Here is a 51,625-nt window from a genome sequence, read left to right on the forward strand (position 1 = left end):
CGTTGCTAACTTCAACTACCAATTATGTATTTTTAAGGTAGCTAAATCCAAGTGCAACATATACATTGAGCTGCAAAATTTTCTTATTTTTAAAGCAGCTAAATTCAAGTGCTCATAGACATTGAGCTGCAAAATTTTCTTATTTTAAAGGCAGCAAGTGCAACATATAGACGTTGAGCTGCAAAAGTTTCTTATCATCTACATCCGATTTTACCTGGATAGATGCAAGCTTGATAAAGCTAGTTGGTCTAGCGAAATATTGCGTTTATTTTCATCATTTTGTAAATACTTTAAACATTCTTATATTTACATACTAAATAGTGTGTTAAAATTATATTGTTAGGCAATCTATATATATATAAATAGTGGTATAGACAATCAAGGTATTGCAAGGAGAATTGTATATCAATAGAATTTTATATAAAAACTTGCATATAAAATGCAAAATTAGAGCCCTTAACCAGAGACATAGATGCCAGCCCGAGTGTCTGCTCAAACTAGTTGTCATCTCACTTTAATATTTCAGAATTTACGTTTTTTTTCACATTTATTATTATAACTGAATGGTATAATAAAAGACTCCCGATATAAAAGTACTTCCACTATTCACTTTAAAAAAAAAATCTATGACGAAAATATGAAATACATGTGTTTTATAAAGGTTATATTCAAGTCAATAGTTTTCCAGTTCTCAGACACCCAAATAACTTTTGGTTTCTCAGTTGACTTGGTGCACACGCTTTCTGGTCACAATTTGTTTCATGCATGGTTTAAAGCAATTAATCCCAGTTTAAAGAGAAGCAGAACAAAACATCCCCCTTCTCGTGCCACGAAGACTCCACTAATGGGCTTGTCTGTTTTTAATTAGGACAATTTTGTGATAATTAATTTTTACAGCCTGACCCGCGACGCGGACAGATGGTTGTACCCCTACTCCTGTTATACATAAAAATGAACTTATCTTCATGGTCTTAAGAGCTTAAAAATAATTATGAATATATAAAGTCTCTCAGTAAATGCAAAATGCATCTATTTCTATTGATATACAATTTGATACATAATGATTGAAGCTGCAAGAGGGTTAAACTATTTAAATTCGGCACAGAGAACTGCAAATATTTTTTTAAATGTTGGTCCTTCTAACATGTAATTTATCTTTCTATCAAAAAAGAGGCTGGAGTGAATTCATAACAATAATTGATAAGATGAAGATAGTTATATCATCTCTTATAATCTGCCTGATAAGTTTTGACGGCTTGCAATTTTTCAGTCTCAAAACGATTTTGATCCGAATGAAGCTTTGAAGATCAACGTAAGAAAAATTAAATGTACATTTTGTTTTTGTATATGTCTGCAGTTACGATAGCTATAGTACCTTATGTGAGCGGGAGATATTGACCGCGGGGATTCTAAATTATTCTGGTTACATATTACACGAGAAATTCACTTTTAATATCAGAAAATTAAATGCATTTGTCATTTATTTACTGATAAATCTTTAAGTCTTTATTTAGAAATGTTTAATTATTCAAAGACAGATGTGTTGTATATCGAAATAACAAAACAAAATGCAATTTTAGTGAAGTTTTCTATCTTTGAACTGCAATATAGATAGTTTCGCATGAAAATCGGACATGCTCCGATAAGAACCTGCCTCTGGGAAATCTCTCATCATAATAAAAACATTAAAATATACTTAAAATGTAAACAAGTCCATGAGAAAGGTGTTAAAATCTTCATCATCATCTATTGATTTTGACACAGATTTGATTTTAAAAGTGCGAAAACAGTTTTATTGAAGAGGGAAAGGATAATATGAGTACTATCTGTGTCTTAATGAGTGGTAACACCTGTTCTGGATTCAGCTTTACCTCTAGCTAGTAAGCACAACAATAAGTTAATTATAACAGAGTCTTATGATTTAAGTATATCTCTGGTTTGAATATATGTCACAATATGTTTTATCAATTCATTTTGTTATAAATATATACAAAAACTACAATAAAGTTTATTTAAAGCGTCAAAAATGTATTTTTTTCTTCATTTTTTTTTCAAAGGTTAACTGAATACATTTTCCTACGAAACATGTATATACATAAATATCAGGAAACCTGGACACGCTTTAATTTCTAGCGTTTCATGGTAAACTTGTATCAGTAGGAACAGGTTGACGTATACTGAAGCCATTTGCAGAGTGCTGTTTAAATTTTTATCAGAATGAAGTTTTCAAATGATTTGGACTATCTTAATTCAACTTCTAGAAGAGTATACCATATTGCTGAATACAATGTATTTCAGCGATGATCCACGTTTGTAACCCGTGGTATTTTTAATGAAATTGTGTCTGTTAATTTGTTACCTTTTTTGGGGATCTTAAATTATATTTTTTTTTGGGGGGGGGGGTGTAATTTACGGAACCAACTGCACACCTATAACCACTTGGTTTGTTTATAATAAAGCAAACACTAATATTACTGTCAAGTAAGTATCGGACAGAAGGCACATTTGATCGGCTACTGTTACCATATAATGAGCCTGTAATAACGGAGGCATCATTCAAAGATGATCATATCATAAATGTAGAATTCACCGATGATTGCCGTATCGTCTGTTATGACAAGGTGTTGCCGTAATATATATATACAAAATAAATAAAGACCACAATTCTCGTGGGAATACGTGTATGATGCTCCAGATTGATGAATAGATATTATTTTAATTCAAAAATACAACTTAGTACATGTACGATGAAATACAATATATAACAATTTTAAACATGCATAGTCAATAAACATGTTTATATATCAACCATCCTTTAGAGGCTTATGGTGCACTGTCATGTCATTTATGTCCGAATTATTACTATGAATAAATTTCAAAATCGCAGCAGGGTAAAACATATTTTGAGAGATCTCCCTCTATCCATACCTCATCCAATGTAGAATAAACACATACAGTATACACACAGTAAATCTCAGTTTAAAAGAAGTCCGAGTACGATGTCAGAATAAGTAACAGAAACTCAGCAAAATGACAATGATACATAAATAAGCAAAGGACCCAGATTCAGACCTCTATCAAAATTATGTCTTCAACATGAAAATCAAGCAAAAATCCCTCCTGTTAGGGGTTTAGTATCATACCATCATAAAATATATGAGAAGAACATAACCTATACATTTGTAGCTCATGCCAACAACTGGGTTTAGAATAAATATGTCAAGTTATTTCCAATGCAAAGACCCTTTGCAAGAATTGTATGTTTCAAGAATGGAATAAGATTTAGAATGAAAATTACGACTTGTCGAATATACATGTTAGATAATGTTAACCGAAATATTCACCAACAATAGAATGAGAGCCAAAGATAACACACACGACTGGATTTAAGGGTTTGAAAGCTAATTGTCGAAAATTGGTTTTGACTTATCTGACTGGATGATTTATTGTCTTATATCACTCATTCGTGTTTAGTATGTTTTCCGTATATTTTGGCCATGTGGAGTTAATTATTGACCGCAAATCAATAATTTGCATTGGTATTATGTTGTCTTGTTTTAATAAGTGCAGTACATCGTAGAACCACGGCTGATAGAATATAGGTTAGTGTGAAATAAGATCAGGAACAATACGCTAATGCAAGTCAGATACAGAACCAAAAACCATATTCTGTACACAAAGATGAATAAAATCTAAAAAAAACGGTTAGACTGACTGCAGAGAAATACACCGAACTACTTAAAAAGGCACAACTTCCATTTGAACCATTCCCTTTACTAATGTTCTTTGTTATTTCTTCAATCAGAAGGGAAGAGTTCTATGAATCGCCAAAAAAAATGGAAGAAAGTAAGTTACCAACAAGAGTGTCAAAATCGAAATTCACAATTGATTTAATCGATGGCGACGACAGGACAAAAACAAACCAGTGACAAAATTAAAAAGCAAATGCGAAATCAAAAAATCGGGAAATCCAAAAATTTTTAATTGTTATTTTGTATTTCCTGTATATTTGTATTAAATTATTATCGTTTCACTAATAACTTTAACGTTATCATTTTCTTCTGCACCAGATGCGCATTTCGACAATGACAACAAACTTAACACTAACAGTCTACTGAAAGATTAATAATATAAGCCATTGTTATGGAAATCACACTTCTACATGATGAAGCTGTGATCTCAGCTGGTTTTATATATATGGCTTTACAAGATTACTCCTCTTTGGACTATTTCATAGAATCATGGTAGACTTATAATATTCTTTGATTAGTGTGTATGTTATATCATGGAAGTAATATTGAATATTTAAATAATTTAAATATTACTTCCATGGTTATATACATGTATTAGTCTTATCAAAGATGTCCTGCTGAGTAAACAATCACATGTTAACCAAGGAGGTTATTTTATCTAACATGTTAATACAACCTCCTTGTGTTAGCCGAATCTCAGTATGACAATGTTATTCCTTTTGATCCACCGTGACCATATGCACTGTAGCTTTTAATCCCTTGTGTCCATGTCAAATTCATAATTGGATTATATGCATAACCTTATTCGCCAAGAACAAATCAATTGTGTTTTTTACATGTTCTTATTACTATCGTTGATAAGCAGCATAGTTGGAAGTAAGTAACATTTTAATATCTCCCTCATTACAAACAAAGGTTGCACATTTCTTTTGCATTACAGCAAATTTGTTTGCATTAAAAGTAGCAAACTAACTCATTAATTAACTTAGATTTTTTGTATTTCTGATCAATAAGTGACTGCACAAGCCAAAAACCCTTGTTCAGGTCACACAAAAACAAAAGGGACAATGTTAACCTACTCTACTGTAATCAAATTATGGTTTATTAAATATGATTGGTCAATACCCATTAGGTATTATGCGAAGTGACTTAACATTGATAAAAGTTCTTTAGTACTACATTTATATTTTAGCGCAAATTCAAATGTGGTTTGTTTTAAAATAATTTTATATTATAAATTTCAGAACTTGCTACCATATGAACAGGCAAAGCTATACCCCAAATATCAAATCAGCATGGTTCAAAAGTATGATATTACGACTAAATTATGTAATTGTCAAATTTGGCGTCAGAAGCAGTCAAATAATGACAAACTATTTTATTTTACAACAATAAAGATTTACATTGATATAATCATACTGTTTTCCAGCCAGAACTTCCCGAAGACTTCTGTTTCTTATTATGCCTGGTGCGAGGGGGCGTGGAACTGATATCAATTTATAAAAATATACATCTTATTTGACATAAACATCTATTATCACTAAAATATCATGATTAACATAAAGTTACATTTTACGATGATTGCTGTGTTGATCAGCAGTAGGTCTGAGAGTTTCAATCAGTACTCGATTAGGAATGTAACCTTTTTATTAGAAAATGCACAGGTTGTTGAGTAGTGAAAAACGTTTTTGTTTGCTTGTTTTTTTTTATATCGGGAAGCAAGGCAAACTATTTTTCATTATTGCATTCTCCTCGTTTCAAACATACGACCATTATACTATACAGTGTGGTGTTTCTCATTGTTGAAGGCCTTAACGCTTGCCTTTTATTGCTTACACCAACTTCATTTGAACTTTAGGGGACATTACTCATTGGTATATCTCTTAATTTTGATATATGGTTTTCTTTGAAATACTTATTCTGAGTATCTGAGTATGACCGTATTTGTATACGGTCATACTCAGATACTCAGAATAAGTCAGTTTAAACAGTATTTATTTTTCAAAAGAAAAGACTAGGGAAAGAGAACAGTTTATAATGACAACCCTAAACATCAATTTCAACAGTATTTTAGGATAAAGATTTTTTATTTTCCTCAAAATTACCAATTTCATGACTTTCCTAAGATCTCCTAAGAATTGAAGTAACGTTTCTATGATTTATAAAACATTTTCTTATTTAATTAACAGTCCATGGAACCAGAAGTTAGTACCTTATAGATAACTCACTAGCTAATTAAATATTATGTATATCTTTGTAATTGCAGATTATAATCAAAGGAGGCGTGGCATCAATTACTTGTTGATGCGCAAATCTTCATCCTTTATACGCTAATCTGCAAAGCTGCGACGAATCGTATGGCTGCAGATTCGGTTTCATGCACGTGCATTACACGAGATTTTGATATTTTCTTATATGTTTTTCTTGTCTTGAGTTGGACTTTGACGTAACCTTAGAGATACAATTTCATTGAATTAAATGTTTGTTGTTTTAATTTATTGAAATCAAACATAAACACATACTTTGAAATATAAACTGTGAATTGGAATATACTTATATATTTGTAGTTATTTGGTAGCGTCATTCGGAATATTTCTAATTGATTGAAGTTATTATAGTTTGGATTTATACTATTTTCAATTGTTTCACCAAAGTTTGATATAAATGGAGATACATTATACTGGTAAGTACAATGATAATTCATTTTTGATTTAATTTATTATCTTCCCTCCTTCTGATGTGATTATAAACTATAGCCCTCTCCATCAAATTTCCAGTTATAGAAATTTAATGACAGTCATACAAGTCAGTTTAAGTGTTAATATGCTTACCGAACAAAGACTTACGAGAAATCAGTACACAATTTTTTTATTCGTATATTGGAAATTTTATTTCGCATGACTTTTATGCATTTATCTTTTTGATAACTTTATTAAGCATGTTAAGCACAAATATATCCATTATACTTGGCTACAAAATCCGATCTCACAATTCACATTGGTCAACTTTAAAAATCTATTGATCGTTAATTTCAACTTCCTTCGCATGTAGATAATTTAATACCTACCACACCACATATTTAATCAGAATTATGAGAATTTAACAAGTCAGGTAATAGAATTTAATTGCCATTTTACATTTAGGAAAGAGATTTGTCAGAATCTAACATTTGCAAGGTTCAGGAGTTTATCGTATTTAGAAGTTATTTGGCGTGTTACATATTATTACGATCATATCAGTTTCACATTATGGAATTGTTTTTGTTGGTCTCCGGTCAAATATCTTTTTTGTTCGATTATGTAATGGCACCCGACATGGCCGATATCAGTGGAACAAGTAAACAGTCACCATAGTCCGTTGCTTGAATGAAAGTGACTCGGAATGTTCAATTTGGGGTTTAAGCCTGTACCCTAATGTTGAAACTAACTTGATCCAATATTATTTTTTAAAATATATGACATGATTACAGTGTTATTATACCCTGTTGCCTATTTAACCATTACTGTCTGTTCTTTGTATATATGGAGATGAGGTGTGATCGGCTGTCAATTTTGTGGCCATTCATCATTATATTATACGCTAGTCTGAAAAAGAAACAATACAAATGTACGCATTTTCCATTTAAAGGGTATCTTATCTTCAACATAAATTTGCCCTAGTTGGTCTTATGTTTAGATAGTATTGTTCTTCTCATCAAAACCATTGATTTACACATATTAATTTAAAAGTGCGAAATTTAGTATTTGCAATTTTATTGATTGTTCCCCCAATATTCGGCAACAGATAAATTAAAACATATCCTCAATCCTGAAACAAAACAGGACACTTGCAAATTAGATTCCTTTTTAAAAAAAAGTCACTAAGACTGAGGGCAGGGAGTCCTTGATATAATTTGAATCTCTTATATTATATATTGATTTAAAGAAAGACAAGGATAATAGTTCTAAGTGTCTGCATTGTTTATTTTCATTGCTTTATATATGTAAACTGTATCTTATGTATAATGTTTTAAGCCATTGGCCCATATGGGCGTAAAGTGCTTTTCAATAAAGTTAATTCTTAACTATAACTGGGATAAATAGTTTCCAGATAAACGGATCCTAAATTCTCACCCTCGAATTGTGATTTTTTTTGTCATCATTTTCAACCAAATCCACATTTCAGTCTGGTAGAGAGACGTCTGAGACTCTCATCGCCAATGATGCCAATCGTACCGCATCTTTATACAGCATTTGTTCACTTTCAAACATCAAATGTATTAAGAATAAACATTTGCCATTGGCTATGTTTACAAATGAACACTTTTCGGTGGATAATTTAAACGTTTTTTTCCAATTTTGTCAAGTTTGATATCTAATGACAAATTTGAGTTCAAACTTACGTATCGTTATTGACTAGTATAGATTTTTAAATGCAGGTTTTCGATGATTGTTTTGAAAGTACAGCATAACAATGTACTGTTCATATTGAGACAGACTGATCTTTGTCATTTGCTCAATGAACATATGCTTTATTTATATTATGCACTTATGTCTAGGATTTATAATTCGTCACTGAAAAAATATTAAGTGACGTAAACAGTTTTTATTTTAACGTTTTACGGTTAGTATTAAAAAATTTGTGCGTTTTTCCCCAGTTAACGCTGGAAAACATTTGTAGAAATATGTACCACTGACATTTTTTCATTGCAAAACTGTACACCTTATTTCTATGGAAAAAAACCTATCAACACTCTCGTTCACAACTTGTTTTATTTCACCACAAAACAGACAACATTCTTGAGACAATTAACTCTTCGTTAAAACACTCGTTGAGAATATGTCTCAGATGTGATGTGCAATCGGTTTGCACTCGGAGGTCTAGGTAATGGGATGAAAATCAAATTGCATTTTTAAATAAAATTAATGGTCGTATAATCAAATTACTAAGCGTGGAATTAATAAACATGGGCATGAGAATTAACAGCAAATTTATACTTTCTTGATTAATGTTTGTGCTAAGGTATTGACTTTCGGCAATGACTGTACACAAATACGATATTAGTACCCGAACACATTAAATCTTTGACACTACTAAGGGATGAACGACCTTGACTATGCATACGAGGGTATCGCACGGTCGGTTATGAATATCTGGTTTGTCAATCTAATATGGAAAATCATAGGTGGGGAAAATCAACTTCTCGAAATTTCACTACTTAATGGCCGAGTTTGGTCTCAAACTTTAGGTTCATCTGATTCAAAATTTTAAACACTTACGCGTCTATTTCAGTCGATTCAATCAGTTTAAGGGAAAGATTTAAACAGATTTAGTCATTAAAGACGCCAAAATGCATGCGTACCCATGAAAAATCTATCAAATATGTATTTTCAGATGGTTCTTGTCAAAAATGAAAGTGGCCGCATCCGTGTTCATTCTCAACCTTTACAGTTTCCGTCTAAAAATTAACTCAAATGCTAAAATTGTTAAGATTTCAGTAATTTAGCATGACTAAATGATGCTAGAACCCGATACATGTACATGTTATTGTTACTAACAGCCCATATTTAGGTAGCAGAAGTATTTCTTCTTTCCAATAAATAGCTAAAAGTTGACATTTAAACGACACCAGTGTACATTATGTAGATTCGTACGTTTAGTACTTGACCACCCTGAAATTGTCAACATGTGGGTTCATTACATGTATATTAGAAAGATCTGCATAACTCTCCTTCTCTTCAAAGAAGTGTCAAAACCAATAACTCTCTTAACCAAGATATGAGTCAAATATTAGTATACACAAACATAAGATAAGTGAACTCATTCCACTGTGATTACAAATAAACATCTTCCTTCGTAAAAAAGATAAATTGACATTTTTGTCAGCTTGCTGATTATCGACTTTTTTTTATGTTTTTTAATCTATACTGGTAATTACCGTAACAACATTACTGGTGGCTCCAAATCGCCTGTAATCGCTCACCTCACTTAATAGTAACTTAATTTCTACTGCAAAATACGTATTACATTATGTACCTTTTCTTATTCTTTATTAATGCAAGTAATTTAGACTTCGTTTCTTGTATTTATACAGCCTCCTTTTAATTGACATTGGTCGTCTATTATTCTCTCAGGCGAGATAGTGCTATTTTGCTGTGTTTTCTCCTGTTTTTGAGGAGTATGTTGTCACAACTTTTTGGAATTTTGGATCCTCAATGCTCTTCAACTTTGTACTTGTTTGGCTTTATAAATATTTCGATACTCAGCGTCACTGATGAATCTTATGTAGACGAAACGCGCGTCTGGCGTACTAAATTATAATCTTGGTGCCTTTGATAACTATTGTCAATCTAAACAGTTGTAAAAATCTAGCATTTACTCTTGCATGTAAAATATAATTTTCTGAAGTGACTTTTTTTTACTTATTTTTTGTCAGCAATCTATCAGAACTGTTTGCTCTATTCGTACATTAGTTCGGTATATTAAATCAATATACTACTTCCATGGTTCGGCCAAGTTTTCTAACAACTATATTGATGTGCCCTGTAATCATCTGAACATGCTAAATGTGTGTATTATTAGTGTGTTTTTCGATGAGAAAATACTAATTATGAGTTATTTGCCCTTTATTGTTCGTTCATTCGTTGATATTATTCCGAGTGAATGACAGATCTCCTAGCACTGTCTACAGCGTTTATGGTATCAAGAAATAATTCCGGGGTAAACCAGGGCCTCACTGACTTTACTATGAAGACCAAGATTACCATAAAAAACTCTTTTTTGCAAAGGGTTTTGTTATAAGTTATAAAAAATTTGTGCCATATACTTCATTTATATCATCACAAAGTGCTAGAAAATTAATATGCAATGAAAAAGTTTGTTATATGAACTGCTTTTAAAGATGGAATCCAAATCATATATTCCTCACGGTGTTCTTTGGCATAATAATTTTCCGCGGTGTCGGCCATATTGCATTTTCTTATCTACTGCCGTTCTGAATGAGGACCATCGTTTGCATGATGTCTACACTAACATACATCAAAGATTATTATTTGAATAACATGGATTACACCCATGTTTGCAAAGTCCAATTGCATGACAAAAGACAATAGAACAAATCACTCCACAAAGAACTACTTTGTAAAACTTAAGATTAATAAAAAGAATGAAGCAAAAACACTACTAGGGACTTGTTCTTAACTGTATTGTTTAAGGTACTACAGAAGCTCAAAATAATTGATCATATGATAATGTGATAGCCATAGTAGATAATTATTGTGTTCATGTAAATGTCATAAAGAATGGAAACAAACATGCTTATCTTACATCCCCATCAATTAATGTCAAAATTGAAGAGTAACCATGTAAAACAACAGAAGAAGCCTGTTTTGTATTGCTTTTAATTATCGGTCAACTTCAAGTTTTCTGAAAGTTTAAAAACTAAAAAAAAACATTGCCAAACAATTTCTAATCAATAACAAAATAATTGTACTCCTCATTCGTTTTACATAGAAACATAGAAATATCTTTTCGCGTGTAAAGAAATAAGTTAACAATATAGCCGCCGGTTTGCTGAATAGAAAAACAATGTATCGAAGAGAGAAACATACAAGAATGCGTTGAAAACAAATTTATCTTTAAAAAGCATATTGAAATTTGAAATCTTATTCATTGATTATTTTAAAAAACGAATGGAGCCTGTAATTCAGTAGTCGTCGTCTGTTGCTGTAAATCATATATTTGTTCGTTCATTATTTTGTAAATAAATCAGGCTGTAAGTATTCTCGTTTGAATTGTTTTTACATTTGTCATTTATAGGGTCTTTTATAGCTTATATGCGGTATGGTTTTTGCTCGTTGTTAAAGGTCGTATGATATTTCTATGTCATTTGGACTCTTGTGGAGAGTTGTGTCATTGGCAATCATGCCTCATCTTCTTATTCTTAAATAACTGAATTTCCCATTCAAGTTTCTAAACCTTTCGACTTCTGAGTGTATATAATTATTAAACTAGAGTTTGTAGATACCAAAGAGAGAATAAGCAAAACTCACAATGCAAAGAGAAATCGACGAAATCAAACATGCAGTATCATCATCTATACCCTTAATTGACTCTTCCTCGGTGTAACCTTACACAAATAAGAGCAACGGACTGAGTGTACGATAAACGTATGACCAATGTGAATTCCTATTGAATACGCTGACTTTGAAGATAAACAACCTGTCTATCGTTCTAAGTTATCACTGCATGATAATGATGGTAATTGGTGGGCTATCTTCTATCAAAATAACAAAATTACCCACTTCAAAAACACAATAAATCAAGTGATAAGACGGTTTGAAAACAATGATAGCACTACTTATAACCGATGATAACAAAAGTTAATTAAGGGTTGACACATTAATTATCATTTTTAATTGACAATTATTCGACTTGTATTACACATTATCCTTTACCCGCCCCATCATACCGATAGCTATGTTTAATATCATTTGCATTTGGACACGACAGACATTTTAATAGTCAAAGATGCCATCGCATGCTCATTTATTTTAGCCTAATCCGCGAAAATTAATATGCAACTCAGTTATGTCAGTACAAAACACTGAAAGATCATTTACACAATAATCTGCAAATTCGAAATATAGTTAGTTCTGATAATTATAGATATCGTAATGATTCATGTACTAAAGTGTAAAAATAAACGATAAAAGGGCAGTTTAAGTTTCGATATAAATTAAAAACAATAAAGTACTACATAACTTTTGGGCATTTTCTATCAGCTTACACGTGCACAAGACTCATAAAATTGATACATTTTATAAAGAGTGACATGCATATCTTAGTGTACTAATCACACCAGAGAGAAAAAAGCTGGCAACATAACCAAGACTTCACCAGAAGAATAAAAAGCATCAACATTAAGTTCTTCTGTCAGTTTATTGTTATTTCTTTTCAGCTACCTGTTAAGAGTATCGGGCAGTGATGTATTAATATAAAGCACCAACACACACATTTTGTCATTTTTCTGTTAAAGCAGAGTAACCGCACCAATTGAAAACAATGATTCTCATTTGTTCTTTCTTCAATTGGAGCCTAAAAAGTATGAGTATGATCGTTATTTAACTTTCAAACTTTTCTGAAGTTTATAAAAATAATTAAGTACTTATTTACCCTTCACCAGGAACGTCAAAACCCGAATAACTAAAAGCCTTATTGAATTGTCACATTCAGTCTTAAAGATTTTTTGTGAAACTCACTTCAAAACTTTAAAGATGGATATAAACGTTAGGAGCTATATGACCCCACCATTATCTTGCTGAATAGTTGCAGGGTGGAAATTAATTGCGATTGAGTAGGTATAAGGGAGGTATACGAGCTGCACCTACAGTTGGTTGCCTACTTAAAATTCTATTAATAAAATAATTGAATAAAGGAGAATGAAACATGGTTCGGTATTACATCTACTTGAACGATGCACACGATTCGCTGCTGTATACCTTTTTTTAAAGCGAGGTAAAAAAAATATACACCTCGGATAAATGAGCCCTTTACAATAATGCCTCCTGCTACTTAATTGTTCCAGAATGTATATCGCTGGAACAAAATTGGTACAGAAAAAAGAAACTTATCTGTAAGCTTCCACGCTTTTCAAACAATCTCAAATTAATGACTCTCGTCAAACTGAATTGAATCAGCAGATTTCTTCTTCCAATGTTAAGGTTCTGTAGGCATTCAAATGAAGATAGAGTAATACATTAAATGATTGTATATCCTTGTTACGTATGTTTTGAGAATTATTTGTATCGCTTTTTGAAATTTACAAAGAATTGATTTTTTTTTTGTATGCGGATTGTGTCCTCTTTCCCTCCTATCCTGCAAATATCAAACCTTAATCAAGACTTCAGTTCGCAATTAATACTATCTTCTTCACGCACTTATGTGACTTTCTGGTGTTTTTTTCTAATAGGAATCCTGCAAAATATGTTTTTTATGTGTATTTTATTGATCGAATACTTTGTAGAATGATAAAGAACCCCGTGATCAAAATCAAATTTCCAATCTAGGAACTTATTATGTAAAGTGGCAGATTTTGTCATAACACTGATAACATTTACCCTGACCACCCTATAAATCATCAGTGAGTGACTTCTTGGTATCATATTTTCAAGATACAGGAATTATACAATCATATCTTTCGTTTAGAATTGCAAATTATTCCCTGATAGATGAAAAGATGAAAACCATATGTATTGTGAACAGAGTGACCCTTGATCTAGCTGATTATAACGCAACACATGGTACGAATATCGCCGATAACAGTATTACATACAAACCAAGTACAACCTCCAACCTTTCATGTTACGAAAAAAAACATTAATCCAATAAAAAGCCTTAATGTCACCCAATGTTTTGATATTATGCCCTTTCCTGATCTTTCTTGTCAACCACACCTTGAAATTTTCTTAAAATTTTTGGATTCACGTATTTTCTGCAACACAAATTTATGAGTTTTAAATATATGTCTTTGTCAAAAAAGAATACATGTACATCTTTTTGAAAGATAAGCTATATCAACCCTACATGAATCTGTGTTTGCAGTTTCTAAGATTTGATGTTTAACAATATTATTTAACAATTTTATACATTAAATTTGATTTTCAGACTAGTAAATGCAAAATCTCAGTCGTTGTCAAAGCTTTGGTATCTGTTAACATGATCGAATTATATATATCGGTTTACAGTTGTTACAATTCAAAGACCACGTGTGTCTCTAAGTATTTCAAAAGTTGATCAGAACACAAGAGCGTATCCCTTTACCAGATTACACTGGCGGGTAAATCAAATAGATCAATTGGAACAAGAGAGGTGGGTAACATTGCAGAACATGGACTTTGCATTTTCTATAAATTTATCTATCACAGTTTTCTAAGCTACAGTAATAACATAAGTAAAGTTGGTTATCTTATTAAAAGAAGGAAATAAAGATACGATTGTCAATGACACAATAAAAGGAAAAAAATGTAAACAACTATCTTACTTTATTTGAACACTTGATATGTGTTCTAATACACAAACAATATAAATCTGACATTACTCTCTGTCAAATCTTTCACCAATAAAAATCAGCCCCTTTGGATTTCAAACTTGAATCTTACTCTTTTGATTTTAATTATTCTATAGGACAAACAGTAAAAAGTTATTCATATTTTTATAGTTCTGTTTATCAATTTCAGATTTCGTGTTTTTATTATTGTGCTGTAAAGGATTCACAGCCCAAAGAAGTGGTGAGTAAACATTTGCATACACAAATTACAATAAAGCGCTGATTTATGCTCCAGACGATATCACCAACTATATTAGTTGATACTCGTGAAAGCACATGGCATTAGGGAAAAAAAGGAAAAACAGGATCAACTTAATGTTAAAGTATAGGGCCATATATGATAGCTCGAAAACATAATCCGACTTCCTTCACATTATATTAACATAAAAATTATTGACTATTAACGTCTGTAATATGCATGTTAAATTTGCCACTGGACGTCAGCTATGTATTACCATCAGCTAGTTTTATCGGTTTGATTTATTAAAATTCAGAACCTTTTATCATTCATCGTCATGTGATGTGAGTAAACCTATTTGTGACGGAGAGTAACACCATGTACTGTAAAGAATTACTCCAAAGTCGAACAATGCTATTCTGAGAGTTTTAATAGACCGCTTACATCAGCACGCCACCCTGCCCAGTTTTGAAGCATTCAGATCTTAAGACATCATTTACCAATGCGAATAATTGAAAGTGGCTTTTTTATTCTCCCTATCAACTTCGTAACAGAAAACACAAAAATGTCATCGATCTTTTGCTAATTGATGTGCCTATGAAACAAATTACGTACAAATTGCTATTAATTCATTATATACTATTACCATCTTCAAGATGTCTAGTTGCACCTGCATGTTAAAGTAAAGCATCTGGTAATCTAAGAGCTTCACTAAATATATTCTTCAATAATTTATAAGATTGAAATCTATCGCGATTTAAAAGAGATTTATGAAAAATAGAAAAATAATTAATCAAAAAAATTGTAGATAAATAGTGTTACTAATTAGTAACATCTTCTGCTACCTAAATGTAACCATCGGTTTTAACTCACTCATGTTGAAACCAAAATGTAAGATGTAAATAAAAATAAATGTTTAAGAAAAACGCAAAAAGTTTTGTCTAGTATACTTCATTGCGAGCTTGTCACTAAGTTTATCAATATTCCGAGGTGGATTTTCTATTTCAATTAAACAGTAATGAGTTAAGCCCTTTTAAACTGATTTCTTTTTAGTTTGTTCTTATGCTTTGCTTCAAAACAACTGTCCCAGGTTAAGCGGAGAATTGAGCGCCCACAAACATGTTTAACCCTGCCACATTCTTTACTTGCATGTCACGCCAAAGTCTGTAATTCAGTGGTTGTCGTTGTTTCATGTCTGTCATATTTGTTATATCATGAAAATCTTCTGTTACAAATTAGACCGTAAGTTTTCTCAATTGAATTGAATTGGTTCACGTTTACATGTCGGGGCTGTTTATAGACGAATTTACGGTATGATTTTTTCTGGCCCCGCAACAAAGTTGTCGGTGCCATATAGTTTTACCCTTGTCCGAAATTCCGAAATTCCGAAATTCCGATATTCCTCTATTCCGTAATTCCGAAATTCCGTAATTTTGTCATTCCGTCATTCCGCAAGAAACCATTATACGGAGTTTTTTTTTCTAAACGCCTTCAGATATTGGGCTGATTTTTGGTATGTGAGTTTACGGGCTTTGGACTTTAATAAATTGTTGAAAATCACAGTTATACTGTATATATATTCCCGTGCTTGCATTTGCTATCATGATTTTCTTGATAGAGGGTTGCTGCTCACAAGGAAGCTGTTATACCAAGAGTTCCAAATGGTGAAGTTGAAATCATCCCTTCGTAAATTTTACGGACGCCATCACGAGTTGGTTGACCGTTATGGAATAACCGTATCACAAATGATATCGGATATGTTCCTTACGTCGTAACTACAATCCCCTTCCCTTTCCTGAATGTGACCTACCGAATTAGACTATTTATCGGATTTGTTATCACATAAGCAACACGACGGGTGCCGCATGTGGAGCAGGATCTGCTTACCCTTCCGGAGCACCTGAGATCACCCCTAGTTTTTGGTGGGGTTCGTGTTGTTTATTCTTTAGTTTTCTATGTTGTGTCATGTGTACTATTGTTTTTCTGTTTGTCTTTTTCATTTTTAGCCATGGCGTTGTCAGTTTGTTTTAGATTTATGAGTTTGACTGTCCCTTTGGTATCGTTCGTCCCTCTTTTATACGGATTTTTTTTTCTAAACGCCTACAGTAATTGGGCTGATTTTTGGTATGTGAGTTAATCATGATGAGTTACAGATCAAGTTAAAGTTTTGTTCTGCTTGGCTAAATTATGCCAAAATTGGGTGCTATGGACTGTGATAAATTGTTGAAAATCACAGTTATACAAACTTTTTTTCATAACGCTTTCAAATATAGGACTGATTTATGGTATGTGAGTTACCCATGATGAGTTACAGGTCAAGTTAAAGTTTCCTTCCGCTCTGCTATTTTTTGCTGTAATTTCGGGCTTTGGACTATGATACATTTTTGAAAATCACAGTTATACATACCTTTTTTCTAAATGCTTTCAGATATTGGGCTGATTTTTAGTATGTGAGCAAACCATGACCAGTTACAGATCAAGCATAAGTTTCGTTTCGCTCTGCTAATTTTGGCCAAAATTTTGGGTTTACAACTTTGAAAATTGTTGAAAATCACAGTTGTACTGACTCTTTTTCTATATGTCTCCAGATTTTGACCTGCATCTTGATATGTGAAACTACCATCATGTTTGTGTCCACATGTGTTATTGAAATTGCAGATCTTTCATTTTTTTTATGCTCTGCTAATTTTGGCCAAAATTATGGGTTTATAACATTGAAAACTGTTGAAAATCACAGTTATACAGACTTTTTTCTATACGCCCCCAGATTTTGAGCTGATTCTTGATATGTGAGACTACCATCATGTTTGTGTCCACATGTGTTATTGAAATTGCACATTTTTCAACCTTTTGAGACGGGGCCATTCGTGTCGCTTTGACACATCACGTTTTTCTCATTGTTGATGGCCGTACGGTGACATTTGATTGCTATCTTCATTTTAACTTTGATGGCTAAATACACCAATGATATAATCATCAAAACGCTGTTTTTTTTTGGTAATCGATAACTTATTTGATAAGTTTGGTGGAATGCGTACTAATTATGCACCACTACTGGCCGACAAGTTTGTGTGAAGAATTCATTTCATTATCTCCTCACAGTCAGAAAGGAAAACATTTTGCAAAGTTCATCAATTTCATTTTCAGATATATTGATGAAGTTTTGTCACTCAATAACCCACATTGAAATGAATGCTTACATGTCCTATATCCCAGTGAATTTGAAATTAAGGATACTATCGAAAGTGGTAGGTCTTCTTCATCTGTTAATCTCTGTATCTATGATGAGTTTATTCATATCTTGATTTTTTTTTAATTGACACTTATGGACGACCTCAAATAATAATTTATGAAAAGCTTGATGATTTCTATTTTCGAAATCGCTAATTCCCCCATTCCCCATAACCTCTGCTCATCATATGGCTATCACACATCATAGTTGACATCTCAGTTCACATGTTTCACATTTGTATATGTTAATTAATAGGGATGTACTCCTTACACGAAAGACATAGTTGTATGGAAGAACGATAGAAATCAAAACTACACAATTTTTACGGTAACAATCACGAATTGGTTGACCGATACTATTTTTCGAATCTCAACTCATTATAGATGTATACTTAGCAGTCTTAGATTTTTAGATATCAATGATGTTTAAATTTAATGATGATGTCCTATTTCAGTTTGTGAAATGTTTACTGAGTAGGAGTTCGCATGGTGTGTGATGCAAGTATAATAGGAGAAGCTTTGGCTTTCGATGCACACTTCATTTCTTTTATAGTTCAATCGATACCATCAGTTTTTGTTTGTTATCATAATTTGTCTCTTCCTTATCACTTCAAAAGATTTAAACAACGGTTAAGTACTGTTGCCTTAATTGAACATAATAAAAGATGTTGAGGACGGTAAAGGGGAGGTTTGTGGAAAATCTGGTTTATGATGGAAAGTGGTATATTTTTTTTTTTATTAAGACTCAGTTTCTTATTACAATTGATATAATTATCATTGTAAATTAAGAAGTAAGTGGAGCTCAAAGTCCCAAAAAGGTTAGGGAACAAAACATGGTGTCTGCGCTGACACCACAAGCCCCAGGGAATATATGATGTTTGAGTGGAGAGACATTGAACAGAGGTGGAAGGAATAAAATATTAATAAGACCTTCAATGAGCAGCTGATAAAATTACAGATAGAATAAGCTATTGCTCCAACGAATTTTACAATGATTCATTGATAAGGTTGAATTGACAATAAGAACCGAATTATAAATCCAAAACTGAAATGAATAGCAAAATCCAGAAAGTGTACAAGTAAACATAAAATTCATTTGAGATTGAAATATTTAGTTCCTGTCATGCCTTAAAAAGTTATCAAATGTACCAGGCTTAGAATTTAATACGCCAGACGCGCGTTTCGTCTACATAAGACTCATCAGTGACACTCAGATCAAAATTGTTATAAAGCCAATCAAGTGCAAAGTTTGAATGGAGAGACATAGAATAGAGGTGGTGAGAATGTGAATAAGACCTTCAACGAGCAGCTGAAGAAATTACAGAAAGAATAAGCTATTGCTCTAACTATTTTTACATTGATTCATAAGGTTGAATTTACAATAAGAACCGAATTATAAATCCAAAACAGGATTTTCAGACAAATGAATAGAAAAATTCAGAAAAGTGTGTTTTCTGAAACATTAAATGAATTTGAGACTTAATTATCTATAGTTCCTGCCATGTCTTAAAGCTATTCCAAGTGCACAGGTGTGTCTGTAAATTCGACCCTATTAGCAAAAAGATTATGATGAACCTTAAAAATAGTAAACGCGACGTTTTTGATTATTGTACACCTAAAGTCTGACATGCTTTCGATAACTTTGTTCTGTTTTGCCTTCGATGATTGTATACTGTCTTTGAGCAATTGTTCCATTGTCGATTTTTTAACAAGGCATACTCCTAATTTGATAAGACCAATTGTAAGTTCAAGTGAAACCTTGACCCCAAATTTGAATGTTTTATAGAGCTCAAAAGTGTGTTTTATATTCGTATTGTGTACTTGGATGTTTACTTTTATTGGAGTATTCAAACAATTTCTTTTTATACATTTGATAGTTACGTGATGGTAAAAATATACATATTTTATTGAAAATCAATTCAAAAGATGCAAAATATACTGAGGGGGTTAGAAACATAAGAACAACAGTCAATACGGTTGGCAACAGAAATTTAAAAAAAACCCGTAGAAACAAATCACTAATGAGAAAACTTAATCAGCACAAACCCAATTACTCCGGGTGGATCAACAGTTCTTACACCTGTCATTATACTCCTGTTAGAATACTTTGATGTTTCCTATCATTTGATTACGCACCATACAATACATATAGCGATTTCGCGAATGTCTCTTGTTTAATCCTAAACCATCTTTACATGTAAATTCTGCAATCTTAACTGTTGACCAAACATGATGGTTCGACATGAAAATTTTCTTGGTATAAACACTGACTTCGGCTTTACGTGAGAAGAATGCAGAAACATGTTTACATAATCACAATTTTTATGAATATAACCATCTAACATTAAAATAAATAAAAAGCACCTGCGTACATTAATAGAGTTTAAACCCAAAATTAAAACTCGTTTTGATAAAACACGGTCGCTATCAGAAATACAGCTGTGCCCTGTGTTTTTCACAGAACCTTTTCTCCCATTGGTTCTTGAAAAGTGGTAACTGATATTAAATTGACTTCATTAAAAAAGGAACTTATATCAAGTGATTGACTTTGGAATTACATTTCCTGTAATCTATCATTTGTGTCAACACCTACAAAGTTTTACATTTTTTTTACATAATAAGATTTGTTATCTCGCATTATGTAAACCTTTAGGTGTTTTTACAAACATTTATTACATATTTAAGAGATAACTGTTTGTCTCACAAGTAAACTGTGCATGCTTACTACCTACATCAACATAGCAGTCCTCAAGAATAATGTTTTATAATGTAAAACTTGGCTTGTATAGCTATGAGGGGTACGGTGGTAAAATTCCTTAAAATTGGGTTCATTCTTTTCAATATTTAAAAGAAGTATACTTGATATAAAAAATAAAAAATAATGATACATGAATAATAATTAAAAAAAAAAAACTCGTCATCGCAGGGATTACCATCATTTGTGTTTTTTTTATATAATATTATGTGCACTTGAGTATATCATTTCGTCAGTTGATGTCTCACATTACGATCGTCAACCCGTATACCAGAACCATGTAATTCTTTCAACCATGCACTTTGCTTTGCTGCACCGTCATTGATGGTCTTCTGGAGTCATATAACAAATGTCAAAATGTCATTTAGAATTTGCAAAAAAATCCTGATATGGAGGTATAATACTCTCAAACACCGACATACGTATAGAAAGATGTTAAATATGTTTCAAACTGTTTGTACTTTGTATCTTATTATTGCCATCTGAAATGGCTGGTATTGCACTTTGCTACTTGAGAGCCAATTTTCTGTAAAACGAACATCCTCTTTGTTCATTTTTTCTCTATATTTCTGTATCTTTACAGAAAGTCCAGGTTCACTGACACTTTCTGATCAACCAGAGATCAGTGATTCTGTACCTCCAAGATGTTGGAATTTCACTTATGGAGACCCGTCTGAAATGGAGTTTTTTAGTCCGAACTTTCCTAGCAATTATTCTACAAACCTGAATTGTGCCCGTTATATTGAAGGTAAGTTTGTTATATACATATCTGTGTTTGGTAATATATTGGTTTCATGAATCGTTTTTCACCTTGTATGCATGATTATAGCTGGAACATGTTCATGTTCATTAGATCTACACATATATCTCATCTTTTTTTTTTTTATTTCAAAACTGTTTCTGTCCCTGCAATGTAGCTGTGATTTTTAATAAAAAAAATACCCAGAATATTGTTTTGATCAAAAATTTTATCGGACTTTTCAAGAAATAGAATCTCATCCTATTTTTCTCGAAACTTGGATAAACTTGGACGGAAATTATTTTTGTTCTTTGAACAAGTTTTTGACCAAAAACTGTGTATGTGACAACCGATGATGTGCACCAAGTTTACCTGGCCAAAGAAAACGTTGACAAATTTTTAGTAAATTCCATATTATTTTACTGTTTTGTAAGTATAGATTATAACATGCCCTTTTCCATATTGGCCCTGGTATCATACCGAGACTCCCATATCGGCCTCGAGGCTTTAGCCGATGAAAGATAAAAGGTAAAATCTTAAACATTTTATCACTAACGTGTCGTTAAGGACACAGTGACGTCACGTCATTTAGAATCAGGGCACAATATCAATATGGTATTTTTTGCCCCGGGCAATTTTGAGGTTATTGCATATGCAAAACCAGACGTATTCGTAACAAATATGTGATAAGTACTAACACAATATAGATACAAAACAAATTCTGAAACAAAGACGGATTTTGAATTGCAACTGAAGTCTGGATTACTTTCAGCAGTACATTAGTTCCTTCTCTCATAATATCAACCAAACTACTGACTCTTCTGTTTGTTGTTAATGAACACAGGGTTGCGTTTAGTATCTGCTACATAGATCTACATAGGACTACGTAAATTTTTGACTACTGAACGTGAAGCTAGCTTATCTGCAAAATAAAAAGTAAAATCACAAAAATACTGAATTCCGAGGAATATCAAAACGAAAAGTTCCTAGTAAAAAGGCAAAATCAAAAGCTCAAACACATCAGACGAATGGATAACAACTGTCATATTTCTGACAGGATTGAACTTGGTTTTATAACTAGCTAAACCGTTCACTTGTATGACAGTCGCTTCCAATTCCATTATATTGACAAACGATGCGTGAACAAAACAAACAGACATTGTCACATAATAGGTAAAAAATGTAAAAAAATAGGGGTACAGCAGTCAACATTGTGTTATAATCTAAATCACTAAAAAACAAAAACAAAATAGATCTAAAGAGCAGCTAGGCTAGCTACACGTTCAGTAGTAAAAAAAATTACGTAGCCCTATGTAGCTGCTACGATATTGAACGCAACCCTGGGTCAATGAAACAAAGATAAAGATATATACACATGGAAAAAAAGTATTGCAACACCTTGATTTTTTATAAATTGAAAAATCAGCCTCTTATTTTGGATGGAATTTGATAAAATATTTGAAACATAATATTAAAACATAGTTTATGATAATATTGGCATTTAAACGAATAAAAAATGTATGACAAAAATGTTTTATCTAACCACAATTTTAATAAGTGTTTTTGGTACAAAAAAATGCATTTTACAACTTTTACTGTCGTCGAACTTTACAATGTCAGACAATTCAAAATTAATCTTAAGATGATTGTTCACATCATGGTTAATCGTTAAACGCCAAAGAATTAGAACTTTGTGCACAGCCTCCATTCAAACGGATAACCGCCTCTTAACGTCTTCTGATTCCTGCCATAAATCGACTAAATTGTTGCTAAGGTAGCAGCAACCATTATGATGAAGGGCATTGTTTATTTCATGACGTGTTTGAACTTGGGTGTCCTTTCGTGCACTTTACGCCAAATAGTGTCCAATATATGCTCGATATGGTTCAAATTCGGGCTTCGATCTGGCCAAGGAAGATCAACCGAATTCTATTGGAACAATGGATCTTCCTCCACTATGCTAATTCTCAACTTTGGCGAGCTCTGCACTACATTGGATACGGACAACTGAGTGTCTGTTCGTAAGCCCCGAAATGGTCTTATCGCACGATAACCAGGAGTGATGATTCGATCTCGAACAGTTCTTATTTAAAGGCTCCTGCATGGCCACTACTCTGTTTTTAGGATTGTGTTGTATGCAATGGTTTCCGTCTGACCAACCTTCATTATGCTTGATTTTCCCTAGCAAATGGTATAGGGGTCTTCTTGATCTCGGAAGGTCTTTAACATCGTTTGTTGCCTGATTTTTATTCTCAAAACGACTTATAGGGGAATGATGATGACCAACAATACGTGCAATTGTCACAGCGACATACCTGCTTTTCTCATGCTGATAATCTGCCATCTTGCTGCAGTTAAGAGTTGATAAGGACCTATTGCAAGGTGTCAATCACATAACTTTATAAAATTTGTTATTTAAAGTTTTGAAAACAATGAAGATGAAAACATCTGTTTTGTTGTCTACGGGTACAGTAGCTGCATGCGCAGATACGAAATTATTGAGGCAATATTTATTGATTAAAGGTGATATTTAAATAATGTTTAACTAATTCTATTTCAACACATTATATCACAGAAAAATTAAGAGTGTTTTTTTAATTTGAATTTGAATTTGGTGTTGCAATACTTTTTTCCATGTGTATAGATAAATTATGATGAATAACTCTACGACTAAGTTTGACATTTTTGATGAATTGCGGCTAATATACATTAGCCTTACTCATTTGAACTTTCTTTTGCTTTTTATCTATAATGGTAGTATTGACCTTTATGCTATAGACGAGACATATGCTAGTAGAAAATAACGGATTTGATAAATTGACTTCGCTCTTCGTTTTAAGATCATAAAAGATTCCGATACTTTAACACCCATGTTTGTAAATATACATCGAATCGCGATGTTTCAACTGACATCACTATGTATACCTCATGCAAAATATAAGTGCCGATGGTATATCCTATTTGTGTAAAAAAAAATGTTTAACTGTTGTCTCCCATGGTGCGAGTAAGTGAGTAATGGAGTCTGAAACTAAATGATGTGATATGAAACATGTCACATTTGCTTTTCATAATGATTTCACATTGAATTATTGTTGACCTATAATGTTTGTATGATTTGTTTGATGCACACCGATACCTAAAATTCGCAACGTTACCACTGCTTGAAAAGAAAGTCAATGAAGGTAAGGGCGCATGAAACGTGGTGATTTAGCATATTCTATAATTAGAAGGCATCTGCATAAGCCAAATATTGACTTGTCTTTCATAGTTTTTGGAATGGCCACTGGAGCTTGAAAAAAAAAGCAATGTCAAAAGTTTCAGTGCCGAAGTCCATGATGATTTTTGATCTAGTATAGATATTTTAGTTTATAAATATACGTCATTTAAATTTTCCAGCAGATGAGTTTTATGAGCACTATTTTAATTAAATGGAGAAAACATGGCAAATTTATCAATAAGTTCAGATTAATTGTAACATATGATACTTTTAGCTGCACACCAGATGCAGGGTAAACTGTTTTTTACGTAATTGTAATTGAACAGTTGGTATATATTTTAGGCCTGTGGTTACGACGTGATTGCCTGTTTCAAAAGTCTGAATCCGAATTTATCAAAGCACAACGATCCATGACTGACTAAAGTCTGATTTGACTGCCACGTGACTAAGCCAGGTGCTCACAGTATATTGTTAATTTTAAAACAATTTTTAAACCCCAAGCGTATCTTACTGTTGAAATAATTTCATTAAAATCAGAGGAGATAAGAATAAAATCAAGGAAAACCACTCGCATTTCTTTCATCAGTCCATGGGGAAGTGTGGACAGATGGTTTCGTTCTTTGTCAGTTAAAAAGATTATACTTTCACAAGATGTTTCAGATGAAAATCAAACGATTAGGGTTGATTTGCAAAACAAATATATAACACACTTAAACAAGATTCCATATTTTTGTGTTGTTGAAATCCATTAATACCCATCTCTTATTACAGAATGTATATAGCTTTGATTTACTGATCCAAACTTTACACAATAATAAAATATCCCTTTTAATTCCCATTGTACACATGCAAAGTCGAGCGTGTAGGCATTCGAAGTTTGAATGATATTCTTCTACACAATCATGTTTTAAGACACAAGTTTTCTCCCTCAAACTTAACAGTTTGATGACGAAACATTAATTCAAGAATGAACGTCCTCTCATTCAGTTGTCAAATTTAATTTACCTATACGTAAAGATTGAATATTATATATTATATATATTTAGTTATCAAAGCAGGGTTGAATGTTTGTATGACAAACTCGTTAATTACGGAAATGAAAAAACAGGTCATATATATTTCAGGCACATTGCACACTTCATGCACATTTAATGTTATTGAAACATGTCATACATATTTCATGCACATTTCATGCTATTGAAACATGTCATACATATGCTATTGAAACATGTCATACATATGCTATTGGAACATGTCACACATATGCTATTAAAACATGGCATACATATGTAATTGAATCATGTCGTATATATTTAATATTATAATGTATGGTCAACGCGTTTACATTAATAACATTAATTATATAAAGCTGTTAATGTTCAAATCAAAGGTTATCAATGTAAATTGACATTGCGAAAGACGTGTCACGGTACTTGTCTATCCCAAATTCATGTATTTGGATTTGATGTTATATTTGTTATTCTCGTGGGATTTTGTCTGATGCTTGGTCTGTTTCTGTGTGTGTTACACTGTAGTGTTGTGTCGTTGTTCTCCTCTTGTATTTAATGCGTTTCCCTCAGTTATAGTTTGTTACCCCGATTTTGTTTTTTGTCCATGGATTTATGAGTTTGAACAGCGGTATACTACTGTTGCCTTTATTTATCATCCACATAGGACACAAATATAAGATAAGCAGATGAATAAGCGTGCATGACAACTAAGCTAAAAGTCTATAAGTAGCTTTACCATAAAGCATTTAAACAGCAAAATAAAACACACATTGATGACAGAGAAAGTACAATGTAGACAGCTCTACAATATAAAATTTCCAAGCAGCAAAATTAAATATTAAACACACATTAAGGAAACGTATTGCTATAAAATAGTCACAATTGCTTTTGGACAACGTATTGTAGTTTTCCCCTCATAAATTCATTGAGAACTTCGAATTTACAACCATTTGTGTACGACCGCAAACAAATTTTGGGGTCGTACAATGCTATCATGTCGTCACACCCATGATAAAATTCAAAATCATCGTATTGTTTTGCACTGATAGCGGTATGATATATTGTATTATTGTACTCTATTGTTTTCATACATGCATGTATGGTGTTATAACTGAATTATGATTGCATCGTTGGCATTGCCCCTGACGGACCTTAACTAAAAAAAAACCCACACTAAAATCTGAAAAATATGTTTCACTTTTTCTGGTAGTGAGGTTGCATAAAAATAATTCTGTGTAATCAAACTGATAAACATGAGCCTTACTCAAGAATCAAAGAACATTCAAACCACACGAATTGTTTATATTAGTCAAATAAATAAGATGTCGGATGAAAATTGTAAAGAGATTACCTGAGTTTTTGGTTAAATAATCGAATGTTGTTCTTTAACATTTATCTTAATCTGTTAATTCTAAGTTTAAAATAATTGAACCGACGCGTGCCGGAAACTTCAAATGTAAACAGGAGTCTGCTTTTTCATAGTAGGTGGTCATTTTCTTCTATGAAATCTTTGAATTCCAAACTCTTACCATTACAACAGGAACATAGTTATTGCATGTATTATAAATAAAAGAGCATTAGACCGATTGATTGTATATTATTTACACCAACATATTGTTGTTAAAGGGGCACTAGCTGTCAAATTCATTGTAACCGATTTGACTCAATTTCTCATATTTGGTTTATAACAATGTAAAACATTTATCCAAACTATCAAAAGTCTAAAATATACAGTTTACAAAGCATGGGGTAGATAATATATAGGTTCGTTTCGTGTGTATTTTAGTCCAGACGCCATCTAATTAACTATCGATTTGACCTCAGATGACCATATAAGCGATGTAAACAAAATAAAGATACGAATAGATTAAACCAACACGTGCAATTGGATTTTTATAGGTCTGTTTGATTTTATTTTATAGATTAAAAAAAGATGTTTCTCATTGTTTTTAACCATATAAGAATGATTTTATGTGCATCGAATTAGTAATCAAATGATTTACCGTAGTTTCACTTTCATTGTTGACATTCTTTTTCTTTAAATAATCAGTACACGTACAATACATGCGTTGTCAATCTCTAGCTAGGGGTTAACTTGAAGTTCACATGAATACCGGTTAGAATGATGATGACGTTTTCACTTGCAAGTGAATCAGTCAAAAATTATGTTTAGTCGCTTATTTCAACAAAATTAAAGGAAATTGATTGCTAAAAGCAAATTATTATTTCATTATTCCAATTTGATTAATGATTGATCTAAAAAAAATCATACTTTATTTTTTTATATATATCGTAGCTAGTGCCCCTTTAACTTGCAACAGGATAGTTATTTTAAATAAATTGGGAGAATTTTTTTTTCAACAATTTGATCTTATTGTATGACAAAACATGGTAAATGAAAGATAAAGACATCTTAATGTAGATACAATTAATATTTTAGTTTAGACAAATTATAATTTTTAACTGATTCTACCAGACAAAGATTTTTTTATGCATATTGTCAAGCATATAGATCTCATTTTGACAACTCACAAAAAAAAAATCAAAAAAAATAATCAAATACTAGTCTATGATGTGTTTAAACGCACGTATGGTGTATTTGATAACTATTTACACCACTGGGTCGATGCCACTGCTGGTGGACGTTTCGTCTCCGAGGGTATCACCAGCCCAGTTGTCAACCCTTCGGTGTTGACATGAATATAAATAATGTGGTCATTTTTATAAATTTCCCGTTTACAAAACTTTGATTTTTTCGAAAAACTAAAGATTTTCTTATCCCAGGCGTAGATAACCTTAGCCGTATTTGGCACAACTTTTTGGAATTTTGGATCCTCAATGCTCTTCAACTTTGTACTTGTATGGCTTTATAAATATTTTGATATGATCGTCACTGATGAGTCTTATGTAGACGAAACGCGCGTCTGGCGTACTAAATTATAATCCTTGTACCTTTGATAACTAATTAAATTATATGACTGGTACCTTCGATAACTATTAGCATGTCGAAATGTCTTATTGTAATGTTTATTTGTGTATTTCTCTGTCCTTAATGTTCTTGCATTAATTTGTACTGTAGTCCTGTCATTAAATGTTGTTATTTTAGTGTTATATTTAACCGCGAGGTTTGGCTGTCTGCAAAACCGGGTTCAACCCACCATTTTTTCTTAAAATGTCCTGTACAAAGTCAGGAAAATGGCAGTTGTTTTCTTATAGTTCGTTTCTGTGTGTTGCATATTATTGTTTCTGTTGTGTCGTTGTTATCCTCTTATATTTGATGTCTTTCCCTCAGTTTCAGTTGGTAACCCGGTTTTTTTCTCAATCGATTTATGAATTTCGAACAGCGGTATACTACTGTTGCCTTTCTTTTATCTATAACCGAAAATGTTAATTTGTGGTTTATAATCAGATTATCCGTTATTTCTAAGCGTAACGTACATTAAAATAGAACTGGTATTCATACATTGTATTATCTGAAACAACTTTCAACTTTAGTCGTATATGTTATAGTGTAATAGAGGTGACCAAATAAACTTCTATACAGTTTGGTGAATTATTTTTTTTTATTACAAAAACGAAAAATCATTAATTAATTATGAAATCATACTTTTTTCCAACAAGTCTTTGCTGATATTTATCAATCGTTGTAATTGATTATTGTGTATACATCATAGCATTAGGCTATCTGCTTTGACGTGCCATATCTATATCTTATGATAGATTTATGTTCAAACAATCAACACAACTTTTGCATTTTGTAAATCTTGTTGATAATAATATATGCATTCTTAGCCAAAAGATAAGTTTTCCATTCATTTATTCAATATAGAAAAATTGATTTCCCTAAAATATGAACAAGCATATGCACATGTTTTGTTTTTGATCGAAGAGATGATTAGCTGATAATGAAGGGAGTTATTCGGTAATACAAAGATAGGAGTTCCCATAAGAGAACGAATCTTCAGTTGCGCGTAAATTTTTAAGATAATTTAAGACTCAGTCGATAGCACAAAGAATTTCAATTCGGATGCTTTTCGTATCAAAATATGCCGATAGGACAAAAAATCATTAGTAAAAAACAAGAATTCCAAAAAAATTACAAAGTAGACAGCTACACAATATAAAAGTTCCAAACAGCAACATAAAATATCAAACACACATTTAGGACACGTATTGCAATATGGTAGTCACAGTTACTTTTGGACAACAGATTTCCCCCTCATTAATGCATTGAGCACTTCAGATCTACAACCTTTTACTGTCAAGTTTACAACAGCATTAAATATAAGATAACCATGAAAGTTCATCTTATTGTATTATACTGATAGGATGCATGTACTGTTTGCATACATGTATGGTGTTATAACTGAATTATGATTACATCATTGGCTTGCCCCTGACGGACTTAACTGAAAAAACGCACTAAGAATTGAAACATATTTTTGACTTTGGCTGGTAGTGAGGTTGCATAAAATATTTAGACTCTGTCGAAAGCACATATAATTTCAATTCGGATGCTTTTCGTATTACTCTAGTATGTCGATAGGACAAAACTTTTTTAGTGAAAAGAATTAAAAAAAAAATACAGCATTTAAAACAATTTTGTAGCTAATGATAATTGCAAGATATCATTTAAAATCAGTCAATAAAATTGGCGTTCTATGTTTTAAAATGCGGACCAAAAATCATGGTAATGTGCACGTGTGTTAAAACCTCAAACCTCGAAATAAAGTAAAATATTTTACTATTTGCTTCAAGATGAAGAAATGTTGCGACTTAAATAATACAATATATAACTAAAATTCGTGTTACTGGACTTTTTCATAAAAATCAACACAAAATAAGAGCTCTAATGTGACCATACAGTGTTTGTGCATGGAACTATACTCATTTGAAAAAGTCATTATCAAAACGCAACAAATATAATTGCAAATGAAATATAAATAACATATGTCGAATATGAAATACAAAGATTAGACGTTATCAAAACTTTTAAAAACAATAGGGATTATAATCAATCCAAAACACAATGCATATTTGCTATTGAAGAAAGATTATGCAAACACTGCAAACAAATTGAAGATGAAATTCATTTCTTTTTATATTGTAATAGAAACCAGAATAATAGAAAAGTTTCTTTTGATTTTTGGATAAATGAGAATAGAGTGGGGTGCTCATTTTTGCCATATCTCTCCATGTTTTCTTCAGTTTATGTTCAGGTCCTTATGTTTTTGAAGTATACTGATATTTCTATATGAAGATAACTTCAAATGCAAAATATTCTTAGGTTTAAAACGTGTTTGTTTTGAAAAAAAATCATTTGAAATGTTGGATTAAAGGATGTTTGAAATTTCCTGATGTTTTGTCAACGGGGGACATATATTCGCCGTTGTTACACATCTATTTAAAACCAAATAACTGCATTTTTAAACAATATGTATCAAATAAATTTCATTATAGATGAATAGCAGACATTTGAAAGGTGTAAAAAAAATGAAATTTAGGGCAATCAGTCAAAGAATTACTAAAGAAATACTTCTTTGAATTCGTTTTTTTTTCATTCAGGAAATTGGCTGAAAACCGTTGTCCGTTTTTCGGTCCTTTGCGGTAAGTGCCGAAATTTGGTCTCATTTTCAAAAATTATCATATTTGATATAAAAATATAATTTACCGGCATATTTCTTCAATTTCAACCATCCTTTGAAGTTTTTACACCTCAAAATCATAAAACGGCGAAATTGTGTCCACGGCGAATATGTACGCCCATCTCTATGTTCTTTATAAATTTAAATGACATAATAATATAAAATAACATATTTACTCAACCCAAGATCACACATTCAGGTAAATAAGTTAGGATCCTTTTAAAAACAGTCCATTGAACTGAGGACAGGGGACTCTTGAAATGTTTACTTCTATTATGTATATTAATGATCTTGTTGTTATTGTTTATTTTTATTTTGTTATGTTGTGTCACATACTATAAATATGTAGTTTTATGGCAATAGAAGATTGATTTGAATTGAACTGAATTGAAATAATGTTGCTTTTTTTATATTTTAGCTCCACCTGGATACAAGATTCATTTGTATTTCTGGGAATGGTTTGAAATCGAAGTCAGTCAAGAGTGTAAATTTGATTATTTAGCAGTCCATGATGGTCCATTCAGCTATTCACCAAAGATAGCAAAACTATGTGGCAATGAATACCCATCCAAAATAATAACATCGTCTACCAGGTTTATGTGGTTACAGTTTGTCAGTGATAAGAACTTGGGAGGAAGAGGATTCAAAGTTACATACACATTTGTAGCACAAAGTGGTATGTAAATATGTAGGAGCTTATACGTTTTAGGTATAAGTGGTAGATGTTTATATAGGGACTAGAATTTAGCATATTTGCATGCATGATGATATTATTTATTTTGTAAAAAATATGTCCTTTCTCGATTTATACTGTATACCTTACAACAATTTTTTTTTACCTGTGTGCATTATTCTACTTAGCGGCATTTGTTCATGGTTATGGTTGACTTTTTGAAATTATTTAACATCTCACAGCAGTATATTACTGTTGCCTTTATTCATTCATCTTTTTTAATTGATTTTGTATTTACATTGTGTCATAGATCAAATTTATATAGATTTATGGCACACGTATAGATTTCATTTCACTTATTGACAACTTTTTAAAATTCTTGAGGAACCAACTCTAGTTTGATTGAGAGTTCGCTTCGGAAGGACGAAATTTATAAAGTGTTATTTTTATGAGCATACCGTGATCGCAGTTGATAAACTAGGCGTAGAGATAGTTTTTGATTTATCAATATCACTAAACCGACTACTCCACCTAATGTTCTACAGCATGTTATGAAGAAACAATTCTAATTGATATGCACCTAGCAAGTCCGTTGTCTTAGTTTCTAATTTTAAAATAGAAACATTTTGACAATATAGAAACACATTTTTTGTTAACTTTGTAAATCTGGAATTGCTACTAGTTTTGTTCTGGTCCGTGATATGACACTTACTGGTGGATGTAACTTTGAAATTATGTGGCGGATGATGCGTCAGAGTAGGATGTTTATACGCTGTAATTGATGTACCTGTTTTTATCCTGTTTGGCGATCAAGCAATTTTGCTGCTGTCCGTCTGTTTTATTCTGGCCTAAATTATGAGACTTATTGAACTTTGTTATACTACCTGTATATATAAACGAATACTAAGACGCAACTATTATGAGCATGCACATGGTGCAGCTGTTTACTTCATGATGCTTATCATTGTACCATCATGTTTAATCATTGAAATATTGAATTGAAATATTTGCAATCGGGCGGTTGGCAATAAACAGTCAATAAATGAATTACAAAAACACAACCATTTAAATTTCATCTTGTTTTTTTGCGTTCAACTTCTAACGTTCATTTTGAAATGCGAATTCTGCAATGAATAATACTCGAAATGCTTTTTAGGAAAATTAGAAAACAGAAAATCGAAATGATTTGTGCAAGTTAGCATGCTAGCTCTATATTCATTTTCAGTCTGTAAGGTACATTATTCTACCTGAACACTTTTTTACTCTTTCGAGTATAAACTGATTGCCAGTAGAGAAGCAGCAAAGGCAGTTTGAATTCTTTGGTTCGAACCGACAGAGAATCGAAACCAAGCGTCCGTACTCTCACGTGAACCCGCCAACCCAGGACCATATATCGTAGAAAATGTGTTTGATGGAACAGGAGCGATGATGCATCAACCTAATGTCGTTAATAATTTTGTTTTAATAATTTTGTTAAGCGTGTAAAATACAACACAAGCACACTGCACAGATGTATTACTTTAAACAGTTTGTAATGCTTAAGTGTTGTGATAATACATTTTTGTATTCGATGATAGATTTTTTTAAATCCTTTTCTATTTGATTTTGACTATGATATATTATATTGTCTTGATCTTTTTAGGATATAAAGAAAAAGAAGAAGAACAGAAAGGTAGGACTCTTGTTTTCTTAGAAATCATAAACACATTTATGAGATAGGGAAACTATAATAAATATTGTTTTAACGAGACAATGATACAATTAATTGGCAACATAGGTTATACGAAGATGCCAAAGTTGATTCCAAGAATACCAGAATACTATGTTCGCATGTCTATGCATATCTTGTCTAATTCTCATTCATGTGAATTACAATGTCAATGTTGGTACATGTGTCGTGGTTTGTAGATATTTTTCTGCTGCCACGCCTGGTAACGATACCTTAGTTGTCTGATATGTTTAAGCTAATTTTTTGAGTCTTAACCCACTTTCTGATACCCTGAGTTTTATATTTTTTAAGATGTAGAATTTTTTTTTACATGAAGTCCGACAATTTGTGAAGGGTTCATTTCTATGTAACACATTATTGATGTTAAACGTCGACTTTTAAATTCATATAAATTCTGGTCATTTGATGATTTTATTTATATCTTTGATTAAAAAAATTGAAAATACCGTAAAAGATACATAAAATATGCATGGACAATTATAAAGTTTTGATAGTTTCTGTACTACAATGTAATATATGAAAAATTAATTTGGAAACAGTCCAAAGGCTAAATATTAAAATTCTCTAAATGTAAGCTCTTGTATAGAACCTGTGGTAATGAGAAATAAGGACATCGTTTAAATTGTTTTACATTGTCATTTCGGGGCCTTTTATAGCTGACTATGCGGTATGAGCTTTGTTGAAGGCTGTACGGTGACCTGTAGTAATTTTTGTGTCATTTTGGTCTCTTGTGGAGAACTGGTAATTATACCACATCTTTTTTATATATATTTGCTTACTACATATACATGTATTTGTATGGTTCTATTATATTACTTTGTGGTGGATCGTTAGTATCATTAGTAAAACATTTTGCTAAAATGTCGAATTGTTTCTCAGATTGAAGAAATTTATTGTTTTTTTAGTAATGACAATGCCTGATATGATGCTTGGGGCTAGATGAGCTAAAATTATTATTCTCTTTTCAATTTTTTTTAAACTTATTTTCAACAGCTGAAAAATTTCTTAACCGACCTACTTCCGAATAGCAAAATGTTAACGAAGAGTTTTGTGAATTCTTATTTTTGTGTCAAATATTTGGTGCTTTACATCACAAAAGGGAAGCTGCGATAATCTTCTCGTTCACATACTATATACATGTTCTTACTATGCTATAATAAACCATGCTTTCTTTTTCTTTTTAGTTTGTAGAATACATTACGATAAAAAGGTAGGACCTGAAGGAGAAATAACTTCTGACATGATTCCATTTGCTGACACATCGTCCCCCGGATATCCAGTTAATAAGCCTATTGACTGTACATGGGAAATTGATGCGGAACGCCACTCAAAGGTATCTAGCTTATAGTAGCACATGCATGCATTTAAATGTTGTTAGAGTGTACTGTATTTCCAAAGATTTGATATAGAACAATAATAAAGTGCTTTGATTTTGTCTTCTTAATATAATGAACTTGTAATAATTATAATCATTCGGTCGATTGACAGGAATGCACTCAGTTTGGTTTTGTTTACTTGTATTTATTAGAACTGGTTTCATTATCAAGGCCGTCTGGCTTTTGTCAGTCTAGTATGTTTTATTTATTTTGGTTCATATGTTTCGGAGTTTAGTTTGACGTCCATTTTCGCTGAACTACGTCTGCTCCTTGTTCGGGTTGTTAATTGTTTCTTTGACGCATTCCCAATTTCCATTCTCAAGTTTACCTATATATATATTTCCTTTATAATCGTGTAATGAAATACATGATTTTAATCCATTACCAATATAACTTTATTTGTATTGCAGATAGCTCTTGCACAAGTGACAACATATTTCCATAGCGCTGGGAACTGTGGACTTAACAAAATAGAAATTTATGATGGGTCAACTTTAAATAAAGATAAACGAAAACAAAACTGTGGTCCTGGTCCATTCGAGCCATTTGAATCGAAAACAAATAAAGTATTTGTTCGAATCTTTGGCAGCAGTCTAAATTACAAACCAACGATAAATCTTCTATTTACAAAGTTTTATAAAAGTAAGTATATTTTAGTATTAAGTATTTGTGAAAGAATGAAATAATAGTAGCCGGTTCAAGTTTCTTGTCGGTTTAAGGACAGTAGTTATGTTTATTTTTATGAAGAAAAAAATCTGTGCAAATAAAATATTTGCAATTTAGTTTCTGTCTGAGTATAATCGTGAGGTTTACAATGTTGTTTGTCATATACTTTATATTAAGTACAACATTGTAAACATTAAAAGGTTTTACTATCCACGTCATCTGGTCGATGATGCATAGTTGTCTCTTTGAAAATCCTTCCACATAAATTTATTTTTTGTCACTAATTTGCATGATATCTTTTATCTGCACTAGATGATGCGTCTAGAATTTGCATAATATCTTTTATCTGCATTATGTGTAGTTGCTAGAATAACTCTGGTGTGTTGATGAAATGCGTCATGACACAAATTGTAGTTTTTTCGTTCTTGTAATATTTGTCAGGTAATTAAACAAGTTTTGTCGGTATTTTTCATCTTTACGTAATTCAATTTTTCAGACGAAACTTGCAATTCCAAACATTTTTCTTGCAATGGAAGATGCATCAGCAACACTCTTGCTTGCAATGGAAAGATTAACTGTCCAAGTGGATTAGACGAAGAAAACTGCGATCTGGATGATAGTGAGACTGTTGGTAAGCACTATATATATCTCTCACAGATTTCTGAGTTCTTTGCTTTTATTTATCTGTTTATCATTTTCTCTTGGAACATCTTTTTGAATTGCAATGGTATTCGGTACTGATAAATGCGTCTGCTCAAAAATTAAAATGATGCTTTATAAATTGTATTCATCTGTCAGAAGTGTTTTTCTATATCAACCTTCATCACGAACGCTCAAAGCCAAAAATATGAAAGCGATGGATTCATAACTACAAAAGCTATATCTTATGTGATGAAAGGAGTGTCGTAGCTTAGTTATATATTTCATGTTTATACATATTTCATATTTTCATGCTGCTATACACTTCCACAGTACTTGTGTCAAATTTCCATTCGTTTGATGTGTTTGAGCTTTTGATTTTGCTAATTTACGTATGGACTTTCAGTTTATAGAATTTTCCTCTGAGTTCAGAATTTTTGTTATTTATAATTTTTCTGTAGACACACATATAATGTATATTATGTCTTACAAAATCTTGTATCGATGACTAAAGATAAACAGAAGATATGATTCGGTCATTTATTCAAGTTTTTTTTCGACCAATAAATTTAAGTCAGTGAATTTTATTTTCAACGTTACTGAACATTTATAAGTGGAATCATAGATAACAAACTTAAAAAATGATAATTGGAAATAAAGTTTTATTGAAATGATGTACATTTTATTTTCTTATATATAAACTACGATGGCCGAAGTAAGCCGACAAAAATACTATTTAAACTTTATATAGTACTGTACAGAAAGTTTGTACATAGTACTTTCTTGTTGTTTTACTTCCTGGTTAAAAGATAGTACTCTGTACAGAAAGTTGGTACATAGTACTATCTTGTCGTTTTACTTCCTGGTTAAAAGATAGTACTCTGTACAGAAAGTTTGTACATAGTACTATCTTGTTGTTTTACTTCCGGGTAAAAAGATAGTACTCTGTACAGAAAGTTTGTACATAGTACTATCTTGTTGTTTTACTTCCGGGTAAAAAGATAGTACTCTGTACAGAAAGTTGGTACAGTGTACTATCTCGTGTTTTACTTCCGGGTAAAAAGATAGTACTCTGTACAGACAAGTTTGTACAGTGTACTATCTTTTTATGGACTCGGGAAGTACATAACCACCATTTTTACATTAGTTGAACTTCCTTTTAAAAATGTCTTGAACTGTACAGAATGTTTGTGTTCCTAGTTATCATTGTTTTTTTTATGAATGAAACCAAAAGCATTTGATTTATTATTAAAAACAAAAAGAAATGATATGTGTAATTGGACAAAATATGTATAAATTGAAAAAAGTCAATGTTTTTTCTCCGAAAAGTGACAAATAACATTTATACATATGCTATTTGTTTCTGGATAAGCTGCATAAAACAGAAAAACCTCTGATAAAAAGTGTTAAACATTTTGTAAACACCACAATTAAAAAAGGTCACCAGCGTACGCGATCGGTCAAGTAAGTTTACAGACACAAAACAGGAATTGAAATGACAAGTTTATGGATCTGCCACCAAAGTAGTTAAAAATGTTATCATAGATTCCGTGTTCTATATAGAAGCGCCGAGCCAATGTTGATAACATTATGCATCCAGAATTTAAAGCAGCTAGACGAACATGTAAGTACTATGTTTTATTTAAATGTCATCCTGATTTTTTTACGATTAAACTAATGGTATGAAAAATAACTAATTGGGAATAAGATCTCACTCGTTCAATTTAAAGATTTGTTATATAAATGGTTAAAAAAGGGATATTTGGTATCGATCCGTGACTCAAAATGAACGGTGAACAAAAATTCCAAAAGCAATACAATGTATTCTGTTCTTCAAAACAAATTATAACTTTATTCGCTTCTTCCATAGACTGATAATGAAATACCATATGCAGTGTTTTATTCTTATTATTTTAGCTTTTGAAGGAGAAACCAACACTCGGGTATCTGTTTCAACAGAATTCGGGGAGGCTAACAGTTGGGAAATTAATACACATTTTGAAACCAGAATTTGCTGAAGCAGGGACAAACAAAAGAACAGCCGAAGAACGACTGTACAGTTCATTTGTTAAATACATTAGAAAATTAGCAGGTATGTTTCTATACATTATAAATTATAAGTCCCACTAGGCCACGATCGCACTACGATCTGTGAAAAAAATGTTGCAAATTTTGACAATCGTAGTGCGATCGTGACGATCGTAGTGCGATCGTGTCGATCGCAGTAAGGTCGTAATTTTTATTTACCGTTAATACGGTCGTGGTGAGGTGTTCAAGATCGTGATGAGCGTGGCCAACTTTGATCATGTTTAAAACAATCGTGGCGAAATCATGTCGTAGTAGAAGCGTAGTGAGAGTGCAGTAAGGTCGTGGTAAGATCGCAAAGGTCGCTGTACCATCGTAGCGAGACTGCGTAGCGTAAGCCTGATTCTATTCGGAGACACTGTGCTGCGATCTCACAACGACCATCACGTTCTCACTGCGACCCATCTACGCTTCCACTACGACTATACCACGTTTAAACCACGCTGTTTAAGATCATAATACGATTCTAGCACGCCCATGCCGTCCTCTTCACGCTCTTCTTACGACCTGACTACGTTCATACTAAGACCATCATGCTCATTGTCATTTTCACATGAACTATGTAAAAGCTTTTGTTTGTCCGTATGCATTTTGGACCTCCTGTCCCTTTTCTCCAACGACTCAATCATGCTTGACACATCTGTGTCATCCCTGCTATCGTTCACTAAAACTTCGTCATTTGAGCTTGATGGACCAACAATAGGTTGTGATTTAGGTTGCATTGTTTGGTCCGACATCTCTGCTAGATGAGGATTTGTTACTATCAGAGCACCCTTTGCCTCTACATCTACTCATACCACCACGCCCACGTTTCTGGTATATTGTGGGGCATGACTGTGTTGTTTCCGAGAAATCTACGTGTTACTCAGAAATTTAAGAAATAGGACAGTATTTATATGGAACACGATGTTGACGTTATTGGTGAGAACGTAGTAAGATCGTGGTATGAAAGTAGTATAATCGTGGTAAGAACGTGCTATAATCGCAGTAGAAACGTGGTTAGATCGTGTTGCAATCGTATAACTCGTGGTATGGTCGTAGTGAGAACTTGTTGAGCGTAGTAAGACCATGATTATCGTAGAAAAAGCGTTGTGAGAACGTGGTATAATCGTAGCGGAATCGTTGTAGAAGCGCAATGAGGACGTAGTAGCATCGTGAAAGTAACGAGAATTTATATTTCCATGCCACTCATACCGCGACCTCACCACGATCTGAATTTAGTTTAGATCAGTTTAGATCGCGGTGAGCGTGGTGCGATCGTGGTCTAATAGGACTGGGGCTTTAAGCTTTAATGTGAAAGTACTGGTTAATGTATGTCATTATTTAATTTACACATGCACTGTACATAATAGTGTTGTACTTCAAGTATAATAATTATTGTCTCTATAACTAGATCGTTAGATTATGGTCGTTCTTTCATTATTTCTTTCCTTCATTCATTCACAAAATTTACATTACAAGGTCGATTAGAGTAACGAAATTTTTTTGAAGAAAATTGTTTTTTCTTCTTTTGATTTTCTTTAAAAATGAATAGGCGAATAACTCATTTATTATTTATTTTATCTGGTTATTTTTTTTTGCAGCAGGACAACGTGGTCAAGTTACCCTAGAAAAGATTCTTCAGTTTTCTACTAGATCTCCAGAGGAACCGGTCTTAGGATTTTCTATTGCACCTAGGGTTAATTTTGCAGCAATCAATGGAGATTTTCCTACCGCCTCCACATGTATAAACCAGCTTACACTACCAGTAACACTTAAGAATGAAGATGAACTTTTTGAGAAGTTTGATATGGCATTTATGGACAATTATTTTGGACTAAGATAGATATCGCTTTTGGTAAATGTAGAAATGTTCTTTAAGCTGAACACACCTATGCGTAATTGGTTCACGTTTATAAGTACAAAATGTATCAATTTATGAAGAACCAAAAAAGGGTAATGAATAAAACAAAATTACTTTTATTTTATTTCTTGTAATTATAGTTACTATGAATAATCAAACACAAAATGTATTTTTGTGTTCTCTATTCAAACAACTGTGCATTAAAATAGTACAACTTACTAATTGGGTTTACAGGCTTATCCTGTAATTATAACCTAGAAAGGCAATATTACCGATGACTGCGCAAAAAAACATTAAAAAAACATTTTTAACAGTTTACGAGTTTCTTAACATTTATATATATATATCGCCAATGGCAGTCAGCAGGGTTAAAGAACATCAGTTGTTCGACCTGTTAGTCAAATGCGTTTTGTTTAAATATACTTTTTCACCTTTTTTGGTCTTTTGGAAAATGTTGTTTGTGCTGTTTTTAGACCGGTCGTGTGGTCTAGCGGGACGGCTGAAGTGCAGGCGATTTGGTGTCACGATATCACAGTAGCATGGGTTCGAATCCCGGCGAGGGAAGAACCAAAAATTTGCGAAAGCAAATTTACAGATCTAACATTGTTGGGTTGATGTTTAGACGAGTTGTATATATAGATAGATACAGACATAACAAAATCAAAACCGTATCTGATCCTGTGTCACTGCATATAATTGTTCAATAAAGGGCTGCGCTTTAGCGCATGATACGCCCGTTGCTCTTTTAACCTTTTTACATAAATTCGGGATATAAACCGCTGGATTCTTGTCCAGCAATTGAAAATTACATATTCTCAACAAAAATAGAACTTAGTAGAATGAAAATAAACAAACACACCAGAAATATATCCGCCGAGGAATTGTCAGCTATTCTGAATCTAAAGAAAAATAATAACATTATAATACGTAAAGCAGACAAAAACTCAACACTTTGTATTCTTGACAAAGACAACTATTTACGTGAAGGGTTAAGACAATTACATAATATACATTACGAAGAAATTGTTGAATCCAACGTAAAGGAGGTAGCTGAAACGGCATTTAGTATAATCAGAGACCTACATAATGATAATTATACTGATAATATAACATTCAAATATTTGAAAGAAAACATCAATACAACTAAAGTAGGAAAATTCTATTTGTTGCCTAAAATACATAAACTATCCCAAAATATACTATCAGAAATGGAGAGAAATGAAACAGCTAGACGAGCTAATTTAATTCCAGGCAGACCAATTGTATCACTGTGTCAGTGTGGTACGCCCCTACACAATATTGGGCACTATATCGATTATTTTCTTGTTCCACTTGTTAAAAAACAATATACATATATAAAAGATACGTCAAGTTTTATTAATTCGATTGAAAATATAAAACCCCAAAGAGACTGCTATCTAGTAACATTCGATGCAAAAAACATGTACACTTGCTTTACATTTAATGAAATACTAGAAGCCACTAACGCGGCATTGACCAATATTGATCCAAGTGAGTATGAAATCAAAGTTCCACCAAAGGACAGTATACTTCGCCTATTAAGGCTTATTCTAGAAAACAATGAATTTATTTTTAACAATAAACTTTACCGTGAAACCTTGGGCGTGCCTATGGGCGGATCGGCGTCTGCTGAATTGGAAGATCTTACAATGTTCGCCATTCTTGAAAACGTTTTACAACGCTTTCAGCACAGAAACAAAATGATAATGACTTCCAGATTTAGGGATGATGGCTGAATTATATTCCGGACCTATAGAAGAAATACACGAACTATTTACAATAGCTAATACTGCACACCCGCACTTGAAGTTCACCTACGAATTTTCCCGTAATGAAACAATATTCTTGGACACTGTAATATATAAAGGAGAAAGATTCTTTAACGAAGGCATACTAGACATTAAAACCTATTTCAAACCAACTGAAACATTTCAATATCTACACAGATACAGCTCACACCCGAAAAGTGTTTTCAAAGGATCTATCAAGGGTGAAGTATTGAGATACATCAGAAACACCAGTAGCAAAACTGAACTTAAAAAACAGTTACAAGCTTTTAAAACACGTCTCCTCAAACGAGGATATAAAATATCTGAAATCAACGAAATTTTTAATCAAACACAAAATATAGAAAGGAAAAACCTGCTTATACAACGCAAAACGAAACGGGAACAACCACTAGTTATGTTAACAAAATTCAACCCATCTATACAGAAACTGAAAAATATAATTACAAAACACTGGAACCTTATTTCATTAAACCCTAATTGTTTGAACATATTTAATCGCCAGCCTATTATAGCTTACAAAAGACATACAAATTTACAAGAACTATTATCAAAGCATTAGTGGGTATAGTTTGCTCAACCTTTCACAACACAATATGATACTGATCTCACAAAAAATAAATCATAATTAACTAATATATTATTCAAAGACAACCGGTGTATGGTCCAATATAATATACGAAATAAAACAAAAAACATAAATAATACGCCAATATACAACTTATTGAGTCGACCACTGATGAAGCCGGACTCAGGGATCTTTTCCCCAAACACGGCAGAAACACCCGGCCTGACATTCATGCTCATGGGTGAGCTCGGATGGGCTATTTAAATACATGATAAAAAAAAACCAGATAAAAATACGTCGATAAATCAAATAGCTAGTCTCCACAAACTCTGCTCTTGTACTTTCTGATCCAATAAAAAGATAGTACACTGTACCAACTTTCTGTACAGAGTACTATCTTTTTACCCGGAAGTAAAACAACAAGATAGTACAATGTACAAACTTGCCTGTACAGAGTACTATCTTTTTACCCGGAAGTAAAACAACAAGATAGTACTATGTACAAACTTTCTGTACAGAGTACTATCTTTTAACCAGGAAGTAAAACGACAAGATAGTACTATGTACCAACTTTCTGTACAGAGTACTATCTTTTAACCAGGAAGTAAAACGACAAGAAAGTACTATGTGCAAACTTTCTGTACAGTACTATACAAAGTTAAAATTGTATTTTTGTCGGCTTACTTCGGCCATCGTAATAAACTGAACACCAATACTGGCTAAGACTAGTTAAGCATTGTGCGACAACAGTGAATCGAAGAAAATCGACGAAAGCACATTTTTATTTTTTAAAACATAACTCTGTAAAATAAATGTCGTCATGATGAGATTTTTTTGGGATATACGTGTAAATAAGGAATCTAATAAATCATTATGATAGGATCGATTTGTGTTTTTACTTTGGCACCTTTGCCTCTGCTTTCTCTTCAAAAGACAGACAGAAATTCAACAAGAGTCGATGATAATATCTAGGCATGATTTTTTTCAAAGGGAATTCGTTGTTAAAATTCTGCATTGATATATAATTGTTTATTAATGAAAACGTTTAATTGTGATAGGGATATTTTCTGTTTACTAATGTTATACTTGACTGACATACTTCCTACCAACTATGTGAATTGTTTCAAATTGTAAAAATGATTCTTAATATTATTACTTTTTGCAAACAGTGGACAGTTTTATAGAATACAATGATGAATCTCTCCTTTCTGATGTTATAGCATCGTTTCCTGTTAATGTATTGTTAATATCTTCCACATTTTCTGATTTTCTTTTATTCTGTAATTTATAACATAAAATATAAGTTCTGCATCTAGTTTGATAATCAGATTATTAACGTTTTGTAATATATTACAAGCAGTAGGTTATTCGTAGGAGGCAAGAAAATAAAACGGTTTCCGTACACAACAGATGTACAATCGTGATGATTAATTAGACTAAATATTTATCTATCTTAATCTACCATTCATTTCATACAGTAGTTATTCTGATTTAAACTGACACCTCTGCAGTCATACACTTTGTTCATGTGGAAAGCCAGATGGCTTAGCCCGGAAGATTTCAATTATAAAGATAATACATGGAAATTAATATTTTCTTCATGTCCATGCAAATTATCCCCACCTTTCATCATAACAGATGCTGCAGTCAACTATGATAGGTGTATTTATTGTCTTAAAAGTACCTGTAATCGCAGGAAAATAAACAAAGTTCTACATGTTATTAACGTCTTTTTAAATTAAGAAACTGGAGTCGTTGTATCAACATTTTGATTGTATTTTAATAGAGGACAAAATCTAATTGACCATGGAGATTATCTCCAAAAAATGCTTATGTATGACCTCTGCTGTTAGGTATGACCTGGTGTAAACATAAATATAAACAGAATACAAAGGCAAGCACATGCACAATCGTATAATTACGATTTTCCAAGGCCTGTTTGATTTCAAGTCATTATTAAGTAATTTTTTTTGTGGGCAGATTCAGTCAGCGAAAGAAAACTCCCCGGCTGCTGCTTTGTATAAATACACAGGCTTAGTCCGCGCATGATCCAACCCAGTAAAGGGTTACTGGATTGAAGTTCGTATGAATACGGATACAAATGAGTTGAATTATTGACTTTACTTTGCTATATTTCAAACGTTCTTGAAACATAAGCGACACCATCATTCTCAATAATGATGCGAACAATTGCCAAGGTAAATTACGTTAAATCGTTGTAAATCAGTCAGGGCCTGGAACTTCAAAATTAGTTAGGACCATTATCACTTCATTCTATTCGAGAAATAATCTGTTATGTTTGGTATTCTAGTCACATTTTCAGAATAACTTTACAGAACTTAAGAATAGCAATCTTCACCAATTGTTTATAATTCCTGTCGTTTACTAATCCATCTGTATATTCGTGCTCTGTAATTAAGAAATTAATTGTATTTTCAATGCCCTGCCAATCTTTTTTTTTTGTAAACTGTTCTTTCATCTTATTTACTTTCTATCGAAAAAACTCGTTGGATAAAATTGCTAAGGTCGCTTTTTCTATCATACACTACGGTATCGCTTGTCATTTTTCTGCATCTGGAGTTTGTCTTTCAAGCAGAGATAATTGAAAAATGAAGTCAAGAAAAACATATAGAATCATCGTTGAAAAATATAAGTGCATAGTCTTTGATTCATGGCCCTTTTGGTGCATCTGGTTTTCAAAAACAATACACCGATATACTCATAGTCTGTCAATGAATATCTCAGAGATATTAAACGTGAATCAATAGTGCAACTTTCATATTTTTGTTGTTGCTTTAAAAAAAAAAGTCTATAATTGTTGTTTATTTTCAAAATTGTTTTTATTGTACCTGCTATATAGATGGATTGTAAACTAAACTTTAGTTTCGAGTGAAAAAAAAAATGTTTATATACATGGCAATTAAAAGTCAGTTGCTAAATGTCTTGTTGGCAATCATACCACCTTCCTTACTTTTATAAAGCAATTTTAAGTAAATATTTCAAGAGTCCATTTTCCTTAGTTCTGTTGACTTTAAAAAAAACCTTGCTTGTGACATAGGTTCAGGAGATACGTCATTTTTTAAAACTACATCTGTAAAAATATACTTTTTTATATGTAGGAAAAATAAAAGTAAATATACAATATCGTTAGTTACTTTTCTTTGTTTTATTTATAGGTTTAGGCTTTGAATCGCTACCATTACATGCCATCATTATTGGAGCTGTAGGTGGTGTGCTAGGAACCATAATTGTTATCGGGGTGTGTCTAATTTGCCGTTACAGAAGCCGAAAACGACAGAAACAAAGACAGGAACAACGTGATAAGTTAAAGGAAAATTTTGAAATGTCCAACATAAGTGCTAACACAACTTTACTAACGAAAAAGAATGCAGGACAACCTAACTATTTTTCTCTACCACGTCAGCATCGAAGTGGAGGCCAAAGAGACTATATACGTAGGGATAGTGGTACCAATTCAAGTGTTCCTTCAGAGGGCGATGTTCCAGATCACAATTCTGACCCAGGGAATTATAAAAAATATTTAGTCATGGATCAATATTTGGACGAAGAACCTTGTCCGTCAGTTTATAGTCAAGGTCCAGTTTTAACGACTATAATTGAACGGCATGATGTACCAATGCAACAACAGGAAATCGATGGGTCATACGGTTGGACTGGATATGGATGGAAACCACCTCAGTCTGATAATAAATCGCCAATGAGTCTGACAGAGAACATTGCTAAATTAGCACAATATAACATTCCACAAAAAACTTTAAATCCAGACTATAAAATGTATACATCGGATCCGAAATATGAAATGTATCCAGAACTACGATACAATATAGGAAAGGACTATTCCAAATTAAAATATCCGCATCCTCAACAACATCAACCAGAAATCACTACACCTACGAAGGAACATCAGAAAAGTTTTAAAATGTCCAGCCCTCATCCTGACATTACTCGAGATTTAGAAGTAACGTAAAACTATATGAAAGGTTAATGAAAAAGACTTTGGAGAACATATTGATATTGCTTCGTCAAAGTAATGACTTGTTATAACAAGTATACGAAGAACAGAACATTATTAGGAACAAAGCAATCCTTAGACTCTTAACTCGATCAACCAAAATAATTGTAAACACTTGGTTACAATAAAAGGATAGCGAGTTTTAAGTGCACCTATCAGGTATCCAAAATATTGTTTCCATGAAAGAAGGCTGAGAGAATTGTGACTAACAATTAGTTTTCATTGCGCATTGTATTATAGCATTATATTTTAATAGCATTATACTGATGAAGAAAATGACACTAAGCAAATCAAATGTGACTGATTGTGAATACATATGTAACCAAATTTTGAATTTTCATTTCAACCACCACCAAAACGAAAATATTTTTAAATGATACTTTTAGCTACTCCAAAATACACCAAAATGGCGCTTTAATTCTTGCATTAAGTTCGTGGTTTTGTCTTGTGTTTTTGGTCTTTCATGGCTATTATCACCACTCATTGTGCACTGTAGACGTCCGTATATATCCGTCTGTTGTTTCATTTATCACAACACTTTGTTTATATCAAAGTTCTATTAAAGGTTTCAAAGTATACACAATAGGAATGGATCGTTCTATATCAGAACTATTTTAACAGATAATCAGTAACTAAATATAAGCAGATAAGTATCATATAAGTAAGTATACGTTAAATTTCAGCTTAAATAATATCTAAACTGATAGACATATATATTGTGTCGAGAACATGATAGTACCAACCCAAAAAAGTATGACCTTGCATAAAATCTAATTACTAAAATGGGAAGGAATTATTATTCCTATCTCTTGAAATCATGCATATACTGAACACTAAAATGTCTCGCCAGTAATATTTCAATTATTTCAAATAGCCCCCTTTTTTCAGAAATTTTTTTGGTTGCTTATATAGGGAATCACTGAAGCGTGACTGGAGCGAGCCCCCTCTTAGGCAGTCAGTGGGCCCCCACTTATGAAAATTTCTGGATCCGCCAGTGCACTTTGAAACTTATATCAATGTCACAAGAAATAGTGTTCTTTTAAGTGTACGTTAATTTATTAATAAGTTAAAAAAACAACAGTTGCGTACATTTGAAAAACTTGTTGACCTGATAAAAAAAAATCGTTGCAGTCGAGACAAAATTTAAACGAATCTTCACAATCTTCAAAATAAATCACCACATATAATTCTCTTTAATAGTTTGAGCATAGTATTTTCGTATGTCTTATAATTCTTTGCCATCTGGAAAAATTGTATTGATATAAGAAAATTGAAGAAAAAAACCAATATCGTGAATTCTAAGTACAAAGGAACTAAAAATCTTGTGCATTTAAAAAAAATGTGTAAAAACAAAATAAAGTGACTTTTTGGTTTGACGGTTGAAAATCATTCAATCATTTATTTCTCTGTTTCGTTTATATTGTTCTATCTTTTACAGCTATTGAGAGTGGTGGTATTTTTATACATTTACTTCAGTCTCGTGATTTTTGTATAAATGGATCATGATATTTTTATTAAATTTATATTTAGAATTAACCATGATATTTTTTATTTATGAATTGTGAAACCCGAGATTACAACTATTGCATCATAAAAAAAAACCAGACAAAAACTAAGAACATAGTTTTACCAAAACCAATCAAACATATGTATACTTTCAAATACAGACGAGTATATACCTTCAAACATTCGTAAAGAGTTCCACAGTACGCTCTGTCTCGTCCTCCATTACTGTTCTCAGTCACAGGCACTTGCCTCAGAATTTTTTCCCCTATATACCTTAATATAACACGTGTTATATTAAGGTATATAGGGAAAAAAAATTCTGAGACAAGTGCCTGTGTTCTCAGTGTAAAAGTGTGATATTGACTGTAAAAAACAAATTTTATTAATCAATAAAATAAGGGGAAAATATAAGAGATCGAACTTTTTTATTCAGATGCTATTTCTTGATCTTGAAGAAGATTTTGTTCAAATTTCAAAACATTCCACGAGAGTCTGATGTCTGTAAAATATTATCCCAGACTGCATGTTAATGTTTACTGCCAAAGAATTAAGTCCATTTATTAGTAAATTACGCAAAAATGCAGAAAAATATTTATAAAATTTGGATTCAGACATAATCTTTTAATCATAAAAAGCTTCAGCAAGTTTCATAAAATTACAAATGATGATGGCTTGACAAAGTTAATAGTGTCAAAAAAAAAAACTATTTAAACTACAAAAAGCAAAGTCCTTTTATCAGTTTATATAATAAGGGAAAATGAAATACAAAAAAATAGTAAAATTGAGAATGGAAATGGGGAATGTGTCAAATATTTTATACCAATTTTACCGACTTAACATAAATAAATTTGATTTGAATTGATTTCATTCATTTCAAATTTCATGAAAATTTAACAAAGTTATTCCTCGAAAAATGTCATACGCTCGACATTCCATTGTTTACTAGCCAAAGTGTCATCGGAGAAGTGATATTGAGATTGACTATACATTATTGTTGGAACTTTCTAGTATAACCTTATAATCAGCATAAAAACACAATTTTCACAAAAAAAAAACCAACCCAGAACACTATATTCCGTTTTGGGACTCTGTGCGTTTCAAACACAACTGAATATGTTACATATAACATTTTCGTTTTTAAGTTTTCAATGTAGACTATTTATTATGTTCAATTAGAATTGCAGTACAAACAATCAATCACGACAATAGATTCGTATTAGTCATTCCGAAAGCGATTCTTTCTTTGGATCATCTCCACCATACTCCGGATATCAAGCTGCGAATCAAGCAAAGCCTTCCTGAATGCAAGGATTTACAATTCTGGTTAAGTTGTCAGAAATTTGTGTTTCAAGATCGATATACCATGGTTAACGATGATGTATTTTACATAGACTAATGTTCAGTGATTTATAACCGAAATCAAACATCATTGCCAAGATTTATAACTGATGTATAAAAACTTTGATGATACATGATCGGCCAACTCGATTCGCTCTACTGGAAAGGTACACATTTAAACACCTGTACCTACTGCAATTTCTTAGATGATTCGATGATAAGTATCTTAATCTGACTTGTAACAATTCCAATAATTACCTGCAGTTAAAATGTTTGAAGTGTTCGCTGACGGAAACTTCCTTATTATTAGCTAATGATTACAATTCAATATAGCTACTATTTCCTCGATGAGAAAAGAATGTTATTGCATTGCAGGTGTGATGTGATAGATATTATTTAATATTATGTTTTTGATATGTCAATTTTATGCCTGCCGAAATGCCACACAAATATTTCAAGACAAGGGTAACCAGTGACGTAATGAACCTCTGGTTCGGAGTGATTAGCAATTATGTGAGTTGCTATTACAAGACATACATACCCAGTACATACAATTGAATAATATTAAGTCAGATCATTTAAAGCCCTTAAATATTTCATGATACTGTTTGCAATATCTTTCTAGGAAATATTCTGTCGAAAAAATGGACAAGAGGTCGAAATAAAAAAAAACCCACTCAGGATCGGCTTTTTGACTTTATTGGTTTTGTGCAATGGGAATAGCTTTAAAGTTTAAACATATTTCGACCTCTATATCCCACATATCTTCTTATTCGCAGTGTTAATACTGTCTCATTGACGTATTACCCCCGTCCCCCAAATACTTTTATTTGCAATGTTGCTGTCTCATTGACGTATTACACCCGTCCCCAACTTCTTTTGTTTGCAGTGTTACTGTCACATTGACGTATTACCCCCGTCCCCAAAATCCTTTTTTTCGCAGTGTTGCTGTCTCATTGACGTATTACACCCGTCCCCAACTTCTTTTGTTCGCAGTGTTGCGGTTTCATTGACGTATTACCCCCGTCCCCAACTTCTTTTGTTTGCAATGTTTCTGTCTCCTTGATGTATTACCCCCGTCCCCAAACTTCTTTTATTTGCAGTGTTACTGTCTCATTGACGTATTACCCCCGTCCCCAAACTTCTTTTATTCGCAGTGTTGCTGTCTCATTGACGTATTACCCCCGTCCCCAAACTTATTTTATTTGCAGTGTTGTGTCTCATTGACGTATTACCCCCGTCCCCAAACTTCTTTTATTCGCAGTGTTGCTGTCTCATTGACGTATTACCCCCGTCCCCAAACTTCTTTTATTTGCAGTGTTGTGTCTCATTGACGTATTATCCCCGTCCCCAAACTTCTTTTATTTGCAGCGTTCTGTCTCATTGACGTATTACCCCCGTCCCCAAACTTCTTTTATTTGCAATGTTGCTGTCTCATTGACGTATTACCCCCTTCCCCAACTTCTTTTGTTTGCAGTGTTACTGTCACATTGATGTATTACCCACGTCCCCAAACTTTTTTTTTTGCAGTGTTGCTGTCTCATTGACATACTAGTATTACCCCCTTCTCTACTTTCTTTTATTTGCAGTGTTGTGTCTCATTGACGTATTATCCCCGTCCCCAAACTTCTTTTATTTGCAGTGTTACTGTCACATTGACGAATTACCCCCGTCCCCAAACTTCTTTTTTTCGCAGTGTTGCTGTCTCATTGACGTATTACCTCCGTCCCCAACTTCTTTTGTTTGCA

The 51,625-nt window shown here is 32.4% G+C and overlaps 1 protein-coding gene across 1 annotated transcript; it reads left to right on the top strand.

The window, feature by feature from the left end:
• The first annotated feature begins 6,107 nt into the window (after positions 1–6,107).
• Positions 6,108–48,569, top strand: LOC139525452 (neuropilin and tolloid-like protein 2). The gene is made up of 9 exons (XM_071320796.1): positions 6,108–6,435; positions 14,969–15,019; positions 21,586–21,750; positions 32,032–32,289; positions 33,929–33,958; positions 35,200–35,348; positions 35,802–36,033; positions 36,554–36,688; positions 46,177–48,569. Exons 1-9 carry the CDS (start codon positions 6,417–6,419, stop codon positions 46,986–46,988), a joined length of 1,851 nt encoding a protein of 616 aa, XP_071176897.1. The 5' UTR covers positions 6,108–6,416; the 3' UTR covers positions 46,989–48,569.
• Positions 48,570–51,625: the final 3,056 nt, after the last annotated feature.

This window comes from Mytilus edulis, chromosome 5 (assembly GCF_963676685.1).
Source record: "Mytilus edulis chromosome 5, xbMytEdul2.2, whole genome shotgun sequence".
Lineage (NCBI taxonomy): Eukaryota > Metazoa > Mollusca > Bivalvia > Mytilida > Mytilidae > Mytilus > Mytilus edulis.

Coding starts and splice junctions, on each gene's coding strand:
- LOC139525452 (XM_071320796.1), top strand. Junction 15,020..21,585: donor ATTCACAGCCCAAAGAAGTG/GTGAGTAAACAT, acceptor GTATCTTTACAG/AAAGTCCAGGTTCACTGACA. Junction 36,034..36,553: donor ATTTACAAAGTTTTATAAAA/GTAAGTATATTT, acceptor TCAATTTTTCAG/ACGAAACTTGCAATTCCAAA.